General features: G+C 38.1%; 1 protein-coding gene and 4 non-coding genes across 5 annotated transcripts; 4 read left to right on the top strand and 1 right to left on the bottom strand.

Annotated features, from left to right (window-relative positions):
• Positions 1-3,757: 3,757 nt before the first annotated feature.
• LOC130964842 (small nucleolar RNA R71) lies at positions 3,758-3,865 on the top strand. The gene has a single exon (XR_009080911.1). It is a non-coding gene; the product is annotated as a small nucleolar RNA R71 (small nucleolar RNA).
• A 12,788-nt stretch (positions 3,866-16,653) lies between these two features.
• LOC130964078 (small nucleolar RNA R71) lies at positions 16,654-16,761 on the top strand. The gene has a single exon (XR_009080188.1). It is a non-coding gene; the product is annotated as a small nucleolar RNA R71 (small nucleolar RNA).
• Positions 16,762-20,651: 3,890 nt separating this feature from the next.
• LOC130962854 (uncharacterized) lies at positions 20,652-24,076 on the bottom strand. The gene is made up of 5 exons (XM_057889013.1): positions 23,315-24,076; positions 22,596-23,156; positions 22,364-22,457; positions 21,546-22,230; positions 20,652-21,453 (listed from the first exon to the last, which is right to left on the bottom strand). The coding sequence occupies exons 1-5, from the start codon at positions 24,074-24,076 to the stop codon at positions 20,652-20,654; spliced, it is 2,904 nt and encodes a 967-aa protein (XP_057744996.1).
• Positions 24,077-48,630: 24,554 nt separating this feature from the next.
• On the top strand, positions 48,631-48,738 carry LOC130964743 (small nucleolar RNA R71). Its single transcript, XR_009080819.1, has one exon. It is a non-coding gene; the product is annotated as a small nucleolar RNA R71 (small nucleolar RNA).
• A 6,476-nt stretch (positions 48,739-55,214) lies between these two features.
• LOC130964745 (small nucleolar RNA R71) lies at positions 55,215-55,318 on the top strand. Its single transcript, XR_009080821.1, has one exon. It is a non-coding gene; the product is annotated as a small nucleolar RNA R71 (small nucleolar RNA).
• Positions 55,319-62,629: the final 7,311 nt, after the last annotated feature.

Raw genomic sequence — 62,629 nt, 5'->3', positions numbered from 1 at the left:
ATGGATAAACATAAGCATAAAATTCGAAAAACAGAAGAATAAAGAACAAGGAAATCAAAGAACGGGTCCACCTTAGTGATGGCGGCTCTTTCTTCCTCTTGAAGATCCTATGGAGTGCTTGAGCTCCTCAATATCTCTTCCTTGTCTTTGTTGCTCCTCCCTCATGATTCTTTGGTCTTCTCTAATTTCATGAAGGATGATGGAGTGTTCTTGATGCTCCACCCTTAGTTGTCCCATGTTGGAACTCAATTCTCCTAGGGAGGTGTTCAGTTGCTCCCAATAGTTTTGTGGAGGAAAGTGCATCCCTTGAGGCATCTCAGGGATTTCATGATGAGTGGGGTCTTTTGTGTGCTCCATCCTTTTCTTAGTGATGGGCTTGTCTTCATCAATGGGGATGTCTCCCTCTATGTCAACTCCTACTGAATAACAGAGGTGACAAATGAGATGAGGAAAGGCTAACCTTGCCAAGGTAGAGGACTTGTCCGCCACCTTATAGAGTTCTTGGGCTATAACCTCATGAACCTCTATTTCTTCTCCAATCATGATGCTATGGATCATGATAGCCCGGTCTATGGTAACTTCGGACCGGTTGCTAGTGGGAATGATTGAGCGTTGTATAAACTCTAACCATCCTCTAGCCACGGGCTTGAGGTCATGCCTTCTCAATTGAACCGGCTTTCCTCTTGAATCTCTCTTCCATTGGGCGCCCTCTTCACATATGACTGTGAGGACTTGGTCCAACCTTTGATCAAAGTTGACCCTTCTAGTGTAAGGATGTTCATCTCCTTGCATCATGGGCAAATTGAATGCCAACCTTACACTCTCCGGACTAAAATCCAAGTATTTCCCCCGAACCATAGTAAGATAATTCTTTGGATTTGGGTTCACACTTTGGTCATGGTTCTTGGTGATCCATGCATTGGCATAGAACTCTTGAACCATCAAGATTCCGACTTGTTGAATGGGGTTGGTAAGGACTTCCCAACCTCTTCTTCGGATCTCATGTCGGATCTCCGGATATTCACCTTTTTTAAGTGAAAAAGGGACCTCGGGGATCACCTTCTTCAAGGCCACAACTTCGTAGAAATGGTCTTGATGCACCCTTGAGATGAATCTCTCCATCTCCCATGACTCGGAGGTGGAAGCTTTTGCCTTCCCTTTCCTCTTTCTAGAGGTTTCTCCGGCCTTGGATGCCATAAATGGTTATGGAAAAACAAAAAGCAATGCTTTTTACCACACCAAACTTAGAATGTTTGCTCGTCCTCGAGCAAAAGAAGAAAGAAGAGAGTAGAAGAAGAAGAAATGAGGAGAAAGGGAATGGCTTTGTATTCGGCCAAAGAGGGGGAGAAGTGGTGTTTAAGGTGTGTGAAAATGAAGGAGTGAAGGAGGGTTTATATAGGAGAGAGGGAGAGGGATGTTCGGCCATTTGAGGGTGGGTTTGGGTGGGAAAGTGGTTTGAATTTGAATGGTGGGGTAGGTGGGGTTTTATGAAGGATGGATGTGAGTGGTGGAGAAAAAGAAGGGATTGGATAGGTGAGGGGTTTTTGGGGAAGAGGTGTTGAGGTGATTGGTGAAGAAGAGAGAGAGTGGTAGGGTAGGTGGGGATCCTGTGGGGTCCACAGATCCTGAGGTGTCAAGGAAAAGTCATCCCTGCACCAAATGGCATGCAAAATCACGTTTTGTGCCATTTCTGGCGTTAAATGCCGGGCTGGTGCCCATTCCTGGCGTTTAACGCCAGGTTCTTGCCCTTGTCTGGCGTTTAACGCCAGTCTGGTGCCCCTTTCTGGCGTTAAACGCCCAGAATGGTGCCAGACTGGGCGTTAAACGCCCAACTGCTAGCCTCACTGGCGTTTAAACGCCAGTGGGTTCTTCCTCCAGGGTGTGCTGTTTTTCTTCCTGTTTTTCATTCTGTTTTTGCTTTTTTCATTGATTTTGTGACTTCTCATGATCATCAACCTAAAAAAAAGATAAAATAACAAAAGAAAATAGTTAATTATAAAACATTGGGTTGCCTCCCAACAAGCGCTTCTTTAATGTCAGTAGCTTGACAGAGGACTCTCATGGAGCCTCACAGATACTTAGAGCTATGTTGGAACCTCCCAACACCAAACTTAGAGTTTGAATGTGGGGGTTCAACACCAAACTTAGAGTTTGGTTGTGGCCTCCCAACACCAATCTTAGAGTTTGACTGTGGGGGCTCTGTTTGGCTCTGTTTTGAGAGAAGCTCTTCATGTTTCTTCTCCATGGTGATAGAGGGATATCCTTGGGCCTTAAACACCAAGGATTCTTCATTCACTTGAATGATCAGTTCGCCTCTATCAACATCAATCACAGCCTTTGCTGTGGCTAGGAAGGGTCTGCCAAGGATGATGGTTTCATCCATGCACTTCTCAGTCTCTAGGACTATGAAATCAGCAGGGATGTAATGGTTTTCAATCTTTACCAAAACATCCTCTACAAGTCCATGAGCTTGTTTTCTTGAATTGCCTGCCATCTCTAATGAGATTCTTGCAGCTTGTACCTCAAAGATCCCTAACTTCTCCATTACAGAGAGGGGCATGAGGTTTACACTTGACCCTAAGTCACACAAGGCCTTCTTGAAGGTCATGGTGCCTATGGCACAAGGTATTGAAAACTTCCCAGGATCTTGTCTCTTTTGAGGTAATTTCTGCCTAGACAAGTCATCTAGTTCTTTGGTGAGCAAAGGAGGTTCATTCTCCCAAGTCTCATTTCCAAATAACTTGTCATTTAGCTTCATGATTGCTCCAAGGTATTTAGCAACTTGCTCTTCAGTGACATACTCATCCTCTTTAGAGGAAGAATACTCATCAGAGCTCATGAATGGCAGAAGTAAGTCCAATGGAATCTCTATGGTCTCATTTTGAGCCTCAGATTCCCATGGTTCCTCATTGGGGAACTCATTGGAGGCCAGTGGACGTCCAGTGAGGCCTTCCTCAGTGGCGTTCACTGCCTCTTCTTCCTCCCAGAATTCAGCCATGTTAATGGCTTTGCACTCTCCTTTTGGATTTTCTTCAGTATTGCTTGGGAGAGTACTAGGAGGGAGTTCAGTGATTTTCTTGCTCAGCTGACCCACTTGTCCTTCCAAGTTTCTAATGGAGGACCTTGTTTCAGTCATGAAACTTTGAGTGGTTTTGATTAGATCAGAGACCATTGTTGCTAAGTCAGAGGTATTCTGCTTAGAACTCTCTGTCTGTTGCTGAAAAGATGATGGAAAAAGCTTGCTATTGCTAAACCTGTTTCTTCCACCATTATTGTTATTAAAACCTTGTTGAGGTCTTTCTTGATTCTTCCATGAGAAATTTGGGTGATTTCTCCATGAAGAATTATAGGTGTTTCCATAGGGTTCTCCTAGGTAGTTCACCTCTTCAATTGAAAGGTTCTCAGGATCATAGGCTTCTTCTTCAGATGAAGCATCCTTAGTACTGCTTGGTGCATTTTGCATTCCAGACAGACTTTGAGAGATCAAATTGACTTGTTGAGTCAATATCTTGTTCTGAGCCAGAATGGCATTCAGAGTATCAATCTCAAGGACTCCTTTCTTCTGATTAGTCCCATTGTTCACAGGATTCCTTTCAGAAGTGTACATGAATTGGTTATTTGCAACCATTTCAATCAGCTCTTGAGCTTTTGTAGGCGTCTTCTTCAAATGAAGAGATCCTCCAGCAGAGCTATCCAAAGACATCTTGGATAGTTCAGAGAGATCATCATAGAAAATTCCTATGATGCTCCATTCAGAAAGCATGTCAGAAGGACATTTTCTGATCAATTGTTTGTATCTTTCCCAAGCTTCATAGAGGGATTCTCCATCCTTCTGTCTGAAGGTTTGGACTTCCACTCTAAGCTTACTCAATTTTTGAGGTGGAAAGAACTTTGCCAAGAAGGCATTGACTAGCTTTTCCCATGAGTCCAGGATTTCTTTAGGTTGAGAGTCCAACCATGTTCTAGCTCTGTCTCTTACAGCAAAAGGGAATAGCATAAGTCTGTAGACCTCAGGGTCTACCCCATTAGTCTTGACAGTGTCACAGATTTGCAAGAACTCTGCTAAAAACTGATGAGGATCTTCCAATGGAAGTCCATGGAACTTGCAATTCTGTTGCATTAGAGAAACTAATTGAGGCTTAAGCTCAAAGTTGTTTGCTCCAATGGCAGGGATAGAGATGCTTCTCCCATAAAAGTTGGGAGTAGGTGCAGCAAAGTCACCCAGCACCTTCCTTGCATTGTTGGCATTGTTGTTTTCGGCTGCCATGTGTTCTTCTTCTTTGAAGAATTCGGTCAGGTCCTTTAAAGAGAGTTGTGCTTTGGCTTCTCTTAGCTTTCTCTTCAAGGTCCTTTCAGGTTCAGGATCAGGCTTAACAAGAATGCTTTTGTCTTTGCTCCTGCTCATAAGAAAGAGAAGGGAACAAGAAAATGTGGAATTCTCTATGTCACAGTATAGAGATTCCTTGAAGTGTCAGAGAAAAAGAAGAGTAGAAGACAGAAGTAGAAAATTCGAACTTATCAAAGGAGATGGAGTTCGAATTTTACATTAAGGAATAGTGTTAGTCCATAAATAGAAGGATGTGAGAAGAAGGGAAGTAATTTTCGAAAATTAAGTGAAAGATTTTGAAAACATTTTTGAAAAACATTACTTAATTTTCGAAAAAAATGAAAGTGGAAAAGAAATAAAATGATTTTTGAAAAAGATTTTGAAATTAGAAATCAAAAAGATTTGATTGAAAACTATTTTGAAAAAGATGTGGTTAAGAAGATATGATTGGTTTAAAAAAATGTGATTGAGAAGATATGATTTGAAAACAATTTTAAAAAGATTTGATTTTAAAAATTAATAACTTGGCTATCAAGAAAAGATATGATTCAAACATTAAACCTTTCTCAACAGAAAAGGCAACATACTTGATTTGTTGAATCAAATCATTAGTTGATAGCAAGTATCTTTGAAAAAAGAAAGAAATTGATTTTGAAAACATTTGATTGAAAAGATATGATTTGAAAAAGATTTGATTTTGAAAAACTTTTGAAAACTTAAAAAAAATTTGATTTGAAAACAAAATCCTCCCCCTTGTGCCATCCTGGCGTTAAACGCCCAGAATGGTGCACATTCTGGCGTTTAACGCCCAAAACTATACCCTTTTGGGCGTTAAACGCCTAACCAGGTACCCTGGCTGGCGTTTAAACGCCAGTCTGTCCTTCTTCACTGGGCGTTTTGAACGCCCAGCTTTTTCTGTGAAATTCCTCTGCTGTATGTTCTGAATCTTCAATTCTCTGTATCATTGACTTGAAAAGACACAAATTAAAAATATTTTTGGATTTTTAATAATAAGGAAAAATCAAAATGTAACAAGAATCAAATAACAATGCATGCAGGACACCAAACTTAGCAGTTTGTATACTACTGACACTAACAAAATGAGAATGCATATGAGACTCACAAAACACTCAAGTCAAGAGAATTCAAAGATTAGAGCACGGAAATTATCAAGAACATCTTGAAGATCACTAGGACACATGAATTAATGCATGCAATTGACACCAAACTTAAGATGAGACACTAGACTCGAACAAGAAATTTTTGGATTTTATGATTTTTTTGATTTTTTTGTGTTTTTCGAAAATTAAGTGGAAAAAGATATCAAAATTCTTAATGAGAATTCCAGGAATCAGTGCAATGTTAGTCTAAGACTCCGGTCCAGGAATTAGACATGGCTTCACAGCCAGCCAAGCTTTCAAAGAAAGCTTCGGTCCAAAACACTAGACATGGCCAGAGGCCAGCCAAGCCTTAGCAGATCACTGCTCCAAAAGCAAGATTGATAAAAATCAACAAGCTCTTGTGATGATAAGTTGAAATCTCGGTCCAATGAGATTAGACATGGCTTCTCAGCCAGCCAGACTTCAACAAATCATCATGAAACTCTAGAATTCATCTTCAAGAATTTCGAAAAAAAATACCTAATCTAAGCAACAAGATGAACCTTCAGTTGTCCAAACTGAACAATCCCCGGCAACGGCGCCAAAAACTTGGTGCTGTTGTCGGATTTTGGCACTGATGTTACCGGACAAAAAGCTTGCTCAAAACTTGAACAAAATCCGGCAACGGCGCCAGAAACTTGGTGCGCGAAATTGTGAACAATACTTTTCACAACTCTCATAATCCCCGGTCATGAACTCCAAAAACTTGGTAGCTCAATTCCATGGCATTACACAACTTCGCACAACTAACCAGCAAGTGCACTGGGTCGTCCAAGTAATAAACCTTACGCGAGTAAGGGTCGATCCCACGGAGATTGTTAGTATGAAGCAAGCTATGGTCATCTTGTAAATCTTAGTCAGGCAAACTCAAATGTATAATGGTGATGAACGCATAAAACATAAAGATAAAGATAGAGATACTTATGTAATTCATTGGTAGGAACTTCAGATAAGCGCATGAAGATGCCTTCCCTTCCGTCTCTCTGCTTTCCTACTGTCTTCATCCAATCCTTCTTATTCCTTTCCATGGCAAGCTCGTGTAGGGTTTCACCGTTGTTAATGGCTACCTCCCATCCTCTCAGTGAAAACGATTGCATATGCTCTGTCACAGCACGCGGAATTCAGCTGTCGGTTCTCGGTCAGGCCGGAATAGAATCCATCGATTCTTTTGCGTCTGTCACTAACGCCCCGCCTGCTAGGAGTTTGAAGCACGTCACAGTCATTCAATCATTGATTCCTACTCAGAATACCACAGACAAGGTTTAGACCTTCCGGATTCTCTTGAATGCCGCCATCAGTTCTTGCCTATACCACGAAGACTCTGATCTCACGGAATGGTTGGCTCGTTTGTCAGGCGAGCACTCGGTTGTCAGGCGATCAACCATGGATCGTGCAATCAGGAATCCAAGAGATATTCACCAGAGCCTTGGTTGCTTGTAGAACAAAAGTGGTTGTCAGTCACCTTGTTCATAAGTGAGAATGATGATGAGTGTCACGGATCATCACATTCATCAAGTTGAAGAACAAGTGATATCTTAGAACAAGAACAAGCGGAATTGAATGGAAGAACAATAGTAATCGCATTAATACTCAAGGTACAGCAGAGCTCCACACCTTAATCTATGGTGTGTAGAAACTCCACCGTTGAAAATACATAAGAACAAGGTCTAGGCATGGCCGAATGGCCAGCCTCCCAAAGTGAGTTCAATCATAAGAACATGATCAAAAGCTCTCTAATACAATAGCAAAAGGTCCTACTTATAGAAAACTAGTAGCCTAAGGTTTACAGAAATGAGTAAATGACATAAAAATCCACTTCCGGGCCCACTTGGTGTGTGCTTGGGCTGAGCAATGAAGCATTTTCGTGCAGAGACTCTTCTTGGAGTTAAACGCCAGCTTTTATGCCAGTTTGGGCGTTTAACTCCCATTTAGGTGCCAGTTCCGGCGTTTAACGCTGGAATTCCTGAGGGTGACTTTGAACGCCGGTTTGGGCCATCAAATCTTGGGCAAAGTATAAACTATTATATATTTCTGGAAAGCCCAGGATGTCTACTTTCCAACGCCGTTGAGAGCGCGCCAATTGGGCTTCTGTAGCTCCAGAAAATCCACTTCGAGTGTAGGGAGGTCAGAATCCAACAGCATCTGCAATCCTTTTTAGTCTCTGAATCAGATTTTTGCTCAGGTCCCTCAATTTCAGCCAGAAAATACCTGAAATCACAGAAAAATACACAAACTCATAGTAAAGTCCAGAAAAGTGAATTTTAACTAAAAACTAATAAAAATATACTAAAAACTAACTAGATCATACCAAAAACATACTAAAAACAATGCCAAAAAGTGTATAAATTATCCGCTCATCAGGGTTCTATGTATAGTTCATGTGGCTCAGAAGGTGGTTGGGTTGGTGGATATGGGTTAGGGTCATATGGAGGTGTTTGGTGGTAAGGAACTTGTGAGTATGGTGGTTCAAAATTATGTTGAGGAGGGGGTTCATAGGCATATGGTGGTGCTAGTTGGTAACTACAAGGGGGTCCACCATATCTATCGTCTTGGTACGCACCCTGGAATGGCTCTTGACCATAGTAATTTGGTGGAGGTTGGTTGTCACGAGGAGGTCCACTGTAACTATTGTCTTGTGGTGCACGAAATTGTGATCTCTAATAATGGCATTCAACTTGGTATGCGCGTTTATAACTTAGCACTTTCTTCACAACCTCGCACAACTAACCAGCAAGTGCACTGGGTTGTCCAAGTAATAAACCTTACGTGAGTAAGGGTCGATCCCACGGAGATTGTTGGTATGCAGCAAGCTATGGTCATCTTGTAAATCTCAGCCAGGCAGATAATAAATGGTTATGGAGTTTTTGAATAATAATAATAAATAAACAGAAAATAAAGATAAAAATACTTATGTAAATCATTGGTGAGAATTTCAGATAAGTGTATGGAGATGTTTTTTCCTGTTGGATCTCTGCTTTCCTACTGCCTTCCTTCAATCCTTCTTACTCCTTTCCATGGCAAGTTGTATGTAGGGCATCACCGTTGTCAATAGCTACATCCCATCCTCTCAGTGAAAATGGTCCAAATGCTCTGTCCGCTACAAGAAAACACGTCTTTTGCCACGCTTTTAAAGCATGGCGAAAAGCTGAAAAAAACGCGCGATAGCTTTTCGCCACACTTTTTGAGCTATCGCCACGCTTTCGAAAGGGTGGCCTATCAAAGGGTGGCGGTTGCTCTATCGCCACGCTTTTTGCAGCCTATTGCCACACTTTTTGTTTGCCACGCTTTTTTACAAACTGCCACTTAGAAAAGCGTGGCTGTAGAAGGGAAATACGGCCACGCTTTAAAAGCGTGGCGATAGGTAGAGATATGGCCACGCTGTAAAAGCGTGGCGATAGGGTAGATCTGGCCACGCCGCTTTTCATGCGTGGCAGTAGACCAGATATGGCCACGCTTGTAAAGCGTGGCAAAAACAGGAGATAAGGCCACGCTTTTAAAACGTGGCAAAAGGGGAGGTACGGCCACGCGTGTAAAGCGTGGCGAAAGCGTGGTAGTAGAGTAGGTATGGCCACGCTTGAAAAGCGTGGCGAAAAAGCTTAGATACAGCCAGGCTTTCTAAGCGTGGCAATAGACAGAGATATGGCCATATGGCCACGTTTTTAAAGCGTGGCAAAAAAGATGGTCAGTAACCTAGTTCCCTTTTTAATCTTCATAAATAAAACCTTATATGAATTCATAGATAATTTTTAATTTAGTCAATGACCAATAATCATGTAATCCAACTTTCATAAAATTGTCACCAAAATAAGTGTGTGATCACATAACAACATACACTAACAAAATACCAAAAGTGAAAATCATAACTACTCATGAATTCCTAATACATGAATTAGAATTCCTAATCAAAGTCTTCTTCAAAATACCAAAAGTGAATGTCATAACTTCTCATGAAATTCCTAATACATGAATTAAAATTCCTAATTAATCAAAGTCTTCTTGTACTTCATGCCAAGATATAAAAACTTCATGTATCATTGCAAGGTAAATTGTTTTGACCTGTGCCCTGCAAAATAAAAAAGACAAATGAACAACGACAAATGAAAAATGGGTGATGCAGTAAACTTCAGCCCACTAATTTTTCTAACAATCAGATTTGACATCAAACTTAATTTTTGTAACATAAAAAGCGTTCTAACAATCAGATTGAATTTTGCTACATATATCCACTAATCTGCACAAGGATTCTCAAAATCTCCTTTATATTTGATATCAAACAAACAAATTATTGTTCAATAAATAAATCTGATTTATAGCATCAATGAAAACGTGATACAACATTCATGTTCTTTCAGCCAATGTTAGATATTCTATTGTTGAGCCAAGCCTAAACCTAACAAACTAAAACTGAAACATATATTACTTATTTTTAACAAAATAAAGATGTGAATGTGGCATAAGGTCTCTGGCAGCTATTTAATTTTGATCATGCGCCTACACAATATGATGATATCAGCCAGTACCATTAATATCTCTCTAACATTTCACAACACACTGAAATTTGAATCGTGCATTCGGAATTTTCAGATAGAAGGAACCAATAAGTGAAATAAGTGAAAAAGAAGATGCAAAACGAACAACAATGGCAACTAGTTCGAACCTTCCAAGTTCTAACAAACTTAACTCTTTCCTCCAGTCATAGTTATTCAAAATCATATTAGAACCTTCCAAGTTCGAATTCAGCAACAACAAACAAAATTGAAGTACTTGGTTATATTCCAACATTTTTATTAATAAAAATATTATAATTTTACCTACATCATCTTTGTGTGGAATGTGAGTTGATTTGGTGGAGCGAGGAGTATTTTTTGCTTTGGTACTTGAGGTATCCAAAGGAGAATCTTGGGCAGCTTGAACTAAGGCTGCTACCTCTTCATCACTCCTTCCAGGGTTGAGTTGGTGCACCAATACCTTTAATAAACCACATACACCATCCATCTTCTTCTCTAATGATGAGACCTTAGTGTTATATTCAACTTTTATGTGGCGAATCTCCTCATATTTTTTAAGAGAGCTTTGATAAGCGGATAATTTATACGCTTTTTGGCATTGTTTTTAGTATGCTTTTAGTATGTTTTAGTTAGTTTTTATTCTATTTTTATTAGTTTTTAGTTAAAATTCACTTTTCTGGACTTTACTATGAGTTTGTGTGTTTTTCGGTGATTTTAGGTATTTTCTGGCTGAAATTGAGGGACCTGAGCAAAAATCTGATTCAGAGGCTGAAAAGGACTGTAGATGCTGTTAGATTCTGACCTCCCCGCACTCGAAGTGGATTTGCTGGAGCTACAAAAGCCCAATTGGCGCGCTCTCAATTGAGTTGGAAAGTAGACATCCTGGGCTTTCCAGTAATATATAATAGTCTATACTTTGCCCGAGATTTGATGGCCCAAACAGGCGTTTCAAGTCAGCTCAAGAATTCTGGCGTAAAACGCCGGAACTGGCACAAGAATGGGAGTTAAACGCCCAATCTGGCACAAAAGCTGACGTTTAACTCCAAGAAAAGTCTCTACACATGAAAGCTTCAATGCTCAGCCCAAGCACACACCAAGTGGGCCCGGAAGTTGATTTTTATGTAATTTACTCATCTTTGTAAACCCTAAGCTACTAGTTCTCTACAAATAGGACCTTTTGCTATTGTATTTTCATCTTTGGATCACTTTAGATCTTTTGATCATCTTTGGACGTCTAGTTCTTAGATTATGGGGGCTGGCCTCTCGGCCATGCCTAGAACTTGTTCTTATGTATTTTCAACGGTGGAGTTTTTACACACCATAGATTAAGGTGTGGAGCTCTGCTGTACCTCGAGTATTAATGTAATTACTATTGTTCTTCTATTCAATTCAGCTTATTCTTGTTCTAAGATATCACTTATTCCTCAACTTGATGAATGTGATGATCCGTGACACTCATCATCATTCTCACCTATGAACGTGTGCCTGACAACCACCTCCGTTCTACCTTAGATTGAGTGGATATCTCTTGGATTCCTTAATCAGAATCTTCGTGGTATAAGCTAGAATTGATGGCGGTATTCAGGAGAATCCGGAAGGTCTAAACCTTGTTTGTGGTATTCTGAGTAGGATTCAAGGATTGAATGACTGTGACGAGCTTCAAACTCGCGATTGTGGGGCGTTAGTGACAGACGCAAAAGAATCACTGGATTCTATTCCGACATGATCGAGAACCGACAGATGATTAGCCGTGCTGTGACAGAGTGCGTTGAACATTTTCACAGAGAGGATGGGATTGTAGCCATTGACAACGGTGATGCCCAACATACAGCTTGCCATGGAAAAGAGTAAGAAGGATTGGATGAAGACAGTAGGAAAGCAGAGAGACGGAAGGGACAGAGCATCTCCATACGCTTATCTGAAATTCTCACCAATGAATTACATAAGTATCTCTATCTTTATTTTATGTTTTATTTATCTTTTAATCATTAATCCTCCATAACCATTTGAATCCGTCTGACTGAGATTTACAAGTTGACCATAGCTTGCTTCATACCAACAATCTCCGTGGGATCGACCCTTACTCGCGTAAGGTTTATTACTTGGAAGACCCAGTGCACTTGCTGGTTAGTTGTGCAAAGTTGTGATAAAGAGTTGAGATTGCAATTGAGCGTACCATGTTGATGGCGCCATTGATGATCACAATTTCGTGCACCAAGCTTCTTGTAATTGAAGCCCCATAACAACGAACTCGACCTGGTTGGTCCTTTCCTAACACTCCTACAAATGCATCCTCTTCATTTTCTCCTGCTTCTAAGCGGTTCTGAAGTTCAGTCTATCAAAAAGCAACAACCAATAAGGTTCAAAGTTGCATTAACTCAATTTAGATAGAAATCACATCAGAATTCATAATGTACATATCCAAAATACAAATACAAACAACTCACAATTGTGGCTTGTGTTTTAGCATCAATTTCTTTTCCTTTTTTACTTGTGTGAGTTGCTATGAAAACTTCAGCCCTTGATGGTTCTTCACTGTTCTCTTTAGAGTCGCGCTAGAGTACATAGAGAAAAGTTTACATGAAGCATACTAACTTGGCAACTACACCATGAATACATATAAAAGAGAAATCACAAAGAATAAGTTATATTACCAGCTGCTTACACACTATTCCAAAATTTGTGGATCCCATTCGGTGAGGACATGTTTGTTTTAACCTATTTTCAGTATTCTTAGTAGAGATAGCCTAAATATAAAGAATCAACCTAAGTTTAGGAACATGAAGAATTAATGATAGTATGCTAGATGGTATAGGAAGAAATAAAAGGCAATATTACCTTGATGGCCGGAAGACTCCAATACCAAATTAGTTTGCGAAATTGAACCTCGGGAATATCTAATGGTCGGTTCTTTATCATTTTTTTCTTTGTGTTATACTTCACGAAATGCTCTTTTTTTATTTCTCTCTTATATTTTTTCCATGCACCACAAAATCCCCGCATTACCCACAGTTTTGAACTTATGGGAAGAATAAACTTTTGCTATGCAAACACAACACATTAGAATATCAACGGTTAGCACAAATAATGTGATAAATAAATTAACAAAAAATTATCTATAATGCCATATTTACATACATTAGCATACTCCCACATGTCCTCTTTGAGTTTATTAGACACACCATGCCAACTAGTATATAACAAAGTCACAAAATGAGGGTTTCTAACTGTTGTGCCCAATAGTTGGTTGAGGTCAGATACAACCACATTGGTTGGACCTACAGGCTGCCCTTGAAAAAATACCACCTCTCGTCGATCATTAAAATCTGTGGCATGAAGCTTTTTGCACGGGTTTTCTTCTTTATTGTGCCTAAGTCCGAATAAAATAACATAATTCAATTGAGAAGTAATATAAGCTCTAATTAGAGAATAAACTAAACAAGAAAAGTACCTTCATTACTAGTTTGTCCTCCACTACCCGCATCATTTGCATTATCATCAAGCTCATTTTCTTCATCTTCCTCATCTTCTTCATCTTCCAAATTTATCCCATGTACCTTAAAATACATGTCAAGACTCATTCCTTTTTTATTTGAAGTTGCACTCATCTCGCTTGTATCTTCTCTGTCATCATCAGAATTTATGTCATTTTGATCCATTGCATCAGGTTCAGCAGTCCTTTGATTCCTAGTTTTAGAGTTCTTTTCAACTTCAAACATTGTCTCATTTCCATTATGCGTGCATTCTTGAAAAAGTGTAGTTGGTTGAGCCTTCCTTGTCTTCTTCGGAGTCCTAACTTGCTCTTCAAATGCATTCTCCACTATTGTGATGGGTTGTTTGCTTGTTAGATCCTTTGGAGCTTGAGCTTGCAAGGTAGCCTTGTTATTTTCAGCCATGATCCTTTCTCTCTTAATATTGTATTGTTTTAGCAATTTAGCACTTGACTTCACTTGTGTAACCTCAAAGGAATTTTTTTTGGGCTTTTTCCTTTCATTTTTTGGCCTAAGGTAAGTATCCGCTTTCTTTTAATGATCTCCCCTTTCTCCATTCTACATACACAAAATAATAACAATGAATAAAATGCTAATTAAATAATAATTAAATGAGCATAATCAACTGAAGCAAGTAATTAACTAAGCAAAACAACTAACAAAAGTGGGTTGTTTAGGATTTAGTGCACGAAATTGTGATCATCAATGGCGCCATCAACATGGTACGCTCAATTGCAATCTCAACTCTTTATCACAACTTCGCACAACTAACCAGCAAGTGCACTGGGTCGTCCAAGTAATAAACCTTACGCGAGTAAGGGTCGATCCCACAGAGATTGTTGGTATGAAGCAAGCTATGGTGATCTTGTAAATCTCAGTCAGGCGGATTCAAATGGTTATGAAGGATTAATGATTAAAAGATAAATAAAACATAAAATAAAGATAGAGATACTTATGTAATTCATTGGTGAGAATTTCAGATAAGCGTATGGAGATGCTTTGTCCCTTCCGTCTCTCTGCTTTCCTACTGTCTTCATCCAATCCTTCTTACTCCTTTCCATGGCAAGCTGTATGTTGGGCATCACCGTTGTCAATGGCTACAGTCTCGTCCTCTCAGTGAAAATGTTCAACGCGCTCTGTCACAGCACGGCTATTCATCTGTCGGTTCTTGATCATGTCGGAATAGAATCCATTGATTCTTTTGCGTCTGTCACTAACGCCCCACAATCGCGAGTTTGAAGCTCGTCACAGTGATTCAATCCCTGAATCCTACTTAGAATACCACAGATAAGGTTTAGACCTTCCGGATTCTCAAGAATGGCCACCAATGGATTCTAGCTTATACCACGAAGATTCTGATTAAGGAATCCAAGAGATATCCACTCAATCTAAGGTAGAACGGAGGTGGTTGTCAGGCACACGTTCATAGGTGAGAATGATGATGAGTGTCACGGATCATCACATTCATCAAGTTGAGGAACAAGTGATATCTTAGAACAAGAATAAGCTGAATTGATAGAAGAACAATAGTAATTGCATTAATACTCGAGGTACAGCAGAGCTGCACACCTTAATCTATGGTGTGTAGAAACTCTACCGTTGAAAATACATAAGAACAAGGTCTAGGCATGGCCGAATGGCCAGCCTCCCAAAGAGGGTTCAATCATAAAAACATGATCAAAAGATGATCCGAAGATTGAAAGATTGCCCCAAATACAATAGCAATAGGTCCTATTTATAGAGAACTAGTAGCCTAGGGTTTACAGAAATGAGTAAATGACGTAAAAATCCACTTTCGGGCCCACTTGGTGTGTGCTTGGGCTGAGCATTGAAGCTTCCATGTGTAGAGACTTTTCTTGGAGTTAAACGCCAGCTTTTGTGCCAGTTTGGGCGTTTAACTCCCACTTTTGTGCCAGTTCCGGCGTTTAACGCCGGGAATTCTGAAGCTGACTTGGAACGCCTGTTTGGGCCATCAAATCTCGGGCAAAGTATAGACTATTATATATTGCTGGAAAGCCCGGGATGTCTACTTTCTAACGCAATTGAGGTCGCGCCAATTGGACTTCTGTAGCTCCAGAAAATCTACTTCGAGTGCAGAGAGGTCAGAATCCAACAGCATCTGCAGCCCTTTTCAGCCTCTGAATCAGATTTTTGCTCAGGTCCCTCAATTTCAGCTAGAAAATACCTAAAATCACAGAAAAACACACAAACTCATAGTAAAGTCCAGAAAATTGAATTTTAAATAAAAACTAATAAAAATATAATAAAAACTAACTAAAACATACTAAAAGCATACTAAAAACAATGCCAAAAAGTGTATAAATTTTCCGCTTGGAGGCCAGTGGACGTCCGTTGAGGTCTTCCTTAGTGGCGATCACTGCCTCTTCCTCCTCTCCAAATTTGGCCATGTTGATGGCCTTACACTCTCCTTTTGTATTCTCTTCTGTATTGCTTGGAAGAGTACTAGGAGGGAGTTCAGTAACTTTCTTACTCAGCTGACCCACTTGTGCCTCCAAGTTTCTAATGGGGGACCTTGTTTCAGTCATAAAACTTTGAGTGGTTTTGATTAGATCAGAGACCATGGTTGCTAAGTCAGAGTGGCTCTGCTTAGAATTCTCTGTCTGTTGCTGAGAAGATGATGGAAAAGGCTTGCCATTGCTAAACCTGTTTCTTCCACCATTATTGTTGTTGAAACCTTGTTGAGGTCTCTATTGATCCTTCCATGAGAGATTTGGATGATTTCTCCATGAAGAATTATATGTGTTTCCATAGGGTTCTCCTATGTAATTCACCTCTTCCATTGATGGGCTCTCAGGATCATAAGCTTCTTCTTCAGATGAAGCGTCCTTAGCACTGCCTGGTGCAGCTTGCATTCTAGACAGACTTTGAGAAATCATATTGACTTGCTGAGTCAATATTTTGTTCTGAGCCAATATAGCATTCAGAATATCAATCTCAAGAACTCCTTTCTTCTGATTCGTCCCATTGTTCACAGGATTCCTTTCAGAAGTGTACATGAATTGGTTATTTGCAACCATTTCAATGAGTTCTTGAGCTTCTGCAGGCATCTTCTTCAGATGAAGAGATCCTCCAGCAGAGCTGTCCAATGACATCTTGGATACTTCAGACAGACCATCATAGAAGATACCTATGATGCTCCATTCAGAAAGCATGTCAGAAGGACACTTTCTGATCAATTGTTTGTATCTTTCCCAAGCTTCATAGAGGGATTCACCTTCCTTCTGTCTGAAGGTTTGGACTTCCACTCTAAGCTTACTCAATTTTTGAGGTGGAAAGAACTTTGCCAAGAAGGCATTAACTAGCTTTTCCCAAGAGTTCAAGCTTTCTTTAGGTTGTGAGTCAAACCATATCCTAGCTCTGTCTCTTACAGCAAAAGGGAATAGCATAAGTCTGTAGACCTCAGGGTTGACCCCATTGGTCTTGACAGTGTCACAAATTTGCAAGAATTCAGCTAAAAACGGATGAGGATCTTCCAATGGAAGTCCATGGAACTTGCAATTTTGTTGCATTAGAGAAACTAATTGAGGCTTAAGCTCAAAGTTGTTTGCTCCAATGGCAGGGATAGAGATGCTTCTCCCATAGAAGTCAGGAGTAGGTGCAGTAAAATCACCCAGCACCTTCCTTGCATTGTTGGCATTATTGTTGTTTTCAGCTGCCATGTCTTCTTCTTGTTTGAAGATTTCTGTTAGGTCCTCTACAGAGAGTAGTGCTTTAGCTTCTCTTAGCTTTCGCTTCAGGGTCCTTTCAGGTTCAGGGTCAGCCTCAACAAGAATGCTTTTGTCTTTGCTCCTGCTCATATGAAAGAGAAGAGAACAAGAAAATATGGAATCCTCTATGTCACAGTATAGAGATTCCTTGAGATGTCAGAGGAAAAGAAGAATAGAATGAGGAGGTAGAAGAAGAAGAATTCGAACTTATCAAGAGAGATAGAGTTCGAATTGTTGATAGTGGAGGAGTGTTAGTCCTTAAATAGAAGGATGTGAGAAGAGGGGAAGAATTTTTGAAAATAAATTAAAAGATTTTGAAATTAGAAATCAAAAAGATTGAAAATTATTTGGAAAAAGATGTGATTAAGAAGATATGATTGAAGAGTTATGGTTTTAAAAAGATATGATTGAAAAGATATGATTGAGAAACAATTTAAAAAGATTTGATTTTTAAAATTAATGACTTGGCTAACAAGAAATTTAAAGGATATGATTCAAACATTAAACATTTCTTAACAGAAAAGGCAACATACTTGAAATGTTGAATCAAATCATTAATTGTAGGCAAGTATTTTTTAGGATGGAAAGAAATTGATTTTGAAAATATATGATTGAAAAGATATGGTTTGAAAAAGATTTGATTTTGAAAAATTATGAAAACTTGAAAAAAATTTGAATTAAAAACAAAATCTTCCCTCTTGTATCATCTTAACGCTCAGAATGGTATCCATTCTGGCGTTTAACGCCCAAAATGCTACCTTTTTGGACGTTAAATGCCCAGCCAGGTACCCTGGCTGGCGTTTAAATGCCAGTTTTCCTTCTTCACTGGGCGTTTTGAACGCCCAGCTTTTTCTGTGTAATTCCTCTGCTGCATGTTTTGAATCTTCAATTCTCTGTATTATTGACTTGAAAGGACACAAATTAAAAAAATTTTTTTTTGAATTTTTAATGATGAGGAATAATCAAAATACCACTAAGATCAAATAAACAATGCATGCAAGACACCAAACTTAGAAGTTTGTATACTATTGACACTAACAAATTGAGAATGCATATGAGAAACAACAAAACACTCAAGACAAGAGAATTTAAAGATCAGAGCAAGGAAATCATCAAGAACAACTTGAGGGTCAAATGAAGAACATAATGCATGTAATTTTCGAAAATTAGAAGAATAAAGACATGCAATTGACACCAAACTTAAAATTAGACATTAGACTCAAACAAGAAACATAAAAATATTTTTGATTTTAAGATTTTATAAAATTTTTTTTGTGCTTTTTCGAAAATTGAGTGGAAAAGAAAAACAAGGGTTCAAAATTCTTAATGAGAATTCCAGGAATCATTGCAATGCTAGTCTAAGACTCCGGTCCAGGAATTAGACATGGCTTCACAGCCAGCCAAGCTTTCAGTGAAAGCTCCGGTCCAAAAGACTAGACATGGCCAATGGCTAGCCAAGCTTTAGCAGATCATTGCTCACAACAGCAAAATTGATAGAAATCAACAAGCTCTTGTGATGATAAGTTGAAACCTCGGTCCAAAAGATTAGACATGGCTTCACAGCCAGCCATACTTCAACAAATCATCATGAAACTCTAGAATCCATTCTTAAAAACTCTGAAGAACAAAATAGAAATATTTTTTTGTATTTTTGAAAAATTTTCGAAAAGTAAAAAGCTTAAACATAAAATAAAATTACCTAATCTAAGCAACAAGATGAACCGTCAGTTGTCCAAACTCAAACAATCCCCGGCAACAGCGCCAAAAACTTGGTGCACGAAATTGTGATCATCAATGGCGCCATCAACATGGTACGCTCAATTGCAATATCAACTCTTTATCACAACTTCGCACAACTAACCAGTAAGTGCACTGGGTCGTCCAAGTAATAAACCTTACGCGAGTAAGGGTCGATCCCACGGAGATTGTTGGTATGAAGCAAGCTATGGTCATCTTGTAAATCTCAGTCAGGCAGATTCAAATGGTTATGGAGGATTAATGATTAAAAGATAAATAAAACATAAAATAAAAGATAGAGATACTTATGTAATTCATTGGTGAGAATTTCAGATAAGCGTATGGAGATGCTCTGTCCCTTCCGTCTCTCTGCTTTCCTACTGTCTTCATCCAATCCTTCTTACTCCTTTCCATGGCAAGCTGTATGTTGGGCATCACCATTGTCAATGGCTACAGTCCCGTCCTCTCAGTGAAAATATTCAACGAGCTCTGTCACAGCACGGCTAATCATCTGTCGGTTCTCAATCATGTCGGAATAGAATCCAGTGATTCTTTTGCGTCTGTCACTAACGCCCCACAATCGCGAGTTTGAAGCTCGTCACAGTCATTCAATCCCTGAATCCTACTCAAAATACCACAGACAAGGTTTAGACCTTCCGGATTCTCAAGAATGGCCGCCAATGGATTCTAGCTTATACCACGAAGATTCTGATTAAAGAATCCAAGAGATATCCACTCAATCTAAGGTAGAACAGAGGTGGTTGTCAGGCACACGTTCATAGGTGAGAATGATGATGAGTGTCACGGATCATCACATTCATCAAGTTGAGGAACAAGTGATATCTTAGAACAAGAACAAGCTGAATTGAATAGAAGAACAATAGTAATTGCATTAATACTCGAGGTACAGCAGAGCTCCACACCTTAATCTATGGTGTGTAGAAACTCTACCGTTGAAAATACATAAGAACAAGGTCTAGGCATGGCCGAATGACCAGCCTCCCAAAAAGGGTTCAATCATAAAAACATGATCAAAAGATGATCCGAAGATTGAAAGATTGCCCCAAATACAATAGCAAAAGGTCCTATTTATAGAGAACTAGTAGCCTAGGGTTTACAGAAATGAGTAAATGACGTAAAAATCTACTTCCGGGCCCACTTGGTGTGTGCTTGGGCTGAGCATTGAAGCTTCCATGTGTAGGGACTTTTCTTGGAGTTAAACGCCAGCTTTTGTGCCAGTTTGGGTGTTTAACTCCCACTTTTGTGCCAGTTCTGGCGTTTAACGCCAGGAATTCAGAAGCTGACTTGGAACGCCTGTTTGGGCCATCAAATCTCGGGCAAAGTATGGACTATTATATATTGTTGGAAAGCCCTGGATGTCTACTTTCTAAATCAATTGAGAGCGCGCCAATTGGGTTTCTGTAGCTCCAGAAATTCCACGTTGAGTGTAGGGAGGTCAGAATCCAACAGCATCTGCAGCCCTTTTCAGCCTCTGAATCAGATTTTTGATCAGGTCCCTCAATTTTAACCAGAAAATACCTGAAATCACAGAAAAACACACAAACTCATAGTAAAGTCCAGAAAAGTGAATTTTAAATAAAAACTAATAAAAACTAACTAAAACATACTAAAAGCATACTAAAAACAATGCCAAAAAGCGTATAAATTATCTGCTCATAAGGATTCTACCAAAAAACTTGTCAAGATGTTTTAGAGTCAAAGTCCTCTATGTACTCATATTCGATTTCCTCGTCTTCCTCGCAATATTGTTTGGCAAACATGTTTAGATCCATATCTATAATAGTTGCTCGTAGATCATTCCTAACTAGATCAATTTTGCCATTATCATTTGGAAGACTTGGAATTACTTCAGGTTCGCATGGCTCCCTTGCATATATTATGGGGGAATCAGACTCAAGGTCATCACTTACCCTAAATAAATCTCTTGGAATTGTTTTCATAACATAGTGCTTGTCATTGACATATGGGTCTTGCACATAAAAGCATTGGTTTACTTGAGATGCCAGCACAAATGGTTCTTCTTGGTAACATTTTTTATTGAAATACACATATGAAAGACCAAAGTTGTCTTTTGCAACTGTATACCACTCACACTTAAACAAGACTACCTTAAATTGGCCATAATAATCTAACTCAAACGTATCAACTATTCTACCATAGTAGGATACTTTTGCTTCAATTGGGTTCTTATCTTTCACACTAGCAAAACTAGGCGTCAATGCCTCTAATGTGACACCACTATTTTGAGTTTTACGTCTCGCATCACGGTGCCTTGTATGGAATCTATACCCATTGATAATATAACCTGAAAATCTTTTTGCAACTCGATTTGGACCCCTAGCCAACCCTTTTGCCCAACTAGGCACATCCTTTTTCATGGCACGAATTTTAAACCATTCTGAAAATTGTTGACTGCGGTCCTTAGTTTTCTCCCACTTTGTTCTTTGTAGATTGTTATCATTAACTGCCTCCTCATGTTCTCTGAAGAGATTAAATATTCATAGTCTTAGTTGTTAGTAAGGTTAAATATGATGATTGAGATCTAACAAATGATAATGAATAAAACAAAATACCTCATGTAGACTTCGATCTTATCACAATTGTTTAGGATGTATGCATGACCTTGTATTTCTGATTTTTCATCTAAAATAAACAAATTTCCCATTCTTCCACCAAGAGGACATCCTTTGCATGGAAACAAACTAGGAGTTTGCACCTCATCTGAAACACACTCATCATTGTTCCGAGGGATTCTATTAAATCTTGTATGAACATCTTCATGCAAATATCTTGAGCAAAAATTTATACACTCATTCGCCAAATATCCTTCGGCAATAGATCCTTCTGGACGACTTCTATTACGAACATACGATTTTAGTGTGCACATATACCGTTCAACAGGGTACATCCAACGATATTGAACTGGACCACCTAACCTCACCTTATTTGCCAAATGAATAGGCAAGTGCACCATTATGTCAAAAAAGCTAGGAGGAAAAATCCTCTCCAATTGGCATAATGTCTCAGCAATCTCTGCTTCTAAGTTAACTACCTCATCCAGGCTAATTACCTTCTGACATATTCGGCGAAAAAATGAACATAATCGAACTAGAGCGATGGCAACATGGTCAGGAAGTATGCTCTTGATTGGTACTTGCAACAAGTAATGCAACATGAAATGAGCATCATGGGTCTTATAACCGGAAATCTTCTTTTCTGTTTCATGCACACATCGAGCAATATTGGAAGCGCTACCGTCTGGTAATTTTGCCGCTTTCAACATACTACAAAAGATTATTTTCTCTGCTGGAGTCATTGAAAAGCATGCCTTTGCTAACTTAGTTTTTTTTTCCATCCTTCGTATCTTTTGGTTGAAGGTTTTTCCTGATACCCATGTCTTTAAGGTCAAAACGAGCAGCTGCATGATCTTTTGTCTTTTCGGGAATATCTAAAAGAGTTCCAATTATGCTATCAACTATATTCTTCTATATGTGCATGACATCAAGGTTGTGTCTAAACATGTTGGACTTCCAATATGGTAAATCAAAAAAGATTGACCGTTTTTTCCAATTTGATATGCCATTCTTTGATCTCTTTTGCTTCTTCCCAAAAGAATTATCTACCTCTCGCAATATATCAAATACAGCTGAACCTTCTAATAACTGCGGTGGAGACATGAGTTCAGTTTTTCCATTGAAAGATCTTTTGTTATGCCTCCATGGATGATTCATGGGTAAAAACCTTCGGTGATCCATATAAACAGTCTTGTGACTATTTTTCAGATAGATAGAAGAAGTCTCATCATTACAACATGGACAAGCCAATTTTCCCTTTGTACTCCACCCAGATAACATAGCATACGCAGGGAAGTCATTAATTGTCCACAAAAGGCATGCTCTCATGTTGAATGTTTTGTTTTCTTTCGAATCATATGTTTCGACACCTGACTCCCATAATTCTTTTAATTCTTTAATCAACGGTTGAAGATAGATATCAATGTCATTTCTCGGTGATTGTGGTCCAGAAATGAGTAAAGATAGCATAAAATAATCAGGCTTCATGCTCATCCAAGGGGGTAGATTATACACCATCAGAACAACAGGCCATGTACTATGTGTACTGCTCAAAGTTTGGAATGGATTGAATCCGTAGCTTGCTAATCCAAGTCTCACATTACGAGGCTCCTTTGCAAAATTTTCATGTCGATTGTCAAATGCTTTCCAAGATTCACCATGTTTTTAACACGCTCATTGTGATGCCAAGACATAGCTTCGACAGTTCTTGTGCACATAAAAAGCCGTTAAAGTCTGGGAATCAAAGGGAAATGCCTTAGAGTTTTCACAGCAACTTTGTGAGGCTTTCTAGACAAGGTAACATCATCCTCTTCTTCATGATGCTCAATATAACGGGATGTTCCACAGACATGACAAGATGAGTCATTTTCATACCCGTTCCGATACAACATGCAGTCATTGCGACATGCATCGATATTTTGGTAGTCAAGACCCAAGTTCTTCACCATATTCTTGGTTTTATCAAAAGAAATAGGAATATTCAAATATGGCATTGCTTTTTTCAATAATTTCAAGAGAGAAGTAAATGACGCATTACTCAAACCATGCAAGCATTTTAACAAGTAAAGACGAATGGTAAAGGATAATCTTGTGAATCCTTTACACCCGGGGTATAGTTCTTGGCTTGCCTCGTCTACCAATTTATAAAATTCCTTTGCACATTCGTTAGGCCCCATGTTTTGTCCGTCAACTTGTGTATTATCTCGAAATCTATCACGTAACAACTCATCAATGTTATCATTGCAGTTATATTCACCGCCTATGTCACTGTCAATATCCATAGCAAAAAGTGATTCCCCATGATTAAACCACCGCCTATAACCTTTTACAAAACCGTGGTATATTAGATGATCATATACGTCATCTCTCTTTAACCAAAATATATTACAACACTTTGCACAAGGGCATTGAATTTCTTCCCCTTGAGGAACTCCCTTTGATGAGAAAGCAAAGTGTAAAAATCTTTCTACACCAACTTGATATTCTTTCTCATGATGTGGTGTATCCATCCAGTCTTTTGACATATCCATCGAAAACCTATATATTTCACGTAGATAGCTAAGTTTCTAAATTGAAGTCCTTACTGTTCGTCTCACTAACTGCAAATCTAGCTTCCTACTTAACTAAGAGACAATATTGTGCAAGCCTTGAAAATACTTTGAAGGCATTAGACATAAAATAACAGAGAAAATTGAATTTTAGCAATGCTTAAAGAAGTGCTTAAAGTGATGAGTGCCTCAGGAAAGCACCAAGTTGCACGCATGACATCAATAACAAATTAATATATGTATTTAAATTTGCATAAACCAACCTTAATTACTATCTTAATCCGTTCCACAACAGCAACAAAATGGTAGCAGAGCAGAAGTTGAATTAGAAAGGTAGCAGCGTCAGCGAACAGCTACTCAGCAGCAGCAGATTATCATATTACCACAGGAGCAGCAGAACAAAGAAGTGGCAGTAGTAGTGGATAGATAACTATCGAAAGCCTGAACAAAAATAGACTAAGACTTAAGTAAATATTAAAATATAAATATGTTTAATATTTTTTAGTATAAATAAATCATTTTTTAACAAATAAATTCTATTAGTAATTATTCACATGTTCGATCATGAGATAAAATGAAACAATTATCTCTCCTCAAGTGGCTCCACACATCTAACACTATAATAAGCTACATTGAAACCCAAACAGCTAATTAAAAATAGTAAGAGAGTAGAATGTCCTTAAATGACCTAATTCATTTAATAGTATTTAATAGCATTCCCAATTTTAAAATATTATTTTTCTAAATCTGTTTTTTCTTAGACAAAAAAGTGAAGGGATAACCATTTTTATCTAAATCTTTTTTTTCTATATAAAAGAATTATACAACAAAACTTACTTAAGTTGGTCAAGTAATTAATTTATTGTCTATTTAAGTAAGTGCAAAAAATTTGAGTTCCTTCTTATATATATAATAATCTATTGGCTAACAACAAATTTTAAAAAGAAATTTGTGACGAATTAGTTCTTACCCTTATAAATTGAAAGATGCTATTAAAAATAAAAAACTGTATATAATTTTATAAAAAAAATAGAATGACATTATAATTATAAATATAAATAAATGATATAAAGGAAAAAGGAAGAAGAACAGTGGAATGTGGATGTATGTGCTCCAATTTATGTGGTATGGAAAAAAAAAGGAAAAAAGAAAAAAAGAAAAAAGAATAATGAAAGTTTTATGTTCAGTGTGGATGAAGCTACTACTATGGTCCAGGCTCCACACCTTAAAACTAAGCAATAAACTGCAAAATCTGTGACTAATGGCAGAGAAGACTGAGTAGGGAATGACAGAGACGAAGGCACCAGCAGGGAGGAAAGACCAAAGCCAAAACAGTGGAACCTCTTCAAACTTGTTCTTCTTCTCTCTCAATAGCTTTAGTGTTGTTAGTGGTTGTTACTGCAAAAATAATACTTCCAATGTTATTCTATATATTTTCAGGCTTTTTTTTGGCTAAAAGAAAAAAAAAGGACATGTGTACTATACTTGAATTAACAATAGACAATATAATAATAGTGCATGATTGAGAAATGCAAATACAAATTCAAATGGCTGTTCAGAATTTCAGATTATATTAGATAATGGCAGCACAATGCAAGCATCAGAAACCACATCAAAGTAGGGACACAATGTTTTCTATCACAAACAAATGAATAACCTTAATCTCTCAGAATTAGCAGAAATTCTTCTCATTGTAAACATCAATTTAATTTCTATTTAGTTTCAGATATCCAATGTTTTAGGCCACAGTCCCATGTGCTTTTGTACAATGTGAAATTAATTTAATTATTTACTTAATAGTGAAAAGAAAATGAAAAATAAGATCCATGAATAATTATTGCAAAAGAATCCAAGTGCAATTGTATGATCACACAACAAAATCAGAATGAGCTAAACCGGATTAATCAAACAGAAATAAAATCAAATGAGATGAAAGGGGAACTTGGGAAGCAGGGAATTGGAGCAGAGGAAGGGAAGGGAAAACAGTAAAATCAGCAGCAGCCAATGATTAAGGATGTAATGAGCATGAATGCATAATAAGCACAAAGAATCGCAACAAGGAAACGAGTTGCTAACACATGGCACGAAGCAGCAACACTTATTAAACAGCAGTAGTAAATAGCATGTTTCCCAGGTTCAAGCAAGCAGCAAACAGAATTCATATGACTTAACTAGTTCCACAAACTAAAATCATTACAGTTCATATAATATGGACCAAGCAACAAGCAGAGCAGAACTCAGCAACAACAAACCAAGAAAAATTAATGAAACAGTAACACTTCCACAGCATCTATTTTGGACAATGAAAAAAAAATACAACAAACAGCAATCACAAGTCCAGAAATCAACACCAAAATAGCACAATAAACAAGTTCATCTAGGGCAGCTTTCAGAGGAAAGACAAATTCATTCCGAACAGCAGCAGTAAATAAAACAAAACCTACATCCACTAACCAATCCAGATTCTCTAACCACCTAATTCAACTAAACTAAATTAGTTGAACTAAATAAGCTAAACAGAATAAGCTAAACCGGATTAATCAAACAGAAATAAAATCAAATGAGATGAAAGGGGAACCTGGGAAGCAGGGAATTGGAGTAGGGGAAGGGAAGGGAAAACAGTAAAATCAGCAGCAGCCAATGATTAAGGATGTAATGAGCATGAATGCATAATAAGCACAAAGAATCGCAACAAGGAAACGAGTTGCTAACACATGGCACGAAGCAGCAACACTTATTAAACAGCAGCAGTAAATAACATGTTTCCCAGGTTCAAGCAAGCAGCAAACAGAATTCATATGACATAACAAGTTCCACAAGCTGAAATCATTGCAGTTCATATAATATGGACCAAGCAACAAGCAGAGCAGAACTCAGCAACAACAAACCAAGAAAAATTAATGAAACAGTAACACTTCCACAACATCTATTTTGGACAATGGAAAAAAATACAACAAACAGCAATCACAAGTCCAGAAATTAACACCAAAACAGCACAATAAACAAGTTCATCCAGGGCAGCTTTCAGAGGAAAGACAAATTCATTCTGAACAGCAGCAGTAAACAAAACAAAACCTACATCCACTAACCAGTCCAAATTATCTAACCACCTAATTCAGCTAAACTAAATTAGTTGAACTAAATAAGCTAAACAGAATAAGCTAAACCGGATTAATCAAACAGAAATAAAATCAAATGAGATGAAAAGGGAACCTGGGAAGCAGGGAATTGGAGCAGGGGAAGGGAAGGGAAAACAGTAAAATCAGCAGCAACCAATGATTAAGGATGTAATGAGCATGAATGCATAATAAGCACAAAGAATCGCAACAAGGAAACGAGTTGCTAACACATGGCACGAAGCAGCAACACTTATTAAACAGCAGCAGTAAATAACATGTTTCCCAGGTTCAAGCAAGCAGCAAACAGAATTCATATGACTTAACAAGTTCCACAAACTGAAATCATTGCAGTTCATATAATATGGACCAAGCAACAAGCAGAGCAGAACTCAGCAACAACAAACCAAGAAAAATTAATGAAACAGTAACACTTCCACAGCATCTATTTTGGACAATGGAAAAAAAATACAACAAACAACAATCACAAGTCCAGAAATCAACACCAAAATAGCACAATAAATAAGTTCATCCAGGGCAGCTTTCAGTGGAAAGACAAATTCATTCTGAACAGCAGCAGTAAACAAAACAAAACCTACATCCACTAACCAGTCCAAATTCTCTAACCACCTAATTCAACTAAACTAAATTAGTTAAACTAAACAAGCTAAACAGAATGAGCTAAACCAGATTAATCAAACAGAAATAAAATCAAATGAGATGAAAGGGAAACCTGGGAAGCAGGGAATTGGAGCAGGGGAAGGGAAGGGAAAACAGTAAAATAGGGTCTAGTAGTGGCTCTTAACAGAATCTTGGACAAGTGCCCCGATAGTGCCATGCTGAAAAAGAATAAAGGTAACTAATTAGTTCAAATAAACGACATCATATCAAGTATTGATAAGTAAGACAATTGTATGATTATCTTAAAATTCATTCACGAAGTCACAGTCCACCAATAGAAATGACATCATATAAAGTCAGTAACTTAAAATCTCTTCAAGGGAAAGCTAATAATAAAGAAAGCCATTAGTGGTGAAAATATTTTTTAGGCAAAAGCAAAAAACAGTGAGAATTAATGGAATACCAAAACCAGCAAGAAAACACACTTTTTATGTGACTTCAGCATCTTTCATCATAAGCGAGTTTTTATGCAAAGTGGAGAGAAGAATCCAAAACAAAATACAATTGACGCTAATAAGTGAGTGACGTTAGTCCCTTAAAATGAGCACGGGAGTTTCAACCATATCATCTCACAGACGCACACACACACTATCACATATAATCACTTAACAAGCATCAAACGGAGAATTAAAAAGAAATAAAAAAAATGCTAAGATGCTGGTCTTAACAATGCAACTGTTTTAGGCTCCAGGCCACCATTGTATTATTCAAGACACACAAATAAAGTGATGATGAAATAATGCTCATTCATCATCGTCCATACAAATTAAGTAATACTCTTAACTTAAAAAACACCAATCCACCAAATAAAATTAAAATTAAAATAACTAGTTTAAAATAAAAATTAAAAACATCAATTTAATGTACTTAAATAATGAGATTAATATTTGGTTCTAGTCAACTTCTATAATTCCATTTATCAGCATAAAATATGGTTTTGACTTCAATCATTCACAACTGCACAAGGAAGAAGATAGATTTTACTCTTTCTGACACCAACACGAGTAAATTACAGAAGCCTTGTGTCTCACGTGGCTGAGACATTTCATTCATTCATCATCATCAGCATTCATCATAGTAGGAAAAAGTTCATGGAATCCATTATTACTTGCGAACAACATATGTTAACAGTCAACATAAGATGTCAAAAATCATAGGAGAATATAGTGAATAGAGTGCACCTTTGTGGCTTTGTCATTCCAGAAAAAAACCCCGTACGTCCACAGCATCGCAAGCAACGCGTGTTCAGCATTATCATTTAACCAAGAAGGAACATGCGACCAGAGAGAACGAATCAGAGAAAGCCCTAAAAGTAAAAACAACGGAAAAATTGAGAAAATAAAAAGAGAAAAACCGATCATACATTTGGAATTCGAGGGCTTGGAGGAGAAGAAGAGGGAGGAGCTTGCCGTCGCCCATGTTTGCTGGAGCTTGAAGGTGAATAGAGAGATCCACAATGATTCGAAGATGAACAAGAAAGAGCGAAGGCAAAGGTGAACGGCAAAGGCGAAGGGCGAAGTGCGAAGGGCGAAGGGCGAAGGGCGAAGGGCGAAGGGAGGAGCTCTCTGTACGTAGTTTCGAAGGTGAAAGAGAGATTAGGGTTAATGGTTTCAAATGGGAAAGAGAGATTAGGGTTGGGGACAGGGTTGGGGGCCGGGTTTGGGCCAAGTTGGGAGCCGGGTTTGGGAGCCGGTTTTGGGTCAATCGGTTGGGGCCCCTCTCACCACGCTTTTAAAACGTTATTGTTGCTCTCTACGGCCACGCTTTTGAAGCGTGGCAGAAAAGAAACTTTTGGCCACGCTTTTAAAGCGTGGCAAAAGTGTACCAGCATATAGCCACGTTTTGTAAGCATGGCCGTAATGAAACCCTGTCGCCACGCTTTTAAAATGTCCTTGTTTCTCTCTATGGCCACGCTTTTGAAGCGTGGCAGAAAAAACCGTGGCCTTTTCTCTAATCAATTGCCACCCTTACAAAAGCGTGGCCGTTGAGCCTTTTTGCCACGCTTTTAAAGTGTGGGAAAAAAAAGTGGCCAAAACTCTAATCTATCGCCACCCTCATAAAAGCGTGGCCATTGACCACTTTTGGCCACGCTTTTGAAGCGTGGCAAGAAAAAAGCGTGGCTATAGGCCTTTTTGCTTGTAGTGGTCACACCACGGCTAATCATCTGTCGGTTATTGATCATATCGGAATAGAATCCCTTGATCCTTTTGTGTTTGTCATCACGCCCAACAATCGCGAGTTTAAAGCTCGTCACAGTCATTCAATCCCTGAATCCTACTCGGAATACCATAGACAACGTTTAGACTTTACGGATTCTAGTGAATGCCGCCATCAATTCTAGCTTATACCACGAAGATTCTGATTAAGGAATCCAAGAGATACGCGCCCGGTCTAAGGTAGAATGGAAGTAGTTGTCAGTCACGCGTTCATAGGTGAGAATGATGATGAGTGTCACGGATCATCACATTCATCATGTTGAAGTGCAACGAATACCTTAGAACAGGAATAAACTGAATTGAATAGAAAGTAATAGTAATTGCATTAAAACTCGAGGTACAGCAGAGCTCCACACCCTTAATCTATGGTGTGTAGAAACTCCACCGTTGAAAATACATAAGTGATAGAGGTCCAGGCATGGCCGAATGGCCAGCCCCCAAATGTGATCAAAAGACCGAATGGTCAAAAGACTAGCCTAGACTCCTAGTACAATAGTTAAAAGTTCTATTTATACTAAACTAGCTACTAGGGTTTACAGAAGTAACTAATTGATGTAGAAATCCACTTCCGGGGCCCACTTGGTGTGTGCTTGGGCTGAGCTTGAACTTTACACGTGCAGAGGCTTCTCTTGGAGTTGAATGCCAAGTTGTAACGTGTTTTTGGCGTTCAACTCTGGTTCGTGACGTGTTTCTGGCGTTTGATTCCAGAATGCAGTGTGGAACTGGAGTTGAGCGCCAGTTTGCATCGTCAAATCTCAAATAAAGTATGAACTATTATATATTGCTCAAAAGATCTTGATGTCTACTTTCCAACGCCGTTAAGATCGCGCCAATTGGAGTTCTGTAGCTCCAAAAAATCCATTTCGAGTGCAGGGAATCCAACAGCATCAGCAGTCCTTTGTCAGCCCTGTTATCAGAGTTTTGCTCAGGTCCCTCAATTTCAGCCAGAAAATACCTGAAATCACAGAAAAACACATAAAATCATAGTAAAGTCTAGAAATGTGAATTTAGCATAAAAACTAATGAAAACATCCCTAAAAGTAGCTAGATCCTACTAATTACCTAAAAACAATGCCAAAAAGCGTATAAATTATCCGCTCATCACAACACCAAACTTAAATTGTTGTTTGTCCCCAAGCAACTGAAAATCAATTAGAATAAAAAGAAGAGAATATACTATAAAGCTCAGAATATCAATGAATATTAATTTAAATTAGATGAGCAGGACTTGTAGCTTTTTGCTTCTGAACAGTTTTGGCATCTCACTTTATCCTTTGAAGTTTAGAATGATTGGCATCTCTAGGAACTTAGAATTTCAAATAGTGTTATTGATTCTCCTAGTTAAGTTTGTTGATTCTTGAACACAGCTACTTTTATGAGTCTTGGCCGTGGTCCTAAGCACTTTGTTTTTCCAGTATTACCACCGGATACATAAATGCCACAGACACATGACTGGGTGAACCTTTTCAGATTGTGACTCAGCTTTAAAAAAGTCCCCAGTTAGAGGTGTCCAGGGTTCTTAAGCACACTCTTTTTGCTTTGGATCACAACTTTAACCACTCAGTCTCAAGCTTTTCACTTGGACCTGTGTAACAACCCCGATTTTCGAGTACACGGATCTTTTCTACAGGCACGAATTTCTTCGGAAGATCAGTAAAGGGAACACCTCTGCTTTATCATCAAGCATCTCAATCCTCATTGTCATTATGACATCTTTAAGCCAAAACCTCTTTTGAGGCAAGCTCGGCAACGCGGCCACGGAGAACCTAGTTTTTGAACCGTGTCGGTTAGGAGTTTTGATTCTAGTTTTCGTAAATGGGCTCAGTTTAACGAACCGGACTCAATTCATGAGAGAAGAAAGATAATAGTATAATATTATCATTATATTAGTATTAGAAGTTGATTGAAAGATATTATAAGGTTACCTGGTCTGTTTTAGTTAAAAACAGGAAATCGGTTTACTGGTGCAGCTTAGCACCAGCACTCTCTGATGACTTTAGCAATGCTAAGGGCTCATCATACATATTTTATTCTCATAATAAATATGTTACTAGTGTCATTTATGCTAGTAGCTCAGAAAATAATTTTTAGAGATGTTTTTACGAGTGTTCCGATACACCTAGTTTTAGTAGTTGTACACCAGAGATATTTTAATATTATTTTAATCCACCTCCAAACCAACCAATCACAACTCACCTTACACCCCCAAGACCTCCAAGGCTGTCTCATTTCATCATTTTGGCCGAAAATAACAAGAGAGAAAAGAGAGAAACCTTCATGAACACTTAATCTTCAAAGCTTGATTTCTTCTGAACTAAAACTCAAATCAAAACTCCGATTTCACCAAAATGATCCTCTCTTCTTTCTTTACATAACCATATAACATATCAAGGCTGGAAATAAGGTGAGATGGTTGTCTCCCTCCCTCTTCAATTCGGTTTTCAAGGAAAACCATGTAAACATGTGTTTTCTTGATGTTTTTCCTTAGGAATCATGCTTAACTTGACTTGAGGGCCAAGAAACGTGAATTTCCAGCAAGTCTAAGGTGAGATATCTCTTCCTAACATACTGAGTGAGATTTGGTCAGTTGAGAGTTTTTGGATTTAAAGTTGTTCTTGATGTGATTTAGGAGGAAAAGTGCTTAAGGACCACCTGAAAGTTTGATTGAATTAGGAGCAGCAAAACCAGGTAGGGTGTCACGAAATTAATCTTGATTATTTGTGTTTGAGATGTGTGAATGTTGTATTATTTGGTTGTGCTAAAAATTGGTTGCATATATGATTGATTCTTGGTGAAAATTTGGTTAAATTCTGATAAAATTTGATGAAATTTAAGCTTTAAAGTTCATGTTCTTGGGCAGCTGGGAAAAACGAAACCCTAAGCTTAAATTGAGGTTCAATTTGTGTTGAAATCATGTAGAAAAGATGGGGTTTTATTGGCTGCTAATTTATTATGAATTATAGTAAAAATTGGTTGCTGAAAAGACTGAAAAACGGGTAAAAACAGAAAAAGAATCTGAAGAATTTATGAAGAACATGAAGAACACTTTGAGTGTGATGAAGAACAATAAAGAACAGGCCTTAGATCTTAAAAAGGGCAAGGAAGTAAAATTTTTGGTGTTTTAGGGGTTGTTTGGTAATTTCTAAAAGTTAGGGTGGTAAAAGTAGAATTATTAAAAGTTACGGGTGGTAAAAAGTGAATTTTAAAGGTTAAAAGTTAAAGTAAAGTTAATTTTCGAAAATATATTAATAAAATAATAAATAATAATAAAATATTAAATAATAATATTTAATTAAAGATAATATTTTAATAAAAATAATAAAATAATACAGAAAAGGCAGTTTTCTGTAAAAGCTTTAGAAAGACAAGTTTAAGTGCAGAATCTCATAATTACCTTCATAAAACACTTAGGGAGTGGTAATAACATGTTAGTGAGGCAAAGATAAAGAAAAGATAAAAAGTTAAAGAAAAGATACAAATCGAAGAAAAAGTCTGCAATATTTTAATAACAGAAGAACAGACAGAGACTAGCGAACGAACTAGGGCAACATAGTTAGACCTTGAGTTCCGACTAGGATTAAGTATTATATGAAAAGTTAAACTATTTCAATATAGACTTAATGAACCTATACTTGGGACAGGCTAACTATTCATACCGAAATTTACATAAGCTTTAAATACATATGTTAAGCAGAGAAACCAGAGCAGAGTAAAGAAACACAGAGAATAGAGTAACCAGAGCAGAATAGAGGGATACAGAGAAAAGAGTAATCTGAGCAAAGTAAAAAGACACAGAGAAGAGAGTAATGTGACAAAGAGAAATGGTTTGAGTTAAGATGTTGTAAAAGTAAAAGCTATAGAGTTTGTATAGCATGATTGAACAGAGAAAGAAAGAGGTACAGCATAAGAATGTGAAAGTGATGATGAATAATGAGAATGTTAATGAATGATGATAATGAGAATGATTATGTAAGAATCTGCTGCAGAGAGGCATTCAAATAGATGGTGGTACGACCACTGAGAACGCTTTCCTGGGATACCTTGCTATAATGCTTTGCTGTAAGACAGAGGTTGCTTACAGAGGTATCAAGATGAATGTGCTCCTGTAAGACAGAGGTTGCTTACAGTGAGTGTGCTGTTGCTCCTGTAAGATAGAGGTTGCTTACAGTGAGTATGTTGTTGCTCCTGTAAGACAGAGGTTGCTTACAATGAGTCTGTTGGGCGTATATCGGTTAATAAGTTTCGCCCTGTAAGACAAAGGTTGCTTGCAGTGGATACCCTGCAAGACAAAGGTTGCTTGCAGTGGATATTGCCAACAGGAAAGCCTTATCCAGACAGAGGTTGCTGGGTAACGTCGGGAGCGGGTATGTAACCGACAGATGAGCTCATTACCTGCACTAGGGCTAGACATGCATCATACTTGGTTGTGCATTTTCTCTATTATGATTGTTGCATGAATGTATGCTTTCTTTGTTTGTATTCTATTCTCTGTGTTTGTGTCTGTGTTTTACTCTCTTGTATTCTTCTGTTTGTGATCTTTTTCTATTTTCTCTATTTTCTCTATTTATCTGTCTTTTGTTTACTACTTCTCTATATTCTACTATTAGTCTGCTAAACAACACAAAATTAATGAACGTAACTAATAACCCCGGCCCTACTAAGAACTCTCCAGTTCTTACCCCTTCTCTCTCCCTTCCCCCTCCAGATGGAAGCTTGAGTACCCTTCCGTAGTTCGCTGATGACCGTTCGTAAAGAGAATTCCGCTCTAGGTAGTCTTCTGAGTCTAGGGTGAATCTCTTTATCTATGTATATGTATATACTGTGAGACCAGCCAACGTCTGCACCCCGTTCGTATGCGCACTTTAACCTGAATCCTGTGTACGAAACTCCCGTTGTGTGGCTACTTGATGAGGTACCAGAGGGACGTCCTATGGAAATGTCTGATCGTGCAGAGGAATAGCAGATGATGTCATACCTTTGGTGACGTTCACTTGACTTGAGTTTTGAAGACTTAGAACGTACTTTCCCTCGCTTTAGTAGTTTAGAGGGACTAGGCGAGTATAGAGTCTAGGCTAGCCTGGGTGCCAGCTTAGGGACTTCTTGAACAGGTCAGGACCTGGGATGTTGTATATATATATATATGTATATAGATATTATTTAGCTATATCTAGGGGTGTTCTAACTAAAAGTCTATACTCTAATAAAGGCTGGATCACTGAATCTTGTTAGCTGCTTGTGATGTATTTATGTGTGGTTGTTTATAACTGTTTTATCTGTTATTATTTGTGAATTGATTATAAATGATTATGTTTATTAATCCAAACTTTTTCAAAAAAATACACTTCACAAATGAACTACGCTTTTAACAACGAATCAGGCTCATATAATAAATAATAGATAATAATTAGGAAGACAAATTGGTAGCGCTCAGTTTCCGGTGTGTCCTAGGCGTACTGAAAATTGGGTCATTACAATTTGGTATCAGAGCAGTTCGTTCCCAATAGAGCCTGGGGAGTGAACTGATTATGCTTCATTGCATACTCTGTTGTGTGTCTCATGCTTATAGGATATCTATGTGATATGTGTTGCATGATTGTCTCTGTGTTTTCATTCTGGGAATGTTCACACTTGACTTGAAGTGTTAAGACTGATCACCTTAATAACGATTGTTTGGTGTGAACAGGACTACAATGAGACCACGGAGACGGAGTGCGCGGGAAGGAACCCCTAGTGATAACCAAGAGAGAGAATAGGAAACCTTTATGGCTACGATGAACATTGTAGCTGAGGCAGTGCGTGAGGCTGCGATGGCTGCTGCTAGGGCTGTTGAACATCTCGGAGTGAGAAATGAAAACCAAAATGAAAACGGTGAGGATAATGGAAACAACGAGGCTGATTCAACGCATCTTGATAAACCCATGACCCTTGCTACTTTTTTGAAAGTAAATCCACCTAAGTTCAAAGGTACACTCGATGCGACTGATGCTGACAACTGGTTCTGAGGTATCGAGCGATCACTGCGAGTGCAGCATGTTCCGGAAGGCCAGCACGTGGAGTTTGCTACTTATATGCTGGAAGGAGAAGCTGAGCATTGGTGGCAGCGGATACAATGACTGTTGCAACAGGATGAAGGTGATATTCCTTGGAATACTTTTAAGGATGAATTTTATAAGAAGTATTTTCCGAGGGCAGCTCGTGATGCTAAGGAGATGGAACTTATGCAACTGAAACAGGGTAACACAACTGTTGCAGAATATGCCCGTAAGTTTGATGACTTGTGCCGTTTCTCCAAGATTTGTCAAGGGAATCCTGCTGACTTTGAAGAATGGAAGTGTTTGAAGTTCGAAGGGGGCCTTCGTGAGGATCTGATGAGTTCAGTAGTTCCATTAGAGATACAAAATTTTGCTGAACTGGTGAATAAAAGTAAACTAGTGGAAGAATGTTCGAAAAAGGTGGCGATAGCTCAAGCAGATCGTAGGGAAGCCTTAGGAAGAGACTTTATTCAATATCTAGCCCCTCAAGGTCGTAACTTTAAGTTCAATGGTCAGTTCGATCGCCAAAATAGGAATCAACGAAATGGTAACTTTCTCGCTCGTAACAATGGCAACTACGACAACAATAATCTGGGAGAGGAAGAAGGAGGTCAATCTCAGCAAACTCAGGATATTTCAGTATGCTCAAGGTGTGGGAAGGATCATGGTAATAGAGCTTGTAGATATGGGACACACACTTGTTTCTCTTGCGGAGAGTATGGACATATATCGAGGAATTGCCCAAAAAGGTTTGTTCGAAATCCAGCTAGGCCACAACAACAAGGAAGGGTTTTTACCGTAACTGCTGGCAACACTAATGCATATAATTCTTCCGCTCGAGGTGAGTACCACACTATGGTTTTGTTTGTGTTAGATAATACTATAACTTCTTATGCGCATGTTAAATTTTGAGGGCAAAATTTTCTTTAAGGAGGGTAGAATGTAACAACCCCGATTTTCGAGTACGCGGATATTTTCTACAGGCACGAATTTCTCCGGAAGATCAGTAAAGGCAACACCTCTGCTGTATCATCAAGCATCTCAATCCTCATTGTCATTATGATATCTTTAAGCCAAAACCTCTTTTGAGGCAAGCTCGACAACGCGGCCACGGAGAACCTAGTTTTTGAACCGTATCGATTAGGAGTTTTGATTCTAGTTTTCGTAAATAGGCTCAGTTTGACGAACCAGACTCGATTCATGAGAGAAGAAAGATAATAGTATAATATTATCATTATATTAGTATTAGAAGTTGCTTGAAAGATATTATAAGGTTACCTGGTCTGTTTTAGTTAAAAACAGGAAATCGGTTTAACCAGGTTTACGGTTTACTGGTGCAGCTTAGCACCAGCACTCTCTGATGACTTTAGCAATGCTAAGGGCTCATCATACATGTTTTATTCTCATAATAAATATGTTACTAGTGTCATTTATGCTAGTAGCTCAGAAAATAATTTTTAGAGATGTTTTTACGAATGTTCCGATACACCTAGTTTTAGTAGTTGTACACCAGAGATATTTTAATATTATTTTAATCCACCTCCAAGCCAACCAATCACAACTCACCTTACACCCCCAAGACCTCCAAGTCTGTCTAATTTCATCATTTTGGCCGAAAATAACAAGAGAGAAAAGAGAGGAACCTTCATGAACACTTAATCTTCAAAGCTTGATTTCTTCTGAAATAAAACTCAAATCAAAACTCCGATTTCACCAAAATGATCCTCTCTTCTTTCTCTACATAACCACATAACATATCAAGGCTGGAAATAAGGTGAGATGGCTGTCTCCCTCCCTCTTCAATTCGGTTTTCAAGGAAAACCATGTAAACATGTGTTTTCTTGATGTTTTTCCTTAGGAATCATGCTTAACTTGACTTGAGGGCCAAGAAACGTGAATTTTCAGCAAGTATAAGGTGAGATATCTCTTCCTAACATACTGAGTGAGATTTGTTCAGTTGAGAGTTTTTGGATTTAAAGTTGTTCTTGATGTGATTTAGGAGGAAAAAGTGCTTAAGGACCACCTGAAAGTTTGATTGAATTAGGAGCAGCAAAACCAGGTAGGGTGTCACGAAATTAATCTTGATTATTTGTGTTTGAGATGTGTGAATGTTGTATTATTTGGTTGTGCTAAAAATTGGTTGCATATATGATTGATTCTTGGTGAAAATTTGGTTAAATTCTGTTGAAATTTGATGAAATTTAAGCTTTAAAGTTCATGTTCTTGGGCAGCTGGAAAAAACGAAACCCTAAGCTTAAATTGAGGTTCAATTTGTGTTGAAATCATGTAGAAAAGATGGGGTTTTAGTGGCTGCTAATTTATTATGAATTCTAGTAAAAATCGGTTGCTGAAAAGACTGGAAAACGGGTAAAAACAGAGAAAGAATCTGAAGAATTTATGAAGAACATGAAGAACACTTTGAGTGTGATGAAGAACAATGAAGAACAGGCCTTAGATCTTAAAAAGGGCAAGGAAGTAAAATTTTTGGTGTTTTAGGGGTTGTTTGGTAATTTCTTAAAGTTAGGGTGGTAAAAGTAGAAATATTAAAAGTTACGGGTGGTAAAAAGTGAATTTTAAAGGTTAAAGGTTAAAGTAAAGTTAATTTTCGAAAATATATTAATAAAATAATAAATAATAATAAAATATTAAATAATAATATTTAATTAAAAATAATATTTTAATAAAAATAATAAAATAATACAGAAAAGGCAGTTTTCTGTAAAAGCTTTAGAAAGACAACTTTAAGTGCAGAATCTCATAATTACCTTCATAAAACACTTAGGGAGTGGTAATAACATGTTAGTGAGGCAAAGATAAAGAAAAGATAAAAAGTTAAAGAAAAGATACAAATCGAAGAAAAAGTCTGCAATGTTTTAATAACAGAAGAACAGACAGAGACTAGCGTACGAACTAGGGCAACATAGTTAGACCTTGAGTTCCGACTAGGATTAAGTATTATATGAAAAGTTAAATTGTTTCAATATAGACTTAATGAACTTATACTTGGGACAGGCTAACTATTCATACCGAAATTTACATAAGCTTTAAATACATATGTTAAGCAGAGAAACCAGAGCAGAGTAAAGAAACACAGAGAATAGAGTAACCAGAGCAGAATAAAGGGATGCAGAGAAAAGAGTAATCTGAGCAAAGTAAAAAGACACGGAGAAGAGAGTAATGTGACAAAGAGAAATGGTTTGAGTTAAGTTGCTGTAAAAGTAAAAGCTGTAGAGTTTGTATAGCATGATTGAATTGAGAAAGAAAGAGGTACAACATAAGAATGTGAAAGTGATGATGAATAATGAGAATGTTAATGAATGATGATAATGAGAATGATTATGTAAGAATCTGCTGCAGAGAGGCAGTCAGATAGATGGTGGTACAACCACTGAGAACGCTTTCCTGGGATACCTTGCTATAATGCTTTGCTGTAAGACAGAGGTTGCTTACAGAGGTATCAAGATGAATGTGCTCCTGTAAGACAGAGGTTGCTTACAGTGAGTGTGTTGTTGCTCCTATAAGACAGAGGTTGCTTACAGTGAGTATGTTGTTGCTCCTGTAAGACAGAGGTTGCTTACAGTGAGTCTGTTGGGCGTATATCGGCTAATAAGTTTCGCCCTGCAAGACAAAGGTTGCTTGCAGTGGATACCCTGCAAGACAAAGGTTGCTTGCAGTGGATATTGCCAACAGGAAAGCCTTCTCCAGACAGAGGTTGCTGGGTAACGTCGGGAGCGGGTATGTAACCGACAGATGAGCTCATTACCTGCACTAGGGCTAGACATGCATCATACTTGGTTGTGCATTTTCTCTATTATGATTGTTGCATGAATGTATGCTTTCTTTGTTTGTATTCTATTCTCTGTGTTTGTGTCTGTGTTTTACTTTCTTGTATTCTTCTGTTTGTGATCTTTTTCTGTTTTCTCTATTTTCTCTATTTATCTGTCTTCTGTTTACTACTTCTCTATATTCTGCTATTAGTCTACTAAACAACACAAAATTAATGAACGTAACTAATAACCCCGGCCCTACTAAGAACTCCCCAGTTCTTACCCCTTCTCTCTCCCTTCCCCCTCCAGATGGAAGCATGAGTACCCTTCCGTAGTTCGCTGATGACCGTTCGTAAAGAGAATTCTGCTCTAGGTAGTCTTCTGAGTCTAGGGTGAATCTCTTTATCTATGTATATGTATATACTGTGAGACCAGCCAACATCTGCACCCCGTTCGTATGCGCACTTTAACCTGAATCCTGTGTACGAGACTCCCGTTGTGTGGTTACTTGATGAGGTACCAGAGGGACGTCCTATGGCAATGTTTGATCATGCAGAGGAATAGCAGATGATGTCCTACCTTTGGTGATGTTCACTTGACTTGAGGTTTGAAGACTTAGAACGTACTTTCCCTCACTTTAGTAGTTTAGAGGGACTAGGCGAGTATAGAGTCTAGGCTAGCCTGGGTGCCAGCTTAGGGACTTCTTGAACAGGTCAGGACCTGGGATGTTGTATATATATATATATATATATATATATATATATATATATATATATATATATATATATATATATATATAGATATTATTTAGCTATATCTATGGGTGTTCTAACTAAAAGTCTATACTCTAATAAAGGCTGGATCACTGAATCTTGTTAGCTGCTTGTGATGTATTTATGTGTGGTTGTTTATAACTGTTTTATCTGTTATTATTTGTGAATTGATTATAAATGATTATGTTTATTAATCCAAACGTTTTCAAAAAAATACACCTCGCAAATTAACTACGCTTTTCTGTAAGCCTTGGATCTTTTTTACCCTTACCTTTTGGTTTTAAGGGCTATTGGCTTTTTCTGCTTGCTTTTTCTTTTTCTTTCTATTATTTTTTTGCCACTTTTTTTTTCGCAAGCTTTTGCTATTCACTGCTTTTTCTTGCTTCAAGAATCAATTTCATGATTTTTCAGATTATCAATAGCATTTCTCTTTGTTCATCATTCTTTCAAGAGCCAACAATTTTAACATTCATAAACAACAAGATAAAAAATATGCACTGTTCAAGCATTCATTCAGAAAACAAAAAGTATTGTCACCACATCAATATAATTAAACTAAATTCAAGGATAAATTTGAAACTCATGTACTTCTTGTTCTTTTGTATTAAAAACATGTTTCATTTAAGAAAGGTGAAGGATTCATGGAATTATTCATAGCTTTAAGACATAGTTACTACATACTAATGATCATGTAATAAAGACACAAACATAGATAACATAAAGCTTAAAAATAAAAAAACAGAGAAATAAGAACAAGGAATGAGTCCACCTTAGTGATGGTGGCGCTTTCTTCTTGAAGAACCAATGATGTCCTTAAGCTCTTCTATGTCTCTTCCTTGCCTTTGTTGCTCCTCCTTCATTGCTCTTTGATCTTCTCTAATTTCATGGAGAATGATGGATTGTTCTTGATGTTCCACCCTTAATTGATCCATATTGTAACTCAAGTCTTCTAGAGAAGTGTTGAGTTGTTCCCAATAGTTGTTGGGAGGAAATTGCATCCCTTGAGTCATCTCTGGGATTCCTTGGTGATGAGCTTCATCATGCGTCTCTTGGGATCCATGAGTGGGCTCTCTTGTTTGCTCCATCCTCTTCTTAGTGATGGGCTTGTCCTCTTCAATGAGGACGTCTCCTTCTATGATAACTCCAGCTGAGTAGCATAGATTGCAAATAAGATGAGGAAAAGCTAGCCTTGCCAAGGTAGAGGGCTTTCCGGCTATTTTGTAGAATTCAAGGGAGATGACTTCATGAACTTCTACTTCCTCTCCAATCATGATTCTATGGATCATGATGGCCCGATCCACAGTAACTTTGGATCGGTTGCTAGTGGGGATGATGGAGCATTGGATGAACTCCAACCATCCTCTAGCCACAGGCTTGAGGTCTAGTCTTCTTAATTGAACCGGCTTGCCTTTGGAGTCTCTTTTCCATTGAGCTTCTTCAACACATATGTCCATAAGGACTTGTCCAACCTTTGATCAAAGTTGACCCTTCTTGTGTAGGGGCGTGCATCTCCTTGCATCATGGGCAAGTTAAACGCCAGCTTACATTTTCCGAACTGAAATCTAAGTATTTCCCCCAAACCATTGTAAGATAATTCTTTGGATTCGGGTTCACACTTTGATTATGGTTCCTTGTGATCCATGCATTGGCATAGAACTCTTAAACCATTAAGATTTCGACTTGTTGATTGGGGTTGGTCAGAACTTCCCAACTTCTTCTTTGGATCTCATGTCGGATATCTGGATACTCATTTTTCTTGAGTTTGAAAGGGACCTCAGGGATCACCTTCTTCTTGGCCACAACATCATAGAAGTGGTCTTGATGGGCTTTAGAGATGAATCTCTCCATCTCCCATGACTCAGAGGTGGAAGCTTTGGTCTTCCCTTTTCTTTTTCTAGAGGTTTCTCGGGCCTTAGGTGCCATAGGTGGTTATGGAAAAACAAAAAAAGCTTATGCTTTTACCACACCAAACTTAGAATATTGCTCGCTGGTGCACGAAATTGTGATCATCAATGGCGCCATCAACATGGTACACTCAATTGCAATCTCAACTCTTTATCACAACTTCGCACAACTAACCAGCAAGTGCACTGGGTCGTCCAAGTAATAAACCTTACGCGAGTAAGGGTCGATCCCACGGAGATTGTTGGTATGAAGCAAGCTATGGTCATCTTGTAAATCTCAGTCAGGCAGATTCAAATGTTTATGGATGATTTATGAATAAAGCATAAAATAAAGATAGAGATACTTATGGAATAGAATCCAGTGATTCTTTTGCGTCTGTCACTAACGCCCAGCCTTCAGGAGTTTGAAGCTCGTCACAGTCATTCAATCCTTGAATCCTACTCAGAATACCACAGACAAGGTTTAGACCTTCCGGATTCTCTTGAATGCCGCCATCAATTCTAGCTTATACCACGAAGATTCTGATTAAGGAATCCAAGAGATAAACATTCAAGCCTTGTTTGCTTGTAGAACGAAAGTGGTTGTCAGGCACGCGTTCATAAGTGAGAATGATGATGAGTGTCACATAATCATCACATTCATCATGTTCTTGGGTGCAAATGAATATCTTAGAACAAGAATAAGCTGAATTGAATAGAAGAACAATAGTAATTGCATTAATACTCGAGGTACAGCAGAGCTCCACACCTTAATCTATGGTGTGTAGAAACTCCACCGTTGAAAATACATAAGAAGAAGGTCTAGGCATGGCCGTGAGGCCAGCCCCCAAAACGTGATCAAAAGATTCAAAGATCTAAAGATGAAAATACAATAGCAAAATGTCCTATTTTTAGAGAACTAGTAGCTTAGGGTTTACAAAGATGAGTAAATTACACAAAAATCCACTTCCGAGCCCACTTGGTGTGTGGTTGGGCTGAGCATTGAAGAATTTTCGTGTAGAGACTTTTCTTGGAGTTAAACACCAGCTTTTGTGCCAATTTGGGTGTTTAACTCCCATTCTTGTGCCAGTTCCGGCGTTTAACGCCGGGCAGTTTTGAGCTGATTTGGAACGCTGGTTTAGGCCATCAAATCTCGGGCAAAGTATAGACTATTATACATTGCTGGAAAGCCCAGAATGTCTACTTTCCAACGCAATTGAGAGCGCGCCAATTGGGCTTCTGTAGCTCTAGAAAATCCACTTCGAGTGCAGGGAGGTCAGAATCTAACAGCATCTGCAGTCCTTTTTAGCCTCTGAATCAGATTTTTGCTCAGGTCCCTCAATTTCAGCTAGAAAATACCTGAAATCACAGAAAAACACACAAACTCATAGTAAAGTCCAGAAAAGTGAATTTTAACTAAAAACTAATAAAAATATAATAAAAACTAACTAAAACATACTAAAAACATACTAAAAACAATGCCAAAAAGCGTATAAATTATCCGCTCATCACAACACCAAACTTAAATTGTTGCTTGTCCCCAAGAAACTGAAAATCGAATAAGATAAAAAGAAGAGAATATGAAATGAATTCCAAAAACATCTATGAAGATCAGTATTAATTAGATGAGCGGGGCTTTTAGCTTTTTGCCTCTGAACAGTTTTGGCATCTCACTTTATCCTTTAAAATTCAGAATGATTGGCTTTTATGGAAACTCAGAATCCAGATAGTGTTATTGATTCTCTTAGTTAAGTATGATGATTCTTGAACACAGCTACTTTATGAGTCTTGGCTGTGGCCCAAAGCACTCTGTCTTCCAGTATTACCACCAGATACATACATGCCACAGACACATAATTGGGTGAACCTTTTCAGATTGTGACTTAGCTTTGCTAGAGTCCCCAATTAGAGGTGTCCAGGGTTCTTAAGCACACTCTTTTTTCCTTGGATCACAATTTCAAAAAAATTTTTTTCTTTCTTTTTTTTTGTATTCACTGCTTTTTCTTGTTTCAAGAATCATTTTTATGATTTTTCAGATCCTCAGTAACATGTCTCCTTTTTCATCATTCTTTCAAGAGCCAACATTCATGAACAACAAATTCAAAAGACATATGCACTGTTCAAGCATACATTTAGAAGTCAAAGTGTTGCCACCACATCAAAATAGTTAATCTGTTATAAAATTCAAAATTCATGCAATTCTTCTCTTTTTCAATTAAGAACATTTTTCATTTAAGAAAGGTGATGGATTCATAGGACATTCATAACTTTAAGGCATAGACACTAAGACACTAATGATCATAAGACACAAACATAGATAAACATAAGCATGATTTTTCGAAAAATAGGAAAATAAAGAACCAGGAAATTAAAGAACGGGTCCACCTTAGTGATGGCGGCTTGTTCTTCCTCTTGAAGATCTTATGGAGTGCTTGAGCTCCTCAATGTCTCTTCCTTGCCTTTGTTGCTCCTCTCTCATGATTCTTTGGTCTTCTCTAATTTCATGGAGGAGAATGGAATGTTCTTGGTGCTCCACCCTTAGTTGTCCCATGTTGGAACTCAATTCTCCTAGGGAGGTGTTGATTTGCTCCTAATAGTTTTGTGGAGGAAAGTGCATCCCTTGAGGTATCTCAGGGATTTCATGATGAGTGGGATCTCTTGTTTGCTCCATCCTCTTCTTAGTGATGGGCTTGTCCTCATCAATGAGGACGTCTCCCTCTATGTTAACTCCAACTGAATTACAGAGGTGACAAATGAGATGATGGAAGGCTAATCTTACCAAGGTAGAGGACTTGTCCGCCACCTTATAAAGTTCTTGGGATATAACCTCATGAACTTCTACTTTCTCTCCAATCATGATGCTATGAATCATGATAGCCCGGTCTATAGTAACTTCGGACCGGTTGCTAGTAGGAATGATTGAGCGTTGGATAAACTCCAACCATCCCCTAGCCACGGGCTTGAGGTCATGCCTTCTCAGTTGAACCGGCTTCCCTCTTGAATCTCTCTTTCATTGAGCGCCCTCTTCACAAATGTCTATGAGGACTTGGTCCAACTTTTGATCAAAGTTGACCCTTCTAGTGTAGGGGTGTTCATCTCCTTGCATCATGGGCAAGTTGAATGCCAACCTTACATTTTCCGGACTAAAATCTAAGCATTTCCCCCGAACCATTGTAAGCCAATTCTTTGGGTCCGGGTTCACACTTTGATTATGGTTCTTGGTGATCCATGCATTGGCATAGAACTCTTGAACCATTAAGATTCCGACTTGTTGAATGGGGTTGGTAAGGACTTCCCAACCTCTTCTTCGGATCTCATGTCGGATCTCCGGATATTCACTCTTTTTGAGTTTGAAAGGGACCTCGGGGATCACCTTCTTCATGGCCACAACTTCATAGAAGTGGTCTTGATGCACCCTTGAGATGAATCTCTCCATCTCCCATGACTCGGAGGTGGAAGCTTTTGCCTTCCCTTTCCTCTTTCTAGAGGTTTCTCCGGCCTTAGGTGCCATAAATGGTTATGGAAAAACAAAAAGCAGTGTTTTTACCACACCAAACTTAGAAGGTTTGCTCGTCCTCGAGCAAAAGAAGAAAGAGGAGAGTAGAAGAAGAAGAAATAGAGGAGATGGAGGTGGCTTTGATTTTCTGCCATGGGGGAGAAGTAGTGTGTAGGTTGTGTGAAAATGAGGGGGTGAAGATGGGTTTATATAGGAATGGAGAGAGGGGTAGGGTTCAGTCATGTATGGGTGGGTTTGGGAGGGAAAGTGGTTTGAATTTGAATGGTAAGGTAGGTGGGGTTTATGAAGGATGGATGTGAGTGGTGAAGAGAATGGTGGGATTTGATAGGTGAGGAGTTTTTGGGGAATAGGTGTTGAGGTGATTGGTGAATGGTGAAGAAGAGAGAGAGTGGTGGGGATCCTGTGGGGTCCACAGATCCTGAGGTGTCAAGGATAGTTCATCCCTGCACCAAGTGGCGAGCAAAATTGCTCTTTCTGCCAATCCTGGCGTTAAACGCCAGGCTGGTGCCCATTTCTAGCGTTTAACGCCAGCTTGATGCCCATTCCTGGCGTTAAACGCCAGTCTGGTGCCCCTTTCTGGCGTTAAACGCCTAGAATGGTGCCAGACTGGCGTTAAACGCCCATTTGCTGCCCTTACTGGCGTTTAAACGCCAGCAAGGTTTTCCTCCAGGGTGTGCTATTTTTCTTTCTATTTTTCATTCTATTTTTGCTTTTTCAATTGATTTTGTGACTTCACATGATCATCAACATAGAGAAAACATAAAATAACAAAGGAAAATGAATAAATATAACATTGGGTTGCCTCCTAACAAGCGCTTCTTTAATGTCAGTAGCTTGACAGTGGGCTCTCATGGAGCCTCACAGATACTCAGAGCAATGTTGAAACCTCCCAACACCAAACTTAGAGTTTGAATGTGGGGGTTCAACACCAAACTTAGAATTTGGTTGTGGCCTCCCAACACCAAACTTAGAGTTTGACTATGGGGGTTCTGTTTGACTCTGTTTTGAGAGAAGCTCTTCATGCTTCCTCTCCATGGTTATAGAGGGATATCCTTGAGCGTTAAACACAAAGGATTCTTCATTCACTTGAATGATCAATTCTCCTCTATCCACATCAATCACAGCCTTTGCTGTGGCTAGGAAGGGTCTGCCAAGGATGATGGATTCATCCATGCACTTCCCAGTCTCTAGGACTATGAAATCAGCAGGGATGTAATGGTATTCAATCTTTACCAGAACATCCTCTACAAGTCCATAAGCTTGTTTTCTTGAGTTGTCTGCCATCTCTATTGAGATTCTTGCAGCTTGTACCTCAAAGATCCCTAGCTTTTTTTCTCCATTACAGAGAGAGGCATGAGGTTTATGCTTGACCCTAAGTCACATAGAGCCTTCTCAAAGGTCATGGTGCCTATGGCACAAGGTATTGAGAACTTCCCAGGGCCCTGTCTCTTTTGAGGTAATCTCTGCCTAGTCAAGTCATCCAGTTCTTTGGTGAGCAAAGGGGGTTCATCCTCCCAAGTCTCATTACCAAATAACTTATCATTTAGCTTCATGATTGCTCCAAGGTATTTAGCAACTTGCTCTTCAGTGACATCTTCATCCTCTTCAGAGGAAGAATACTCATTCGAGCTCATGAATGGCAGAAGTAAATCCAATAGAATCTCTATGGTCTCAGTGTGAGCCTTAGATTCCCATGGTTCCTCATTAGGGAATTCATTGGAGGCCAGTGGACGTCCCTTGAGGTCTTCATCAGTGGCGATCGCTGCCTCTTTCTTCTCTCCAAATTCGGCCATGTTGATGGCCTTACACTCTCCTTTTGGATTCTCTTCTGTATTGCTTGGAAGAGTACTAGGAGGGAGTTCAGTAACTTTCTTACTCAGCTGACCCACTTGTGCCTCCAAGTTTCTAATGGAGGACTTTGTTTCAGTCATGAAACTTTGAGTAGTTTTGATTAGATCAGAGACCATGGTTGCTAAGTCAGAGTGGCTCTGCTTAGAATTCTCTGTCTGTTGCTGAGAAGATGATGGAAAAGGCTTGCCATTGCTAAACCTGTTTCTTCCACCATTATTGTTGTTAAAACCATGTTGAGGTCTCTGTTGATCCTTCCGTGAGAGATTTGGATGATTTCTCCATGAAGGATTATAGATGTTTCCATAGGGTTCTCCCATGTAATTCACCTCTTCCATTGATGGGTTCTCAGGATCATAAGCTTCTTCTTTAGATGAAGCATCCTTAGTACTGCCTGGTGCAGCTTGCATTCTAGACAGACTTTGAAAAATCATATTGACTTGCTGAGTCAATATTTTTTTTGAGCCAATATGGCATTCAGAGTATCAATCTCAAGAACTCCTTTCTTCTGATTCGTCCCATTGTTCACATGATTCCTTTCAGAAGTGTACATGAATTGATTATTTGTAACCATTTCAATGAGTTCTTGAGCTTCTGCAGGCGTCTTCTTCAGATGAAGAGATCCTCCAGCAGAGCTGTCCAATGAAATTTTGGACAGTTCAGACAGACCATCATAGAAGATACCTATGATGCTCCATTCAGAAAGCATATCAGAAGGACACTTTCTGATCAATTGTTTGTATCTTTCCCAAGCTTCATAGAGGGATTCACCTTCCTTCTGTCTGAAGGTTTGGACTTCCACTCTAAGCTTACTCAATTTTTGAGGTGGAAAGAATTTTGCCAAGAAGGCATTGACTAGCTTTTCCCAAGAGTTCAGGCTTTCTTTAGGTTGTGAGTCCAACCATATCCTAGCTCTGTCTCTTACAGCAAAAGGGAATAGCATTAGTCTGTAGACCTCAGGGTCAACCCCATTGGTCTTGACAGTGTCACAGATTTGCAAGAACTCAGCTAAAAACTGATGAGGATCTTCCAATGGAAGTCCATGGAACTTGCAATTCTGTTGCATTAGAGAAACTAATTGAGGCTTAAGCTCAAAGTTGTTTGCTCCAATGGCAGGGATAGAGATGCTTCTCCCATAGAAGTCGGGAGTAGGTGCAGTAAAGTCACCCAGCACCTTCCTTGCATTGTTGGCATTATTGTTGTTTTCGGCTGCGATGTCTTCTTCTTGTTTGAAGATTTCTGTTAGGTCCTCTACAGAGAGTTGTGGTTTAGCTTCTCTTAGCCTTCGCTTCAGGGTCCTTTCAGGTTCAGGGTTAGCCTCAACAAGAATGTTTTTGTCTTTGCTCCTGCTCATATGAAAGAGAAGAGAACAAGAAAATATGGAATCCTCTATGTCACAGTATAGAGATTCCTTGAGGTGTCAGAGGAGAAGAAAAATAGAAGGAAGAGGTAGAAGAATTCGAACTTATCAAGAGAGATAGAGTTCAAATTGTGCATTGAGGAGGAGTGTTAGTCCATAAATAGAAGGATGTGAAAAGAGGGGAAGAAATTTTCGAAAATAAATTAAAAAGATTTTAAAAACATTTTGAAAAATTGATTGATGATTTTCGAAAACTATGATTGGGAAAGAAATAAAGTGATTTGTGAAAAAGATTTTGAAATTAGAAATAAAAAAGATATGATTGAAAACTATTTTGAAAAAGATGTGATTAAAAAGATATGATTGAAAAGATATAGTTTTAAAAAGATATGATTGAGAAGATATGATTTGAAAAACAATTTAAAAAGCTTTGATTTTGAAAATTAATGACTTAGCTAATAAGAAAGATATGATTCAGACATTAAACCTTTCTCAACAGAAAAGGCAGCATACTTGAAATGTTGAATCAAATCATCAATTGTTAGTAAGTATTTTTGAAGATGGAAAGAAATTGATTTTGAAAATATATGATTGAAAAGATATGATTTGAAAAAGATTTGATTTTGAAAAATTTTGAAAACTTGAAAAAAATTTGAATTAAAAACAAAATCTTCCCTCTTGTGCCATCCTGGCGTTAAACGCCCAGAATGGTATCCATTCTGGCGTTTAACGCCCAAAACTCACCCCTTTTGGGCGTTAAACACCCAGCCAGGCACCCTGGCTGGCGTTTAAATGCCAGTTTTCCTTCCTCACTGGGTGTTTTGAACGCCCAGCTTTTTCTGTGTAATTCCTCTACTGCATGTTCTGAATCTTCAATTCTCTGTATTATTGACATGAAAAGACACAAATTAAAATTTTTTTTGGATTTTCAATAATGAGGAATAATCAAAATGCAACTAAAATCAAATAAACAATGCATGCAAGACACCAAACCTTAGAAGTTTGTATACTATTGACACTAACAAATTGAGAATGCATATGAGAAACAACAAAACCACGAAACAAGAGAATTTAAAGATCAGAGCAAGGAAATCATCAAGAACAACTTGAAGATCAATTAAGACACATGAATGAATGCAAGAGGAATAGAAACATGCAATTGACACCAAACTTAAAATGCGACACTAGACTCAATAAGAAACATAAAATATTTTTGGTTTTTATGATTTTGTAATATTTTTTTTTGGATTTTTCTAAAATTGTATGGAGAAGTAAAATAAAGGTTTCAAAATTCTTAATGAGAATTCCAGGAATCATTGTAATGCTAGTCTAAGACTCCGGTCCAGGAATTAGACATGGCTTCACAGCCAGCCAAGCTTTCAAGGAAAGCTCCGGTCCAAAACACTAGACATGGCCAATGGCTAGCCAAGCCTTAGCAGATCATTGCTCACAACAGCAAAATTGATAGAAATCAACAAGCTCTTGTGATGATAAGTTGAAACCTCGGTCCAATAAGATTAGACATGGCTTCACAGCCAGCCAGACTTCAACAGATCATCATGAAACTCTAGAATTCATTCTTAAAAATTCTGAAGAAAAATACCTAATCTGAGCAACAAGATGAGCCGTCAGTTGTCCAAACTCAAACAATCCCCGGCAACAGCGCCAAAAACTTGGTGCCCAAAATTGTGATCATCAATGGTGCCATCAACATGGTACGCTCAATTGCAATCTCAGCTCTTTATCACAACTTCGCACAACTAACCAGCAAGTGCACTGGGTCGTCCAAGTAATAAACCTTACGCGAGTAAGGGTTGATCCCACGGAGATTGTTGGTATGAAGCAAGCTATGGTCATCTTGTAAATCTCAGTCAGGCAGATTCAAATGGTTATGGATGATTTATGAATAAAGCATAAAATAAAGATAGAGATACTTATGTAATTCATTGGTGAGAATTTCAGATAAGCGTATGGAGATGCTTTGTCCCTTCCGTCTCTCTGCTTTCCTACTGTCTTCATCCAATCCTTCTTACTCCTTTCCATGGCAAGCTGTATGTTGGGCATCACCGTTGTCAGTGGCTACAGTCCCGTCCTCTCAGTGAAAATGTTCAATGCGCTCTGTCACAGCACGGCTAATCATCTGTCGGTTCTCAATCAGGTTGGAATAAAATCCAGTGATTCTTTTGTGTCTGTCACTAACGCCCAGCCTTCAGGAGTTTGAAGCTCGTCACAGTCATTCAATCCTTGAATCCTACTCAGAATACCACAGACAAGGTTTAGACCTTCCGGATTTTCTTGAATGCCGCCATCAATTCTAGCTTATACCACGAAGATTCTGATTAAGGAATCCAAGAGATAAACATTCAAGCCTTGTTTGCTTGTAGAACGGAAGTGGTTGTCAGGCACGCGTTCATAAGTGAGAATGATGATGAGTGTCACATAATCATCACATTCATCATGTTCTTGGGTGCAAATGAATATCTTAGAACAAGAATAAGCTGAATTGAATAGAAGAACAATAGTAATTGCATTAATACTCGAGGTACAGCAGAGCTCCACACCTTAATCTATGGTGTGTAGAAACTCCACCGTTGAAAATACATAAGAACAAGGTCTAGGCATGGCCGTGAGGCCAGCCCCCAAAACGTGATCAAAAGATTCAAAGATCTAAAGATGAAAATACAATAGCAAAAGGTCCTATTTATAGAGAACTAGTAGCTTAGGGCTTACAAAGATGAGTAAATTACATAAAAATCCACTTCCGAGCCCACTTGGTGTGTGCTTGGGCTGAGCATTGAAGAATTTTCATGTAGAGACTTTTCTTGGAGTTAAACGCCAGCTTTTGTGCCAGTTTGGGCATTTAACTCCCATTCTTGTGCCAGTTTCGGCATTTAACGCCGGGTAGTTTTGAGATGATTTGGAACGCTGGTTTGGGCCATCAAATCTCGGGCAAAGTATGGACTATTATACTTTGCTGGAAAGCCCAGGATGTCTACTTTTCAACGCAATTGAGAGCGCGCCAGTTGAGTTCTATAGCTCCAGAAAATCTACTTCGAGTGCAGGGAGGTCAGAATCTAACAGCATCTGCAGTCCTTTTTAGCCTCTGAATCAGATTTTTGCTCAGGTCCCTCAATTTCAGCCAGAAAATACATGAAATCACAGAAAAACACACAAACTCATAGTAAAGTCCAGAAAAGTGAATTTTAACTAAAAACTAATAAAAATATAATAAAAACTAACTAAAACATACTAAAAACATACTAAAAACAATTCCAAAAAGTGTATAAATTATCCGCTCATCACTCGCCCTCGAGCAAGAGAAGAATGAATAGATGAAGAAGAAGAAAATATGGAGGAGAGGGAGAGAGGGTTGTGTTTCAACTAAGGAGGAGAAGAGAGGGTTGTGTTGTGTGAAAATAAAGAAGAATGGAGTGGTTTATATAGTGGAGGGAGAGGGAGTAGGTTCAGCTATTTAGGGTGGGTTTGGGTGGGAAAGAGATTTTAAATTTTTAAGGTAGGTGGGGTTTATGGGGAAGAGTGGAAGGATGTGAGTGGTGACGAGGTGATGGGGAAGAGAGATTGAGGTGATTGGTGAAGGGTTTTGGGGAAGAGTGTTATTGGATTGTGTGAAGAGGAAAGAGGGTGAGTTGAGGTAGGTGGGGATCCTGTGGAGTCCATAGATCCTGAGATGATCCTGTGGGGTTCACAGATCCTGAGGTGTCAAGAATTTACATCCCTGCACCAATAAGGCGTGTAAAACGCCCTTTTCATGCAATCCTGGCATTCAACGCCAGATTGATGCTTGTTTCTGGCGTTGAACGCCAGCTTCATGCTTGTTTTGGGCGCTCAACGCCCATTTGCAGCATGTTTCTGGCGTTAAACGCCAGTTCCATGCTTGTTTCTGGCGTTCAGCGCCAGCTCTCCTCAGGGTGTTTTCTGGCATTTAAACGCCAGGATGTTGTTTGTTTCTGGCATTCAACGCCAGATCCATGCTCTGTTCTGGCGTTGAATGCCAGCCAGATGCTCCTTACTGGCGTTTAAACGCCAATAAGCCCTTCCTCCAGGGTGTGCTTTTTCTTCTGCTGTTTTTGATCCTGTTTTTAATTTTAATATTTATTTTGTGACTCCACATGATCATGAACCTAATAAAACATAAAAGAATTATAAAAGAAAAATAAAATAAGATAAATAAAAATTGGGTTGCCTCCCAATAAGCACTCCTGTAATGTCACTAGCTTGACAGTGGGCTCTCATGGAGCCTCAAAGGTGGTCAGGTCAATGTTGTAGACTCCCAACACCAAACTTAGAGTTTGAATGTGGGGATTCAACACCAAACTTAGAGTTTGGCTGTGGCCTCCCAACACCAAACTTAGAGTTTGATTGTGGGAGAGAAGCTTTTCATGCTTCCTCTCCATTGTTAAAGAAGAACACCCTTGGGTCTTAAACACAAGGTAGTCCCCATTCAATTGAAGGACTAATTCTCCTCTGTTAACATCTATCACAGCTTCTGCTGTGGCTAGGAAAGATCTTCCAAGGATGATGCATTCATCCTTCTCCTTCCTAGTGTCTAAGATTATGAAATCAGCAGGGATGTAAAGGCCTTCAACCTTTACCAACACGTCCTCTACCAATCCATAAGCTTGTCTTACTGACTTGTCTGCCATTTGCAATGAGAATATGGCAGGCTGTACCTCAATGATCCCCAGCTTCTCCATTACAGAGAGTGGCATAAGATTTATGCCTGACCTTAAGTCACACATAGCCTTTTTAAAGGTCATGGTGCCTATGGTACATGGTATTAAGTATTTACCAGGATCTTGTTTCTTTTGAGGTAAAGTTTGCTGAACCCATGTATCTAGTTCACTAATGAGCAAGGGAGGTTCACCTTCCCAAGTCTCATTACCAAACAACTTGGCATTCAGCTTCATGATAGCTCCTAGATATTGAGCAACTTGCTCTCCAGTTACATCTTCATCCTCTTCAGAGGAAGAATAGTTTTTAGATCTCATGAATGACAGAAAGAGGTTTAATGGGATCTCTATGGTCTCTATATGAGCTTCAGATTCTTTTAAGTCCTCAATAAGGAACTCCTTCTTGCTTGAGAGACGTCCCATGAGGTCTTCCTCATTGGGATTCACATCCTCTTCTTCCTCTCTAGGTTCGGCCATGTTGATTATGTCAATGGCCTTGCACTCTCTTTTTGGATTCTCTTCAATATTGCTTGGGAGAGTACTAGGAGGAGTTTCAGTGACTTTCTTACTCAGCTGGCCAACTTGTGCCTCCAAATTTCTGATAGAGGACCTTGTTTCACTCATGAACTTAAAGTGGCCTTAGACAGATTAGAGACTATATTTGCTAAGTTAGAGGTGCTCTGCTCAGAATTCTCTGTCTGTTGCTGAGAAGATGATGAAAAAGGCTTGCTATTGCTTAACCTGTTTCTTCCACCATTATTAAAGCCTTGTTGAGGCTTTTGTTGATCCTTCCATGAAAAATTTGGATGATTTCTCCATGAGGGGTTATAGGTGTTGCCAAAGGCTTCCCCCATGTAATTTACCTCTGCCATTGCAGGGTTTTCAGGATCATGGGCGTCTTCTTCAAAAGATACCTCTTTAGTGCTGTTGGATGCATTTTGCCATCCATTCAGACTTTGAAAAATCATGTTAACTTGCTGAGTCAACATTTTGTTCTGAGCCAATATGGCATTCAGAGCATCAATTTCAAGAACTCCATTCCTCTGAGGCGTCCCATTATTCACGGAATTCCTCTCAGAAGTGTATATGAATTGCTTATTTGCAACTATTTCAATAAGTTCCTGAGCTTCTACAAGCGTTTTCTTTAGGTGAATGTATCCACCTGCAGAATCGTCCAGTGACATCTTAGAGAACTCAGACAGACTATAAATATCTAACATGGTCCACTCTGAAAACATGTCAAAAGGGCACTTTTTGGTCATCTGCTTGTATCTTTCCCAAGCTTCATAGAGGGATTCACCAACTTTTTGCTTGAAGGTCTAAACATCCACTCTAAGCTTGCTCAGCTTTTGAGGAGGAAAGAATTTAACCAAGAAGGCTATGACCAGCTTATCCTAAGAGTCCAGGCTATCCTTAGGTTGTAAGTCCAACCATGTTCTAGCTCTGTCTCTTACAGCAAAAGGGAAAAGCATGAGCCTGTAGACTTCATGATCTACTCCATTAGTCTTAACAGTCTTGTAGATCTGCAAGAACTCAGTTAAAAATTGGTAGGGATCTTTTGATGGAAGTCCATGAAACTTGCAGTTTTGTTGTATTAGAGCAACTAGTTGAGGTTTCAGCTCAAAATTGTTTGCTCCAATGGCAGGAATTGAGATGCTTCTTCCATCAAATTTGGAAGTAGGTGTAGTATAATCACCAAGCATCTTCCTTGCATTATTGTTGTTGGGTTCGGCTGCCATATCCTTTTCTTGTTCGAAAATCTCAGTAAGGTTGTCTCTGAATTGTTGTATTTTAGCTTCTCTTAGTTTTCTCTTCAGAGTCCTTTTAGGTTCTGGATCAGCTTCAACAAGAATGCCTTTTTCCTTGTTCCTGCTCATATGAGAAAAAAAGGGAACAGAAAAGGAAGAGAAATCCTCTATATCACAGTATAGAGATTCCTTTATGTTAGTAGAAGAAGAAAGGAATAGAAGAAGGAGAAGAGTTAAGTATCCAAACACAAAGGTGAAGATAGGTTTAGATTCTTGAGATGAAGAGAAGTGTTAGTAAATAAATAAATAAAATAAAAGAAGATGAGAGGGGGAGAATTTGAAAATAAATTTTGAAAAGGGTTAGTGATTTTCGAAAATTAAAGGAAGAATTAAAATTAAAATTAAAATTTAAAATTAGTTTATTAAAAAGAATTTTTGAAAAAGAGGGAGGTATTTTTGAAAATTGGAGAGAGAAAAGTTGTTAGGTGGTTTTAAAAAAGGTAAGAAATAAACAAAATGTCAAATAGTTAGTTGAAAAAGATTTGAAAGTCAATTTGAAAAAATAAGAAGTTAGAAAAGATATTTTGAAATCAAAATTTTGAAAAAAGATAAAATTTTAAAAAAGATATGATATAAAAGATATGATAAAAAGATATGATTAAAAAGATTTAATTTTTAAAATTAAAATTGATTACTTGACTAACAAGAAACTAAAAGATATGATTCTAGAATTTAAAGATTGAACCTTTCTTAACAAGAAAGTAACAAACTTCAAATTTTTGAATCAATCACATTAATTGTTAGTAAAGTTTTCAAAATTTTGAAATAAAGATAAGAAAAAGATTTTGGAAATAAATTTTAAAAATTTCAAAAATAATAAAAAAATTGAAAAAGATTTTATTTTTGAAAAAGATTTTGAAAAGATAAGATTTTTAAATTTGAAATTTTGACTTGACTAACAAGAAATAACTAATTTTAAAAATTTTTGACTAAGTCAACCCAAAATTTCAAAAATTATGAGTAAAACAAGGAAAAGATATTTTTTTTGAATTTTGAATTTTTAATGATGAGATAGAAAAACACAATTATGACCTAAAACATGAAGATTTTGGATCAAAACCAATTATGCATGCAAGAACACTATGAATGTCAAGATGAACACCAAGAACACTTTGAAGATCAAGATGAACATCAAGAACATATTTTTGAAAAATATTTTTAATGCAAAGAAATCATGCAAGACACCAAACTTAAAAATCTTTAATGCTTAGACACTATGAATGCAAAAATGCACATGAAAAACATCATACAACACAAAACAAGAAAATTTAAAGATCAAATAAGAAAACTTACCAAGAACAACTTGAAGATCATGAAGAACACTATGAATGCATGAATTTTCAAAAAATGCAAGAACAAGATGAATATGCAATTAACACCAAACTTAAAACATGACACAAGACTCAAACAAGAAACACAAAAATATTTTTGATTTTTTTTCGATTTTATAAATTTTTTGGATTTTATTTTATATTTTTCGAAAAACATATAGGAAAAAGAGAATAAGAAATTTAAAATTTTTAAGAAGAATTCCAGGAATCTTTCAATGTTAGCCTAAAGCTCCAATCCAAGGGTTGGACATGGCTTAATAGCCAGCCAGCTTTAGGATGGCATTACATGCATTGAGGTGATTAGTTGAAGTCTTATTCCAAAAGGATTTGGATATGGCTTTACAGCCAGCCAGGCTTCAACATGTTACATGAAACTCTAGAATTCATTCTTAAAAATTTAGAATAATTTTTGAAAACAGATGAAAAATTTTAAAAAATATTTTTTTGAAAACATTTTGAAAAGAAAATAAAAAGAAAATTACCTAATCTAAGCAACAAGATGAACCGTTAGTTGTCCAAACTCGAACAATCCCCGGCAATGGCGCCAAAAACTTGATAGGCAAAATTGTGATCTTTAATAATGGCATTCAACTTGGTATACACGTTTATAACTTAGCACTTTCTTCACAACCTCGCACAACTAACCAGCAAGTGCACTGGGTCGTCCAAGTAATAAACCTTACGTGAGTAAGGGTCGATCCCACGGAGATTGTTGGTATGAAGCAAGCTATGGTCATCTTGTAAATTTCAGTCAGGCGGATAATAAATGGTTATGGAGTTTTCGAATAATAATAATAAATAAACAGAAAATAAAGATAAAAATAATTATGTAAATTATTGGTGAGAATTTCAGATAAGTGTATGGAGATGCTTTTTCCTGTTGGATCTCTGCTTTCTTACTGCCTTCCTTCAATCCTTCTTACTCCTTTCCATGGCAAGCTGTTTGTAGGGCATCACCGTTGTCAATGGCTACATCCCATCCTCTCAGTGAAAATGGTCCAAATGCTCTGTCACAGCACGGCTAATCATCTGTCGGTTCTCGATCATGTCGGAATAGAATCCCTTGATCCTTTTGCGTTTGTCATCACGCCCAACAATCGCGAGTTTGAAGCTCGTCACAGTCATTCATTCCATGAATCCTACTCGGAATACCACAGACATGGTTTAAACTTTCTGGATTATCATGAATGTCGCCATCAATTCTAGCTTATACCACGAAGATTCTGATTAAGGAATCCAAGAGATACGCGCACGGTCTAAGGTAGAACAGAAGTGGTTGTCAGTCACGCGTTTATAGGTGAGAATGATGATGAGTGTCACGGATCATCACATTCATCATGTTGAAGTGCAATGAATATCTTAGAACATGAATAAATTGAATTGAATAGAAAGTAGTAGTAATTGCATTAAAACTCGAGGTACAGCAGAGCTCCACACCCTTAATCTATGGTGTGTAGAAACTCCACCGTTGAAAATATATAAGTGATAGAGGTCCAGGCATGGCCGAATGGCCAGCCCCCAAATGTGATCAAAAGACCGAATGGTCAAAAGACTAGCCTAGACTCCTAGTACAATAGTTAAAAGTTCTATTTATACTAAACTAGCTACTAGGGTTTACAGAAGTAAGTAATTGATGTACAAATCCACTTCTTGGGCCCACTGGTGTGTGCTTGGGCTGAGCTTGAACTTTACACATGCAGAGGCTTCTCTTGGAGTTGAACTCCAAGTTGTAACGTATTTTTGGCATTCAACTCTGGTTCGTGACGTGTTTCTGGCGTTTGACTCTAGAATGCAACATGAAACTGGCGTTGAGCGCCAGTTTGCAGCGTCAAATCTCAAATAAAATATGGACTATTATATATTGCTGGAAAGCTCTGAATGTCTACTTTCCAACTTTGTTAAGAGCGCACCAATTGGAGTTCTGTAGCCCCAAAAAATCCATTTCAAGTGCAGGGAGGTCAGAATCCAACAGCATCAGCAGTCCTTTGTCAGCCCTGCACTCGAAATGGATTTTCTGGAGGCTGACAAAGGACTGCTGATGCTATTGGAATCTGACCTCCCTGCACTCAAAATGGATTTTCTGGAGTTACAAAACTCCAAATGGCGCGCTCTCAACGGCGTTGGAAAGTAGACATCCAGAGCGTTCCAGCAAAATATAAGAGTTCATACTTTTTTCGAGATTAGATGACGTAACCTGGCGCTCAACGCCAGTTCCATGCTGCATTCTGGAGTCAAATGCTAGAAACACGTCACGAACCAGAGTTGAACGCCCAAAACACGTTACAACTTGGCGTTCAACTCCAAGATAAGCCTCAGCTCGTGTAACATTCAAGCTCATCCCAAACATACACCAAGTGGGCCCCGGAAGTGGATTTATGCATCAATTACTTACTTCTGTAAACCCTAGCAGCTAGTTTATTATAAATAGGACTTTTTACTAGTGTATTAGCTATCTTTGGACGCCTAGTCCTTTGATCATATCTTTGGTCTCAGTTTTGTATTATTCTTCATCTTAGGAGGCTATTGATCACGTTTTGGGGGGCTGGCCATTCGGCCATGCCTGAACCTTTCACTTATGTATTTTCAACGGTGGAGTTTCTACACACCATAGATTAAGGGTGTGGAGCTCTGCTGTACCTCAAGTTTCAATACAATTACTATTATTTTCTATTCAATTCTCTTTTATTCTTATTCCAAGATATACGTTGTACTTCAACTTGATGAATGTGATGATCCGTGACACTCATCATCATTCTCACCTATGAACGCGCGTGACTGACAACCACTTCCGTTCTACCTTAGGCCGGGCGCATATCTCTTAGATTCTCCAACAGAATCTTCGTGGTATAAGCTAGATAGATGGCGGCATTCATGGGAATCCGGAAAGTCTAACATTGTCTGTGGTATTCCGAGTAGGATTCCGGGAATCCGGAAAGTCTAACCTTGTCTGTGGTATTCCGAGTAGGATTCTGGGATTGAATAACTGTGACGAGCTTCAAACTCCTGAAGGCTGGGCGTTAGTAACAGACGCAAAAGAATCAAGGGATTCTATTCCAACCTAATTGAGAACCGACAGATGATTAGCCGTGCTGTGACTGAGCATAGGACCATTTTCACTGAGAGGATGGGATGTAGCCATTGACAACGGTGATGCCCTACATACAGCTTGCCATGGAAAGGAGTAAGAAGGATTGGATGAATGTAATAAAGAAGTAGAGATTCAAGAGGAGCACAGCATCTCCATACGCCTATCTGAAATTCCCATTTTTGATTTACATAAGTATTTCTATCCTATTTTATTTTCTGTTTATTATTAATTTTCGAACTTATCATAAACCAACTTAATCCGCCTAACTGAGATTTACAAGGTGACCATAGCTTGCTTCATACCAACAATCTCCGTGGGATCGACCCTTACTCACGTAAGGTATTACTTGGACGACCCAGTGCAATTGCTGGTTAGTTGAATGGAGTTGTGATCACACGTGCCATTACCAGGGATTATTAAGATCCCAATTCATCATACCATGATCTCTTTGGGGTATTTTTGATAGAGCGAATATTTAAACTTCATACAAGTACAAAGAGACCAACTTTGAGGATCACAATTTTGTCCACCAAGTTTTTGGCGTCGTTGCCGGGGATTGTTGAGTTTGAACAACTGACGGTTCATCTTGTTGCTCAGATTAGGTAATTTTCTTTTCAAAATTTTTCAAAAATCTTTTCCAAAATTTTCTTTTCTTTTTCGTTTTTCCAAAAATATTTTCGAAAAAAAAAACTAAAAACATTTTATGTTTCTTGTTTGAGTCTTGAATCAATTTTTAAGTTTGGTGTCAATTGCATGCTTTTAAAATTTTTTCTTGCATTTTTCGAAAATTCATGCATTCAAAGTGTTCTTCATGATATTCAAGTTGTTCTTGGTAAGTCCTCTTGTTTGATCTTGATGTTTTCTTGTTTTGTGTTGTTTGTTGTTTTTCATATGCATTTTTTGTTTGTTAGAGTCCATGCATTAAAGATTTCTAAGTTTGGTGTCTTGCATGTTTTCTTTACATCAAAAATTTTTTCAAAAATATGTTCTTGATGTTCATCATGATCTTCAAAGTGTTCTTGGTGTTCATCTTGACATTCATAGTGTTCTTGCATGCATCATTGGTTTTGATCCAAAATTTTTATGTTTTGGGTCATTTTTGTGTTTTTCTCTCTCATAATTAAAAATTCAAAAATCAAAAAAATATCTTTTCCTTTTTTCTCTCAAAATTTTGAAAATTTGAAGTTGACTTAGTCAAAAATTTTCAAAATTAGTTGTTTCTTACAAGTCAAGTCAAATTTTCAATTTTAAAAATCTCATCTTTTTAAAATCTTTTTCAAAAATCATATCTTTTTCATTTTTTATTATTTTCGAAAAATTTTAAAAATCTTTTTCAAAATATTTTCAAAATATTTTTCTTATCTTTATATCAAATTTTCAAAAATTCACTAACAATTAATGTGATTGATTCAAAAATTTGAAGTTTGTTACTTTATTGTTAAGAAAGGTTCAATCTTTAAGTTCCAGAATCTTATCTTTTAGTTTCTTGTTAGTAATTAATTTTAATTTAAAAATTAAATCTTTTTCAAACATATCTTACCATATCTTTTTCAAAATTTTATCTTTTTCAAAAATTTGATTTCAAATATCTTATCTAACTTCTTATCTTCTTATCTTTTCAAATGTGATTTTAATATCTTTTTCAACTAACTATTTGACTTTTTGTTTGTTTCTTATCTTTTTCAAAACCACCTAACTACTTTTTCCTCTCTAATTTTCGAAAATATCTCATCCCTTTTTCAAAAATTCTTTTTTTTGTTTTAAATTTTAATTTTAATCTTATCTTATCTTTAATTTTTGAAAATACTAACCTCTTTTTCAAAATTATTTTCGAAATTCTCCCTCTCTTTTCTTATTCTATTTAATTATTTATTTGCTAACACTTCTCTTCACCTCTCTTCATCTGAAAATCCGAACCCATTCTTCTTCACTCTTCTCCCCCTTTCTTCTTCTACTAACATAAAGGAATCTCTATACTGTGACATAGAGGATTCCTCTTTTTTTCTTGTTTTCTTCTCTTTCATATGAGCAGAAACAAGGAAAAAAGGCACTCTTGTTGAAATTGATCCCTGTTCCGAGGGTTACCTGAAACGTGTAGCTCGGTCGTCTGGCAAGACCCGAGGTAGGGGTTCCGTGACCCGAGCTTGGTGTGCTGAGCGGCTGGGGGTTGTACCTGCAATGACACTCCGATGCTTAAGTTAGCATGGGTATTAAACAGGTTTTTTGTAGAATCAGAGTATGAGTTATACCTGGGTGCTCCAGTGTATTTATAATGGTGAGATGTGGCCTCCTGTGGATAGGATAAGTTAGTTATCTTATCTTATCTTTAAGTGAGGTCATCTTATCTTCAAGGGAACCGCCTTTATCTTTCTGGGCTTTAGCCGCCTTTAGATTGGGCTATGTTCCTTCGTTTTGGGCCTCCTT

Source organism: Arachis stenosperma, chromosome 2 (assembly GCF_014773155.1).
Source record: "Arachis stenosperma cultivar V10309 chromosome 2, arast.V10309.gnm1.PFL2, whole genome shotgun sequence".
Lineage (NCBI taxonomy): Eukaryota > Viridiplantae > Streptophyta > Magnoliopsida > Fabales > Fabaceae > Arachis > Arachis stenosperma.
The sequence above is the reverse complement of the archived record's forward strand: the minus strand, read 5'-3'. Positions and strand labels throughout refer to the sequence as shown.

Bases quoted from the DNA above. Each gene is read 5' to 3' on its own strand.
- LOC130962854 (XM_057889013.1), bottom strand. From the start codon at position 24,076: ATGGATATGTCAAAAGACTGGATGGATACACCACATCATGAGAAAGAA. The intron at 23,157-23,314 runs GTGAAAACTCTA...AATTTTGCAAAG, and splicing joins GAAAGCCTCACAAAGTTGCT to GAGCCTCGTAATGTGAGACT. The intron at 21,454-21,545 runs GTATTTTGTTTT...TAATCTCTTCAG, and splicing joins AAGATCGAAGTCTACATGAG to AGAACATGAGGAGGCAGTTA.